Source organism: Indicator indicator, chromosome 36 (assembly GCF_027791375.1).
Source record: "Indicator indicator isolate 239-I01 chromosome 36, UM_Iind_1.1, whole genome shotgun sequence".
In the NCBI taxonomy this organism is placed as follows: domain Eukaryota; kingdom Metazoa; phylum Chordata; class Aves; order Piciformes; family Indicatoridae; genus Indicator; species Indicator indicator.
This window is the reverse complement of record NC_072045.1, coordinates 2,788,177-2,847,308: the sequence shown is the minus strand read 5'-3', so window position 1 is coordinate 2,847,308 and position 59,132 is coordinate 2,788,177. Positions and strand designations below refer to the sequence as shown.

Sequence of the window (59,132 nt, the reverse complement as noted above, 5' to 3'; positions counted from 1 at the left end):
GTTGAGGTGGGGTTCTCAGCCCATGGTGGGTGACAAGGACCTTAGAGGGTGCTCAGCCCATGGGTGACAAGGACCTTACAGGGTGGCCTCGAGGTCTCTCTGTCTGGCCTGGCACTGGTCCCCTCGTGCCCTCAGCACTCGCTGCTGCTCCACTGCCATCTCCAGCTGCTGCTGTAGCCTCTGTGTCCGCTCCTCGCCCCGAGCCAGCTCCTCTGAGGGACAAAGGGGGACAGTGGGGTCACCCACCCCCCCTGCTGGGTGGGTGCTGCAGCCCTTGGGTGTGCTCCTGGAGACAGAACTCACCTTGCAAAGCCACCTTGCCACGAGCCAGCTCAACCCTCTCCCGCCGCAGGGCCAGCAGCTCGTCCCCCAGTGCCGTCACGTTGGCCTCCAGCCTGGCCTGGGCACAGGGGACACGGTGGGGTGGGACCAGGTGTGAGCAGTGTCCTCTCATCTCTTCCATCTGCTGCTGGAGCTCTGCCCCTCCTCAGCCCTGCCCAAGTCCCTAAGCTGTCCTCATGCTTCTGGTGACTTTAGGTTCTGTCATGTTTCTGGAAGGGGTCAGGACGTGGCTTGGGGGTGCTCAAAAGGGGTGTGGCACTTGGGGGCACAGTTCAGTGGCCATGGTGGTGTTGGGTTGAGGGTTGGACTGGATGAGCTCAGAGGTCTTTTCCATGATGCTGTGAAAATCCCTTCCCTCCTGGAAGGGCCTGGGCTTGGTGAGGACACTGACACAAAGAGATGGCACAGGAGCCCCAAGCCACCTCATGGGTGCCACCATGGGTGCCTGGAAGGAGACAAGGCTCCCTCCAACCATGTCCCCAAGAGGCTGCAGAGCCCAGCCCCGCTCCCAGCGCCAGCCCTGGGAAGCTGGAGAACTTTTCCAGCCTCTCCAGGCCATTGTTTGGCCGGATGAGCCCAGAGGGGCGGTGGGACCCAGCTCTTCCTCCAGGCTGCGGCTGTGGCGCGGGGGCCAGGCCCTTTCCCAGCTGGGGCCACAGCTAAAAATACTTGGGAAGGGAGAAAATGGCAGCTCCAGCCCAGCTCCAGCCCCCGTGCTGCCCTGGGGTGGGATAATTACATGGATGAGGTGCAGCTTGGGCACAGGCAAGCGGGCACAGCAGGAATGGGAATGTGCCAAGGGACGGGGAGCAGCCAGAGCTCCCTCCTTGGAGTGTCCTATGCAGGAAGGTTGCCATGAACCCTGGGGTGCTGCCAGTCCCCCCATCACAGAGCTCTTTTCCTGTTCCCAGCTCATCTTCCTGTTTGCTCTCCAGGGGTTGCCCAACGTCAGTGCTGGAGGCTTTCCATGGCCCTGGCTGGAATTCCCCCAGGAATGAAGCATCATGTGGTGGAGGATCCATCCATGGAGACATTCGAGGTCAAACTTGATATGGCCCTGAGCAGCCTGCTCTAGCTGGGGATGTCCTTGCTGACTGCAGGGGGGTTGGACAGGATGAGCTCCCAGATTCCCTTCCAACCTGATGCACTCTTGGATTCCAGGAATCTCCAGCTCTGGAAGCTCAGGGTATCTCCAGGGATGGGGATGAGGGCATCCCAGGAGACTGGTGTCAGCTTGGCCAAGGGGATGCTGAGCTCCCCTGGAAAGTCCTCACAGATCCACAGAGTGGGAGGGGACCCTCCAAGCTCCTCTTGTCCAAGCCCCCTGCAGCCAGCAGGGACAGCTCCAACTGGAGCAGGCTACCCAAGGCCACATCAAATCTCCACCCCAGCATCACATCGAGGGTGGCCAAGGAATCCACCTCCCCCATCCCCACCAGCACCTACCGCCCGTTCCTGGCAGGATCCCAGGCTGCCGTTGACCTTCTTGCTGTCGCCGTGGGCCCGGGCAAGCTCCCTCCGCAGGGCATCCTCCAGCCGCGCCGCCGCCGCCGCCGCCCGCTGCAGCCGGGCTCGTTCCCGTTCCAGCTCCTCCAGGCGGCTCCCCAATTCCCGGCTTTCGTTGGCCGCCCGTTCCCTGCATCCCCGCAACTTCCCCACGGCCTCCGCACGCCAAACCATCACGGCCACGGCCACCGTCACCGCCGCCACCAGCACCAGCAGCGCCGCGCACAGCCCCAGCACCTTCAGAGTGGCTTTGGGCACCGCGGGGTCCATGCTGGGAAGGTGGGGAGGGGACGCAGACTGCCTGGGTGGTGGCTGTCCGGGATGTGGCGATGTCCCCAGGGCAGGTCACTCCCTGGGTCGCTGTAATTACCACTTGTGGCCTCTGCTCACCGCTTCAGGCTGCGGCTTCTGGCAGGGCACAGCCCAGAATAGATTCTGTTTGTGCTGGAGGTTGGTGGCTGCTCTGCTCCTGTGCCCAGCCGCGGGTCACAGCTGCAGGGACACAGCAGTCGGGGGGCTGAGGGGTGGTGGAGATGCTGAGGTTGCCGACAGGTCTGGTGAGGAGCAGCTGAGGGAGCTGGGGTGGCTCAGCCTGCAGAAGAGGAGGCTGAGAGGAGACCTCATTGCTCTCTACAGCTCCCTGGCTGGAGCCAGGTGGGATTGGGCTCTTCTCCCTAGGATCAGGTGACAGAAGGAGAGGAAATGGCCTCAGGTTGAACCAGGAGAAGTTTAGGTTGGGCATGATGAACAATTTCATTGCTGCAGGAGTGGTCAGGAGTTGGAAGAGGCTGCCCAGGGAGGTGGTGGAGTCCCCATCCCTGGAGGGGTCCAAGGAACGAGTAGAAGTGGCACCTAGGGCCATGGTTTGGGGGCCATGGTGGGGGTTGGGTTGCTGGTTGGACTGGGTGATCTTGGAAGGCTTTTCCAAACCCAAACCATTCTCTGACTCTTCCCCAAGGTGGGGTTCTGGCAGCATCCCTTTGCCCCTCCTGTGCAGCAGGGTCAGGGGTCCAGGTCCCCAGGAGCTGCTGGAGCAACAACACTGAATTGTCACAAAGGTTCTCATGGAGGTTGGTTAAAATGACCAAAGAATCAGCCCAGGCCAGGCTGCAGCTGGGGGACTTTTGGGTGTAGCTCCTGGTGCCACCCTCCCTGCCACTGCTACTGTGCCAGGGAGCCAAGCTCTGGCAAAGATCCCTGGCATGGAGCACCCCAAGCCTAGGGATGCTCTGGTTGTATCCTGACCCTCAGCACCTCCTCTCTCCACCTACTCCAGAAATAGCTGCTCCACTTTCAAGATTGGATTGATTTTTTCCCCTGCTGCTTCATGTGCTAGAAAATACCAAGAAAAGGAAAAAGAACAAAAAAAAGCCCTGAAATGAAAAAAACACCCCAAATATTTACCAAATTTGCAGCTTCTGAGCCAGATTTCAGCTTCTGGAGAGGTGCAAGGCGCTGGCAGGGTGCTGAGCTGGTGGCATCCAGCCCCTGGAGATGTTGTTGTTATTATTTATTGGCTGAAGCCTACAGAGGAACAGATCCCAAAGAGTTCAAAAATAGCCCAGAAAAGGGGAACAGAGATGTTTTTATTATTATTATTGATTTTATTATTCTTATTTTCCAGCCCCAGCTGCTTTTGAACAACAAGAAAACGGAGATGCAGCTCCTAAAAAAAAAGAAGAAGAAAGAAAGAAAATAAAAATATCTCAAAAGCAACTGGGAGAGGAATGTGTTTGGATGAGGGCAGCTCCAGCGCCATCCCAGCAGCATCTTGACTCCAGCTCGGTGCTTCCAGCAGCTCTCATTCCCTTTTCCCACTGTTTTCCCCTCCAATCCCAGCTTCCAGCAGCCCCTTTCCCCTGATACCCTCCCAGTGTTCCCTCTCTGAGAAGGCTTTTGGGGAGGGGTCTATCACCTCCAGCTCGTCCCCGTGTTTGAGGGTTGGTTGTTTTCCTGCTCCTCCCGCAGGTTATTCCCGGAGGGAATGCCGGGAGTGGAGCAGCTCCTCTTGGCCAGACGGCCTGGAATTCAGCAGCTGCATCCAGTTTGGCCCCACCAGCGCGGCACAGACGGGGAGCTGGCACCTCCCGTGGCCCCCCCGTGGCTGGATGCCCAGGGATGCTCCGGTTTGGGGTCCCTAGGGGCTCTCCAGAAGCCCAGGGATGCTGCAGATGCTTGGGAATGGTCTGGATGACCTGGAGATGCTCCAGTTTGGAGTCCCCAGGGATGTTGCTGTTTGGGAATCCCCAGGGGTGCTCTGGTTTGGGGTCTTCTGGGATACTCTGGATGCCCAGGAATGCTCTGGATGATTTAGATTTGTAGGGAAACTCCAGTTTGGTCCCGTCCTCTGGATTCCTGGGAATGGTCCTGTTTGAGGTCCCTGGGGATGCTGCATTTTGGGGTGCCCAGAGATGCTCTGGAAGCTCAGGAATGCTCCAGATCCCTCGGGATATCCCAGTTTGGGGTTCCTGGGCATGCTGCTCTTCGAGGTCCCCAGGGATACTCTGGTTTGGGGTCCCCAGGGATGCTCCAGATCCCTGGAGGTGTTCTGATTTGGGATGTCCAAGGAAGCTCTGGAAGCTCAGGAATGTTCTGGATTCCTGGGAATGCCTCAGTTTGAGGCTGCTGGGGCTGCTGTTGTTTGGGATCCCCAGGCATGTTGTGGTTTGGGGTCCCTGAGGATGCTCCAACTTAGGATAAGGGGCAAAGGAGACCCCTCTGCACCACTCCCTGGAGCTGCAGCTCCGGCAGGATGCGGCCCCTTGAAGCAGCAGTGCTGGGTGTGGTGCAAAGGAGCGAAGCCAGCGAGGAGGGAGCACATTTGGGGGTTGCTGGGGGGGCTCTGCCTAGCACAGGGGCTCAGCTCCCGCTGTGGCAGTGATGTTCTGCACCCCACACCTCCATGGCTTGTCCCTGGGGAGGTGATGGAGCACCCCTTGGGGTTGGGGAGCTCAGCACCTTGGCTTTTCCCTTTCCCCTTTGCCTGGGGCTGTTCCCTCCCAGCCTCTGCCGTGGGTTTCTCTCCTGTTTGGGGTTGGCTTTTGGGCTGCTTTGCTTTTCTGATTTTAATTTCAGCCCTGTCATTACATTTTCCATTATTTAACAAGAAAAGAAAAGGCAAAAGCAGCAGCAGCAGCTTCCCAGGGCACTTTCCAGCTCCCAACTACTGCTGCTGCTCCAGAGCAGCTTTTGTTCCAGGCCAGCACTGGGAACGTGCTGGTGGGGAGCAGCCAGTGACCCCCCCACCCCCCTTTTCCTGGCTCCCTCCTCACTGTGGGGCCAGCTGAGATTTTAAGGGATGCATCCTGAAGTGGGGATGATGTTGGGAGGGTGCTGAGCAGGTTATGTCCTTAACTGGGATGGGAACTGCTGGCTCCCAGGTTCCTTTCTCTCTTCCCTGCTGCTGGATGGGGTGTGGGGCAGGGGGGAACAAGAAGCAGTTGAACTGCCACCTCCCTCCCCCCCAACCTTTCTCAGCACTGTGGGGCACAGAATTTGGTCCTCATTGTGCCCCCTCGCCTGCATCCCATGGTCCTGCCATCCAGGAGGAATCTCAGGATGCTTCCAGCCCTGTCTCTGCCTCCCAGACACCTCCAGAGCAGGATGGGTGCACCAGAGCTGGGTAAAAGTGGGGAGCAGGGCAGTGTGGCACCCACACGTCACCCATGACTGGCACCCACTTCACCCCATCACCTGCCCAAAGCTGGGGGGGGATCCTCCCTCCATCCCCAACCTCCCTCCCTGCCTGGTGTGGAGCTGAGCCTGGAGCCTCCCTGCTGCCCAAGGGCTGAGAAGGCTTCAAAAAAGAACAATTTTGACCTCCAAAACTGCTGTAGTGCAGAAACACTTCGGTTTCTCCACCCCAGACGTGATGTGAGGGCTCCTTGGGGTCCCCCCCCCCCAAGGTACCCCTTTGCAGAGCTCCTGTGGGACACTCAGGGCTGCTTCCTGGTGGCTTCTGCTTGACGAGTAGCAGAATTCCAGACAAATCCCATCCAAACTGGCAGCCTGGGATGCTCAGCCCAGGGCTGGACCATGGAGCTCAGCACTGCCTGGAAGCTGGGAGGGGCTAGGGGAGGTTTATTTTGGTACCTGATGATGCTCCACAGCACATGGCGGGGGGGGGGTGTGTGTGGAGTGGGTCTGGGTCTGGCCCCAGCTAACACAGAGAGAATTTGGGGCCACGAGTGGGACCAAGAGGGTCCTTGTCCCCAAGGCTGGAGGGTGCAGGACCCTCAGGATGAGGTTTGTGAGTTCAGTGCCTGCCTGGAGGGTCCCACACCTTGCAGGGGAAGGATTTTGGCGGCAGCCCCCAGCCCAGCCCCTGACCCTGGGATAATTTCCAGCCCTCGGGAATGTGGGGCTGGGCTGGACACCCAGCATGGACCTCCCACATCCCTGGCACATCCCTGTGTGTGCCCTGAGCTCCTTTCCCTGTCCCTGGGTTCCGGGGGGTGGGGGGGGAGTGGGGGTGGGAGCCTTTGGCCACCCCCTGGGCTCTGCCCTGCACCCATCTCTCCCAGAGCCTCGATGCCCAGAGCACCCCTGGCATGCTGCTGGGGCCCTGGCTGGTGCTGGGATGGGATCTGGAGCAGGGCAGGGGCTGCAGACTGGGGGGGTTCCAGCTGGCTGCTTTTTGTCCTTTTCAGCCCCATTTTTCTTGCTGATGCCATAAATAGCAGCAGAGCTGCTTCCATCTGCCCTCCCCACACAGCTGCCTCTGACCAAGCCAACCAGATGGTGGAAAACAGCCCTGCCCCCTGGCATTTCCCCTGGCATCGTGGCATCTGATGTCCTGGCACCCTGACTCCCTGAACTCCCTCACAGCTTGGCACTACCACCAGCTATGCCCACAAGTGACCATCCACCAGCTTTGCCCCCACGGTGGGGGATGTGGCTCCCAGTGGGGCAGCACCCAGGCAGGCAGCATCCAGGGATAAACAGCACCCAGGGACAAGAACCCATGGGCTGGCAGCACCCAGGGACAAGCAACACCCAGGGACAAGAACCCATGGGCTGGCAGCACCCAGGGACAAGCAACACCCAGGGACAAGAACCCATGGGCTGGCAGCACCCAGGCCCAGGTGGCAGCCAGGATATTTTTTTTTTGGGAGGGTGGCATCCCCATGATGGGGTCCCAGCATTTGGGGTGCCTCATGCTGTGGCATCAGCCACTTGAGATGCCAGCATCTGGCCGGGGTGGGTTCCCATCCAGGCAGGGTGGGAATTGGAGCTGGGATTTGGCCACTGGTTCGGCAAACACCTTCCTGCCTCCACTCCTCCCCCCTCCCCGCGCCGCCGGGGGCTCCGTGTCCCCTTTGATCTCTGGAGCAGCCACATCCAGCGGGAGGGTGACAAAAATGCTGTGGTGTGGCCAGCCCGGGGTTGTAAAAGGGAAATTGTTGTGTCGGGAGCAAGGAGGGGGTGGTGGTGGTGGTGGATTTGGCCTCACAAACCCATGGTGTTCCATTACAGCATCCACTGGGAGCTGTGGGTGGGAGGGGGCACGGGGCGGGGGGGCGCACACACGCGCCTGTGGAACCACCCCAGAGCCATGAGCCAAAGGGGACAGACAGACAGCAGATGGACAGAGGGATACACTGCTCATCACCCCAGCTGGGAACACCCAGTGGGTGCTGCTTGGGGTGGGGGGGTGGGGAAAAAGGATGGGGCTCCCCCCGCGCCCCTCCCCCCCATGGCTGCCACGTCCCCCGGCCGCAGGGAGCTGGCATGGATTCCCCCCCCACCATTGCCAACTGGTTGAACTGGCCCCAAGGCAAACAGAACAGGAGCAGCCAGGACGGTGCTACCGTGCAGGGAGGGGGAGGAACTGGGATTTGGGGAGAGGGAGGACACACACAGAGATCTGGGGACCCCCCTCCCCAAATCCCCCCAGGAGAAGCCCAGCAGCCAGGGGGGTGTGGACACAACTATATTTTGGTAATAAATAATGTACAGATCCCTGGGCACTGCTGCCAGGGGGCACCTCCTACCACCACAACTCCCCCCCAGCCCAAGTGCACCCCAGGACTTGGCGGGGGGTGTCCCTGCACTTGGGGAAGGGGGGCGGAAAATGAATTTTTGGTGGTGGTTTGGGGGTTTTTGATTGGGATAAAGGGCAAGATGCTCCCCGAGGGTGGAACAGGGCTGGTGGCAGCAGAGTGGTGCAGGGTCAGGCTCAGAGCTGAGCTTGGGTGCAGGTAGTGGAGGCTGAGCCTGGCATCCCAGGTGCCCTGCATTCTGCCAAGCTCCTGTGCCCATCTGGAGAGCTGGCATCATGGCAGGAGAGCTGGTACAACAGTCAAGAGGGCTGGTACCATGAGTGGAGAGCTGGTGTCATGACCAGAGAACTGACACTGGCCAGAGAGCTGGCAGCATGGCAGAGAAGCTGGTACCATTGCTGGAGAGCTGGCACCACACCATTCCAGGGCAGAGCACACAGGAGGCTTTTTTCCCCAAAAAGATGCCCTACTGGGCAGCGATGCAGTGGACACTGCCAGCTCCTGCCACCCTCAGCCCTCACCAGCCCTGGCACGGGCACACAGGAGTTCCACCATTGGGCTTGGGGCAAAGTGCCTGGCAGGGGACCCCTCCCCATCCCAGCCCCTTCCTCTATTCTCTTCCACCCCCTCTTTTATTCTATTTTATTTAAATAACCCCCGTGGGGCCACGACTCTGCTGTTGGCACCACTGGCACCACCAGCAGTACCACCACCACTGACACCACCAGCAGTACCACCACCACTGGCACCACCAGCACCGTGGTCCCCAGGGGCTGAGCACCAAAAGCTGCCCCACACAGGGCTGGGGGCAAGGGCAGGGACAGCACCTGGGTGAGGGGAGAACGGGCAAGGCTGGTGGGGGCTGCCTGCTGTCACCCCCCTGCCTACACCCCAGCAGTCCCTGCCCCCCCTGTCCCCGCGGCAGGAGGGTGCCACCCCACGCGTGTCTCCTCCTTGGCAATTAATAATGAGTAAAAGCGACGGGGAAGAGGAGGGCAGAGCTGAGCCAGGGAGGGGGCACGGGGGTGGGGCGCACCGCGGTGCTCAGGACTGCCCCCGCGTCTGGCCCACCCTTTGCCGGCTGCTGGGGGTCCGGCGGGGGGCCGTGGGGGCTGGGGCACCAGAAGCGAAGTCCATGACGTCGGGCGGAGCTCCGCGCATCCCCCCAGTGCCCATCTCTCGCCGGATCTCATCCAGGGCCTCTGCGGGCGCCGTCAGCAGGCGCTGGAAGAAGCTTTCCCTGCCCGCCGGCCGCTCCTGGCAGGTGAAGGTGACCGCGGTGCCCGCGGCAGCCTTCATCTCCCGCGAGAAGCCGTCGGAGGTGCCGTCGAAGCAGCGGCCGATGGCGATCTCCTTGGCCAGCCGCGGGTTCTGGTCCGTCACGGTGTAGATGCCGTAGTTGTGCCCCAGGGGGTCCACGGGTGCCAGCATGCTGAAGGCGGCCGTGTGGTTGTTGTCCGCCACGGGCGGGTGCCGGCTCAGGTAGTCCCGCAGGAGGCCGTTGACGGAGCTGCGGTGGCAGCTGCCTTGGGGGACGATGGACACCAGGGTGCGATCCACCAGGCTCTGGTCGAAGAGCATCCCGCTGCACTTGAACTCCACGCAGGCCCCCGAGGTGTTCTCCAGCATCATGTCCCGCACGCTCCGGGTGTCCCGCAGCCCGTAGAGCTGCCCCCGGGTGCGGGGGTGGCTGCCCCCCACGTTCCGGGACCTCACCATGTACTCCTGCGGCCCCTCGATCTGCACCTTGATGAAACAAGCCCTGAACTCCTGGGGGTTGGGCCACCACGAGAGGTAGTCGCCGGTCCAGGAGGTGAGGTCGCTCTCCTTGAAGGGCACCACGTTGTACTCGTACTTGTCCACCTCCACGCGGTAGAAGCGGAGGTGGTTGGCGCCCACCGGCGCCTGCTCGCACTCCTGCAGGCTGCGGTAGGGGTACACGGGGCCGTTGGTCTCGTCCACGTTGTTGGGGTCGGGCTTGGCCACGTTGATTTGGAAAACTGTCTTCTTTAGGTCGGGGTTGTCGTGGTCCGACCGGCGGTAGCCCAACTTGCCCAGGTAGGGCTGGGACACCCCAACGGCGTTGGGGTTGAGCTTGGGGCTGGAGGCCACAGCCTCCAGCTCCTCCCCGCCCAGTGTGGCGGTGACATAGGCTGAGTAGGCATCGGGGCGCTGCCCGTCGCAGAAGGCTGGCAGGCAGGCGCCGTTGGGCCCTGTCACCACGCTGTCGAAGCGCCCCCAGGCCCGGGGGTTGGTGGGGTAGCCGGGCTGGGGCTCCAGGTTGATGAGGCTGACGACCACCCCTTCCAGCTGCTCGTAAGGGTTGAACTTCTCGTTGCTGTAAGCCCTGACCTTCACGAAGCAGCGGCGGTCCTCCGGCACGTCCAGGTTGAAGAGGCGCCGCTCCCGGATCTCCAAGTTGCCTACCAGGAAGGTCCTCTCCTCCCTCTTCCTCCGGCTCCTCTCGGCCGGCCGGAGGACTCCTTCCTCCTCCCACAAGCCCGTCTCAGGGTTCAAGGACCACAGCTTCATCTTCTGCAGGTGCTCCGGCATCCAGACCTGCCCCGCGTCCATCCGCACCTCCACCGGTCCCGTCTGCAGCGCGGCGCCGCTGCCCTGCTCCCGGAACTCCACGGCGAACATGCCGTAGGTGCGCAGGGGGATGATGTCCCCCTCGGCGTCGGCGAAGCTCAGGTCGCTGGAGGCGGCGCTGGCCGTCGCCATGTCCCTGGGGTCCAGGAAGGTGACGCTGGCTTTGACCGTGCCGTTGAAGACCTCCCCGGAGGGACGGAGGAAGGCTCCAGCGGGAAGAACGAGCTCCCCGACGGGCTCCCGGCCGCTGTCCTCCCCCAGCGGGATGGCGTTGAGCCGGCTGCCGTCCAGCTCCACTGGCTCCTTCTTCCGCAGCATCTTGACCTCCTGGTAGACGGCGCCGCCGCGGCGGTTGAAGGGCAGGACCTTGACGGCGTCCACGAACCTCTGCTGGCGGTCCACGAAGCGAACCACCAAGCGCTGGGTGTCCGGCGGCACTTCGATGGTGAAGGAGCCCTTGTAGCCGGTGAAGCCAACCTTCCGCCCGCCCAGGAAGATCTGCCCGAAGCGCAGGGGCTCGCCCGTGTCGGCCGCCATCACCCGGCCCTGCACCAGGACGCGGGGCTGGGCACAGGGTCCGCAGCCACACTCAGCCACCACCTTGATGGGCAGCGAGAAGCCTGCGCAGGGGACGTCCCTCAGCTCCATCCTCTGCACGCCGCAGCAGCGCCCCGCGTCCGCCCCGCACTCCGAGTGCCCGCCCATGCCGCTGGCACACGGGGCAGGTGGGCAGCGACCCACGTTGTAGTACCGGGAGCCGGTGGCATCTTGTGGGCACTCGCTGGGCAGCTCCACCAGGCTGGGCTCGGGCTCTGACTTGCAGCTCTGCTGGCCCTGGGCTGTGGGGGACATGGAGGGACACACACGGGGGGTTAGGGTGGCATTCCCCCCGCACAGCCCATGCCAGTGTGGTGGTGGTGAGGGTGACCCAACCCATCCTGCCCTCACCCAGCACCGTGAGCTGTGCCGGCGCAGATTTGATGGCTCCAGCCTCGCTGCTGGCTTTGCAGTGGTAGGTGCCAGCCTGCTCCAGTGCCAGCCCCTTCAGTGCCAGGCGGCTGCTGTAACCATGCACCTTCCTCTCCAGCAGTGTCCCATTGTGGTACCTGTGGGGATGGGCACAGTGAGGATGTGGCCAGGGCTGCCTTTCCTCACCAGTCTCAGCTTTCCAGCACCCAGACTTGGCTCACCAGTAATACTTCTTGGGCACGGGGGTGCCCGAGGCTTTGCAGCAGAAGGTCACCTCCTGCCCAGCCACCCGCACCTTGGCCTTGGGGTGCAGCACCATGTAAGGCTTCTCTGCAGGGGCGGAAGGTGGCAGAGGGTACAACGAGACATGGCAACCCCCTTCAGGGAGCTCCCTCGAGGGGTGCTCAGCTCGGTGCCCACCCCATACCATGATGCTTACCCAGCCTCTGCAGCACCACGTGTGCCACAGCCACACCAGAGCCGTTGGAGATGATGGGTGCCAGTCCCGGGGCGAAGCCCTCCCGGTGGGCACTGACATTGGCAGCAGTGTCCTCACACAGCCCCGTCACAGTGAAGTGCCCGCGGGCATCGCTGCGGGCCAGGGGCACCAGGGGGTGGCCCTCCAGGTAGATGTGGGCATCCGGCAGTGCCGCGCCGGCGGCGGAGGTGATGGTGCCCTGCAGTGTGTGCTCAGGGCAGGCTGCGGGGCGGCACCGGCGCTCAGACCCTACGGCCATGGGCACGGCCAACAGCGGGGCCAGGCGGGTGAGGGGCACTGGGGAGGGTACCTGGGCAGGGCGTGGGGGGGCATTTCTGCACCTCGGAGGGGCGGCCGCTGCATGGCACCTTCTTGGCTTTCCTGCAGCTCCGGCGCCGGACCCGGGTCCCGGCGCTGCCACAGCTGTGGGTGCAGGGACTCCAGGTGCCCCACTCCGTCCACACTGACTCTGAGGAGAGATACCAGGTGGGCATCGGGCACCACACTCCCCACCAGCCCCCAGCCCTGGGCGGCCACCAGCTGGGGAGGCTCCATCCAGCTGCCTGTGCCCATCTAGATCCATCTCACTGATGCCAACAGCCCCAGGGGCCGCTCACTGTTGGCAGTAGGGGTCATGAAGGGAGGTAGGGGAGGGACTGGGGGGGCACTAGGGGCCCTACCTGGGCAGGGGCCGGCACTGCATGGCTGACGCTCCACAGCTTTGCCCTTGCACTTGAGCTCCTTGAGGGCAACCACCAGTTTGGCATTGACACAGCGGCGAGTACGGCTCTGGATGCCACTGGTACCACAGGTGCTGCGTGAGCAGGGGCTCCAGGAGGACCAGTGAGACCAGTAGATGTGCTCTGGGGGGGTGCAGAGGTGTTAACTGGGGACCCACCACCCGCACCCAGCTCCATGGGTGACTCCGTGCCCACGAGATGATGCCCAGCATCATACACCCAAGGGGTGACTCCTGGAGTAGGAGGGCCTCTGGTGTAGCCACAGCTCCAGCAGCATCCAGTGGGATGCAGCAGGGTGGGTGACAAGCACAAAAACGGGCATGGAGCCTCCCCCCAGCAAGGTGCCAGGGGGTGAGGTGGGGCATGGGATGGGGACAGGCACTCACCCAGCGGGCAGAGGAAGCGGATGTGGTAGTTGGAGCAGGTCTTGCCCTGAGGCTGCTCCTTGTTGAGGCACTGAAAGCCCTTCTTGGGGCTGAGGTGCACCACCTCACCCACCTCCTCAGGCAGTGCCCACTCAGTGGTGCGAGCCTGGATGGCCACTGGCCGCTGGCAGACGCGCCCACGATAGTAGAAGCGGATGGCAGCCAAGCTCTCGTGGTCCCCATCCCCACCAGGGTGGTCGATGTTGAACCAGGATGTCCACTCAGCTCCTCTGCCTGGGGTGAAGAGAGCCCTGAGCTCATGGGTGAGGAGCAGCCCCAACAGCCCTGAGCACCCCGAGGTGCCATCAGGCCTGGGGGCAGCTTGGGCACACTGAGGAATGAAGCGTGAGGGGATGGAGGGCAACAGGGGGTGTGGGGTGGACATCACATCTCTGCTGTGAGGGTCACTGATTCGCATCGCCCCAGGCAGCCCCTTTGGGGTGTCCTGGATGCCAGCTAGTCCTGTGTGGGGCTTGGGGGCAGCCATACCTGCCGTGTCCAGGTCGAGCTCTGCCAGGCTGGGGGCTGCTTTCCAGGGCTTGGCTGCTGCTCCGCTCTTGCCCGGCTCCGAGTCATTCTCCAGGGGCTCTGGGAGAAGCACAAGGTGACAGCAGCCAGCACGGGGGCACCTCCTCCCCGGGCACCACGCAGTGGGCACCACCCCTCCACCAGCAGCAATCCCATGGTGGGGGGAACTCAGCCGTGCCACTTCCTGTCCCCTTCCCTGGTTGGCAGGGAGCTGGGGGGCAGCAGGGACCTGTCACAGCCCCCGCACGTGGAGGGATTTTGTCCCTGGACTGGGGACATTCCCAGCTCAGTCTCACGCAGACGCTGCCCTCGGCACCTTGCAGATACCCCCAAGGGGCTGAGGGTCTCATCGGGGCCGGGGGACAAAATCCCCATGGAGCAGCCAGGGTGGCCGAGGCTTCCCTCAGGTGCTGAGCCCTCCGGTGCCAGAGCTGGTGGGGGCATGGCACGGGGCACGTCCCTGTCCCTCCGGTGACACAGCCACAGGGAGAGCAAAGCCACCCTGAGCCTCACCAGCAGACGCCAGAGGGACTGTCCCCAGCTGTGTCCACAGCCTTGGTACACCTCTGAGCCTGGCACACCTCTGACCCTGGCACACATCTGTCCCCCAGCACACATCTGGCAAGTGCTCAGCCCCCATCCTCATCCTGCCCCTCCAGCCCCAGGGAGGGCAGGGATGCCAGCGGCACGGGTGCTGGGTCCCCATGCCACGGTTAGACGGCAGCCCCGGTCTTACCTGATGCCCTGGCACCATGTAGGGTGGCAAGAGCCAGGAGGGCCAGCGCCAGCTCGCCCATGGCTGCCCGGGCAGGTGGTGGCAGGTCAGGCGGTGACTGGGAGCGCGATGGCACCGCGGGGCTATATAGGAGGAGGCCTTTCCCCCTCGTGCCGTCAGACGGCAGAGTCCTGGCACCCGCAGCCGCCGGCGCTGCTGGGCCTGGCAGGGTGCCGGGGGGGGGGGGGAGCGGGAAGGAGCCTTCGCTGCGGCGCTCATCATCGCCCCAGCCCGGGAAACCTGAGGGCTTTGTTTGTGCAGAGCTGCTAAAATTGGATGCGTTTGGGAATGCGAAAAAGGGAGGGAAGGGAAAAAAGCGGCGCGAGCCCGGCCCCGGCGCTCCTGCGGTTGGGGTCAAGGTGCCAACGTTCCCCTGGCACCCGCCGGTGGGGGCCGGTGGGCGCCCGCGCCGTGACCTGGGCCACGTGTGGGGTGTGCCGGAGCTGCCCGGGGCCGAGCGGCGGCTGAGGCCGGGCAGAACTCGGTGCCCCCATGGCCCCCAGCTGCCCCGTGCGAGGTGCCCGGTGGCACTGGGGTATGATGGGGAGGGGGAGGGTGACAAACTCCCCCCCCCCCCCCAAGTGTCACCCCAATATCCCCCCAGCTGGGGACTGCCCCATGCAAAGTGCCCAGTGGCACTGGGGTGTGCTGGGGAGTGGGAGGGTGACAGAGTGAGGACCCCTCTCCCCCCTCCCAGGGTGACCCCAGAATGCCCCCCAGCTGGGGACTGCAGCCCCCTCCCGCAGCCCCGCCAGCGGAAATCCCGGCGCATTCCCTGCATTCCCCGGAATTCCAGCTGCACCGTGCTGGGGGGAGGCAGCTCCCAGCGCTCCGGGGGGGGGCGGTTAGCAGCACCTTCTCCACTGGGACAGGTGGGGACGGTCCCCAGCAGCGGCTTGTCCCCACCCTCCTGGTTAATTAACCACCCCGTAGCCAGGGGACTGCTCCTGGGACCCTTCCCCAGCATGTTGAAAGGTTTCAGATTATGGGGATGGTGTGGGGACCCCACAGCCACTCGTGGGCCACCAGTGGCTGCCCATGTCCCCGGTCACAGCAAGTCTGTCCCCAAAAGCAGGTTGGTGACAGGTCCCAGAGCGTAAACCACGCGTAGGGGGGCTCAACCCATACAGGAGCCAAGCCCCCCAGCACGGATGGCACATGGGGCCGGGCACAAGCCCCCAGCCCAAACCCTCCTAGTAGGTCACCATCCCTCACCCCATGTTCCCACAGAGACACAACCCCCAGGGAAGAGCCACCAGAAGCTTTTATTCCCGGGGGGCTGCCAGGGCCACCACGCACTCAGTGCCAGGGTACTCAGGGGGGTTGAGCTCAAACTTCTTCTGCACATCGTAGGGGAGGAAGCGCCCAGCCACGAAGTGCTGGCGGCCCAGGAAGCGCCGGGCACACTGCTTGGGGGCTGACAGTGACACCAGGACGTCGGGGCTGATGCCACCACTGCTGCCAGCTTCCACATCCCACCCTGCCAGGGAATAAAACCCACCGTGAGGAGCCAGGGCCGAGGCCGGGCACATCTCAGTGTACCCACGGCCCCAGCTGCCCTGCAGGGCTGCAGAGTACAAAGTGCCCTGTGGCACTGGGGTGGGATGGGGAGGGTGACACAGTGAGGACACCCCCACCAGGCTAACCTCAAACCCTCTTCTGTGTGCAGCTGGGGACTGGTCATGGTGGAGGGGTCCCCAAGGGGCAGGGTGGCAGCTCTCAGCTGGTGGGAGGGGTGATTGGAGATGGGGAGGATGGAGCAGGTGCCTCCCCCACAGGGTGGTGGAGATGGGTTGGATGGGGTTCGTGTCCCCCCACAGTGGGTGTCCCCTCTCGGTGGATGTCCCCCCCACAACACCAGCGTCACCGTGGTGGCTCCGGCTGTGTTTTGGCATCAGGTTGGGTTTTTCTTGGTGGGGATTCACCAGCGGCCGTGCCGAGGGCTCCTGTTTGCTCCTGCGGCTGGTGGAGGCGTGGGGGGGCGGGGGGAGGACACGCGGCCGGGGGGGGTTGATGACAATTCCAGGCCTGGCCACCAGACACCAGGGTGTTTGCAAATTACATCATGTCTCAGCGCCGGGAGTTTGTTATTTACCGTGGATGCCCGGAGTGCATCTGCAGAGCCAGCCCCAGCGCCTGGCAAGGGGCTGCTGGCCTTGGGGAAGCGGGGCGAGAAAAGTGGGGGGGTCCCCAGGGTTGTCCTCAACCCTGGGAGGACACCATGGGAAAACAAAGTGGGGGGTCCCCAGGAAGGAAAGTTGGGGGTGGTCCCCAAGGTTATTCTTACAAGGGAGGGCAACAAGGTGGGGGAAAACCTGGGGGTGGGTCCCAGGGTTGTTGTTACACCATGAGGAAGCAAAGTGGGGGGTCCCCAGGAGGGAAGGTGGAGGGGGGAGACTCCAGGGTTGTCCTCACTGCGGGAGGGCACCACTGAGCAGGGGGGCAGGGGGGAAATGGGGAAATGGGGGAGTCCCCACGGTTGTTCTTACACTGGGACCACGAGGAGACAAAGTTGGGGGTCCCCAAGGGGGAAAGTGGAGGAGTCTCCAGGGTTGTTCCCACCCTAGGAGAGCATCAGGGGACAGCCATGATGGTGACCCAGGTGAGAAGCCTGAAGGGTCCCATCCGGGCTGGGGGTGCCAGACCTGAGGGCACATCCAGGCTGACGATGGGGATCCGGACGTGCTTGAGGGTGGCCAGGATGGCGGCGCAGGGCTCCCTCCCCTCGCTGGCCTCCGCCTCGGCGCCCAGCACTGCGTCCACCACGGCGTTGTATGCATCGTTGATCAGCTGCACCTGGGGTGGGGTGGGGTGGGAGTGGGAGGTGACACAGGGGGAGCAGAAAGTCCCCCCGAGAATGGGAGAAGGCACAGAGCGGCACACAGGGATCCCCTTCTCCATCAAGAGCCTCACCTGGAACTGCTGCCAAAAAACATCCCCCCCATAAACTGGGGCCAAGGGTTGGGGGGAGGGGGGGCAGGACGCGAAGGGGGAGCGGCGGCAGGGCAGAGCGCGGAGTGGCAGAGCCCGGGGGGGCAGAGCCCGGGAGGGCAGAGCCCGGCACGCCGAGCTGCGTGGCCCCGGCCAGGGCAAGGCTTTCAGGTCGCATTCCTGCTACCGCCGAGCTGCGGCGCTGCCAACAACAACAGAGCCGGCGCTTGGCGGGGCCGCGGCAGCAGCCGCTGGATTTCATGGCATCCCCGGGCTGCCGGCACAGGCAGGGGTGAGGAGGGATGGGGCGCGGGGGGTGAGGGGGAAGAGGAAGTGAAGGAAAAGAGGAATAATAAACCCAACCACGTCAGCTGGGGGCGGTGAAGGTGATGGTGGTTTTGGTGGTGACAGCAGTGGTGACGGTGGTGACAGTGGTTTTGGTGGTGATGGTGTTAATGGTGATGGTGTTAGTGATGATGGTGGTGGTGATGGTGGTGGTGGTTTTGCTGTTAATGGTGGTGGTGATGATGCTGATGGTGGGGGTGATGATGGTTAGTGGTGTTGATGGTGGTGATGGTGTTAATGGTGATAGTGATGATTGCGGTGGTGGTGTTGACAGTGGTGGTGGTTTTTGGTGTTAATGGTGGTGGTGATGATGGTTTTGGTGGTGATGGTGTTAATGGTGATGGTGTTAGTGATGATGGTGATGGTGGTGGTGATGATGGTTTTGGTGGTGGTGGTGTCTGCCTGGGGCTCACCTCGGTAGGCAGGTAGGACAGGAAGGGGATGTCCATCTTCTCACACTGAGTGGTGAAGTCGCGGTAGAGGGGGTCCGGGGAGCGCTTGGGGTAGAAGATTGTAGGTTCATAGTCCTGGGGGTAGAGAGCAGAGGGGGTGGATGAGGTGGTGCAGACTGTCACCACTCTGGGATGAAGAAGAGGAGGAGGAAGGGAGGGAGGTACCCACAAAGATCCGCAGGTGCCGGGCGCACACCAGCCCAATGGCTCCATTCTGTGCTGGGCCGCAGACCACCAGCACCGTTGGCTGCCTGCGTGGCAGCGACGGCAGAGGGAAGGCCTGAGGAGAAGAGGAGGGGAACACTGTGCCACCACCCAGCCCTGTCCCCACCCTGGCACAGCCCTGGGGAGGGCACCCAGAGCTGGGCATGGGGCAGGGGCACTGGGGGTTGAGGGGCAAATGAATCCATAAGTGGGGATGTGCTGCTGGGCAGGCAGCATGGTGGGATGGGGATGGGCACCATATCGGACTGAAGGTGATGCCCAGGGTTGGGTGCAGTTGGTGCCCATGGTGGGATGCAGATGGTGTCCACAATGGAATGAGGATGATGTCCATAGGGGGATGAGGATGGTGCCCATGGTGGGATGAGGATGATCCCTGTAGTGCAGTGCCAACAGTGCCCACAGTAAGGTGAGGATGATGCCCATGGTGGAATGCTGACAGTGCCAACACTGGAATGAAGATGATGCCCATGGTGGAATGCCAAGAGTCCCTGCAGTTGGATGAGGATGGTGCCCATGGTGGGATGGGGAAGGTGCCCAAGGTGGGTTGAGGACGATGCCCAGGACAGGGATGATGCCCATGCAGGACAGGGCTCCTGGCCAGCAGGCAGGGAGGTGGCGACACTGCACACAGCAGCAGCTGCCCAGGGAGGTTCTGTTTATCCCCTGACAGGATTTTTCCTGCTCTCAGAGCCTGGCTCCTGTGCCCGTCCGAGCGCCAGCGACCCAGCGCAGCAGGGCCCAGCCAGAGCTATGCTTGCCTGGCCCTGGTCCTGCCCCAGTGCTGCCCATGCTGCCAGCTGCCTCCTGGGGACATGCCAGGAGGGCACAATGCTGGGGACCCTGAGCTGGGATGCCCAAGCTGGGGTCCATGGATGATCTCTTGGGCTCAGCCCCATCAGGAGGAAAAGGAGGAAGAGGATGCTTGGTCCCAAGAGGAGGATCCTTAGCACAGCTGGCAGTGGTGCCAGGGATGCTGCCATGTGGGGGTCCCTGAAGGGGTGGCCAGCCCCATACCATGGCATCAGGAGCAGCCCCGAGGCAATCCCAGGATCCAGAAAGCTTCCGACACCCAAATATTTCCCTGCTCAGGAAACTCCTCTGCCCTTGGAGCAGGGGAGGGCAGGGTACAGCCCAGACACCTCCGACGGAAAAGCTGAGCCAGGCGGGCAAGGAGCTCCTGGGCTCCAAGGCACAAAGCTGCCCTTGATGCTGCCTCCTCCTCCTCTTCCTCACATCCAGCCTCAGCCCCCAGTTCTCCCAGCAGTGGGGCAGCATTGCTAAGGCATGGGGGGGCATGGGGAGCCCCCCAGTATCTTCCTTCCTGCACACAAGGGCAGGCAGTGCCTGGCATTGACAACACCACAGGGAGGGCTGAGCATCCCCTCCCCTGCCATGTACCCCCCAGCCCCAGGTGAGCAAAACTCACCCCAGGGGCAGACAAAGAGAAGCCACTCGGGAGGGGCTAAAGCCTTGGCAAGGTTGGAGCTTCTGTCCCCTTTGGGGTCTGCCACCAGCCCTGGCTGTCCCCTGGCCCCGTGGTCTAGGGCAGGATGGACACCAGGGCTGGCAGAGGGCCAAGGCGAGGGTGGGAGAGCGGCTGGCAGAGAAGCCCCCAGCCCCAGCGCGGTGTCCCCAGCCCTGTTGGTCACCTCACCTTGGTGACAGCCATGGCACAGGCGTGTCCCCAGATCTCAATCAGCTGCTGCCTCCCGAAACGGTAATCCTCCAGCAGCTCCTTCTCGATGGCCTCAGCCTCTGCCCTGCTGCAGGGGGAGCAGACAGCGGTAAGGACCACGGCGCCCCCCACCTTTGGCACCAAGCCCCTTGGGACCTCTCTCTGCCCCTGGTTCTGGGGCGGGGGACGCTCGGGGGCACCTGGCCGGTGGGCTGGGGCCTTGTAGGGTTGAGGGTGGGGTCGGGGCTGGGGACACTCAGGTGTGGGGGCTCAGCACCGTGGGGTGGGGGCTGCATGTGGTGCGAGGCGCAGCTCTGGCAGCGTCCCCGGGCTGGGGGGGCCGCGGCTGTTACATAAAAGGGAACAATGCTGCGGTTGTTCCTCCACTGCCCAGCCCAGGAGCTGGCAGGGCCGAGGAGGCTCCGGGTTGGACAATAATTGCTCACATCTGTTGGCTCACCTGCACCCAGCGAACAGCCTCTGCCGGATCCGGCCCCACAAGAGGCCAACATTAGGATCCTGGTGGCCCAGGGATAAAATCCCACAGCCCCGTGGTTGAAATCGGGGTGCCCCAGCCCTGGTCATGCTGTTTTGGGGGGGACACTCACATCTTGCTGGGTCCCCAAGGAGGGGACCTGCTGTCCCCCTGACATGTGCTGCGTGTCACCGGCTCCAGGGGCTGGTTATGGGGCTGGGGTCCTGCTGAGTCCCTGGCTGTGGGGTGGTCCCACACTGTCCAGGCTGACCCCGTGGACCAGCCATGTTCCCTGGTGTCCTGGCAGGTCCCAGAGCCCCCATGCCCAGTAGAACCCACACCAGGCTGTCCTCTGAGTGTCCTGGCAGGTCCCAAGGACCTCCCTCAATTCCCTGCCCACCCTGGCTCAACCCCCCACCTCCTGCTTCCCGTTCCCTGGCTCTCCTGACAGACGCCAGAGACCCACCATGCCCTGTTGGCTTTGGCAGATCCCAGAGACCCCACAGACCCCTCCCCTGGCCGTGCTGACAGATCTCATTGACCCCACATCCTCTGGCTGACCCTACAGGCATCCCCCCAACATTCGCACCCCCCCGCATGTCCTGGCAGTTCCCCAGGTGCCCCCAATACCCTGGTAGATCCCCATAAAAACCCGATCCTGCCCCATCGTATCCCATCTAGCCCATCCTATCTCATCCATCCCCACCCATCCCATCCCATCCCATCCCATCCCATCCCATCCCATCCCATCCCATCCCATCCCTGTCCCCAATCCTTTGGTGCCCTCTAGTGAGTCCCAGCCCAGCCCCAGCCCCACCGCCGGGTCCTGTGGGCAAATGAGAGGGGAAAAAAGGCCAAAGCCAGCCCCCTATGCCCCCCACCCCGGTGCCAGCGCAGCTGTGTTGTTGGTCACCCAACAAAAGACACGTCCGGGCGCTGACACCCACCCCCGATCTGCTCCGGGAACATTGTCCCCTAATCGCTGCTGGCAGCAAAACCTGGGCCCCGGCCCGGGCTGGCTCCCGCTGTCCTGGCACTGTCCCCAGCGAGGGGGAGACACACGTCGCGGGGCTCCCAGGCTCCTGGCTCGCTGCCCGCATAGCAGCAGCATCCCCCGCAAATGCCTTGGGGTGGGGTGCAGGGAGCCCTCCCCGGGGATTCGTAGGTTGGGTTTGGTGTAGGGCCTGGGGGGAAATACCCCTCAGAGCCCAGGAGAGACCCTGTGGAGCCCACTCTGTCCCAGTTCATCCCAGTTATCGGTGTCCCCCGGAGGGGACGGTGGGCGGCTGCTGCGGCAAGGACCTCACGGGGAGCAGAAGAGCTGATGGGGGGCGCGGGGGGGGATGTTTCAAAAGCATCCCTCCTGTGTGTCCGTCCGTCCCCCCCGTTCCCTGACCCCAGGAACAAGGCACGCCGGGCTCTGCATCCCAGCTCCATATTCCGGCTCTACATCCCAAATGTGCTTCCCTGTTTCACATCCTGGCTCCGTATCCCAGTTCCACATCCCAATTGTGCATCGTTCTCTCATATCCCAGCTCCATCTCCCTACTTCACATCCCAACTGTGGATCTCAGTTCCACCCTTCGGCTCCATACCCCAGCTCCGCATCCCGATTGTGCATCCCTGTTCCACATCCCAGCTCCCTGACCGCTGCTCGGTCCCTCCCGCGCCCATCTCGGCTGCGGCACCGCCGCATCCCCACCGCGGGACCGTCCCTGCCCGGGAGCAGGGTGTCCCCGTTCCCCGCCCCGCCACGGCCGGTTCCCCCGCGGCTCCGCTCGGCGCTGGGGCCGCTGCCGGAGCCGTCCCCGCCGCAGCCATGGAGATCCGGGATGCGGTTGCTCTGGCAACGGAGGCTATTTGGGTACCGGCCCCCCTAGCACCCCCCCGCCCCCCCCCCCCAGCTCGGGGGGTGCGAGAAGCCGAGGAAGGGGGAAATGGACTCGGGGGTACCAACCGTCCCGGGGGACACGCGTGGGGACAGCGTCGGGGCACGGAGGTGACGTGTCCCTGCCCAGAGAAGCATCACGGAGTGAGCAGGAGCGGACCCAAGGTGGGGGTCTCGGGGCAGCGGAGGGTCCTGCCTCACCACCGGGACCCCCAGTACCCTCCTCGGGGTTTCCCCCGCGTCTCGCGGGGAGCCGACACTGGCCACATCCCTGCAGACAGCAGGGACCAGCCCAGGGTGAGCCAGAGGAGGGGACCTACTGCGGGGGTCCCGGTGGTACCGAGGAGGGGGGAACCCTGGCAGCCCCGGTGCAAGCGCACGGTGAGTGGCAGCACGGGGGAGACCCCGGTATCCATCCCCCCCCCCCCGCCAGTTGTCAGGGCTGCCAGTTCTCCCCACACACGGGACGGGGAGGTGGGGGCTCCCGGTGGGGGGGGGTCCCGTTCTCACCTGAGGTACCGGGGAGGGTCCCGAACGGGAGCGGTCGCAGAGCTCATAGCGGGCAGCAGAACGAGACAGCGAGAGCGGTGGCAGCGCAGATCCCGCCGCTGCTTAGCGGTGCCGCCCGGGGGAGGTGGCTCCGGTTTGCCCCCGCCCCGCTTGGCCCCCCCACCTCCCGCCCCCAGCCTCTCTCCATCCACCGGGAGCATCGTCCCGGCCCCCAGCCCGCCCCAAGCTCCCCGTTAGCCCACAGTGACACCGGGAAGTCCCTTTGCCCCTTCCCCCGAGCAAGGGGAATGCACCAAAGACCCCACACGGGTGGGTTTCAGCTTCCCACGCCCCAGGGGTAGGCTACATCTGGGGTCAGTGACTGCAGGGCAAGCTTGGAGTGGCCCTCACTGACCCCACAGACCCTTTGCCAGAGCTCAGAGTGGTTCCCCCTGACCCTCAATTACCTTCAGGACTCAGAGGGCCGCATCCCCCCTGCAGGACACAGGCAGGGTTGGCAGTGTGGGCACCCAAGCCCCACTTGGCTGGTTGTGGCACAAACCCTCCCCTGCCCCCAGTCACCAGCAACCTATAGCAGCAGCCCCCAACCCCAAAATCCCACCCAAGCCACAGCCCTGAGAGTCAGACCCCGGGCCCCCTGGATGGGCTGGAGCAGGGAAGAGCCACAAACAGCCCAGGGGTGTCCAAAGGGGCCAGGAACACACAGGAGACCACATCCAACACCACAGGGCAGGGGGGTTTAATAACAGGAGAGTGGGACAGGCAGCTGGGGTGGTGCCAGAGGGGACAGTGCCAGGGCTGGTGCCATGCTCAGACGTAGTACTGCAGCCCAAACTTCTCGTTGTCCAGCTCGCTGGAGGGGCGCAGGTAGTAGAGCTCATCCGCCGTGGGGGTCACCCAGCGGTCAGTGTGGAACCGAGATTCACCCACCTGGCAAAGGGGGAGAGTGCTGGGAGGGGCTGGGGGGACACAGGGGAGCAGCCCTCCCGCCCTGCCCCCTCCCAGGTGCATTGCCTGCAGGGTGGGCAATGAGCTTCACCCTCACGCTGTGCTTCCAGGGGTGGCTGCTCCACGGCTTCTGAGCTTTCCAGGAGAACCAAGGTGGCCCCAAACCCACCAGGATGGTTTGGTTCCTGCCCCAGCTGCTTCCTGCTCCAGCTGGGTGCCTGCCCCAGGCTGGGGTCCTGCTCCCATAGTTAAGGTTCTTGCCCCTGGGGTTGGGGTCCTGCCCCGGGTGCCTCAGGGATCACTGACGGGCAGCCTCCAGCACAGCACCTCCCAACCTGGGGAGTCACAAACCTTCCAGCCAGGAACATCCTTCATGATTTTGGCCTCCTCGTCCAGGTTCTGCCGCAGCAGCCGCAGGGTTCTGCGAGAGAGGGGGAGGCTGAGCCCCGAGCAGGGGGAATCGTTGCTCTGTGAGGGTCCCCTCGGCCCAACCTCCCCTCCTTCGGTACCTGCGGTCCGACTCCGCCTGCAGCAGCGGCATCAGCGCAATCCGCGACTCCAGCTCCTCGATCAGCAGCCGCCTGCGGCGGGACAGGGCCGGGGTTAGAGCCCTGGGGGGGGCTGTAGGGGAGCACTGCGGGGGCCGAGGAGGGGTCCGAGGATGTGGGGAGAGCAAATCCCGGGCAGGGAACCGCGGGGCGGTTGCGGGACGGCGAGGAGGAGGCAGGAGAACCGGTGAGACCCAGGGGGTAGCGTAAGGGAAGCCGGAGCTGGGGCAAAGAGGAGGCGGGGAGGGAATCGTGGGAGGGGAAACCGGGAGGGGCGGAGCGATAAGGGAGGAAAGTCGCGGGGTGAGACCGGGGGAGACCCCGGGACGTGAGGCGGCACCTGCGCTCCCGGTTCCACTTGACAAGGGTGTAGTAGCCCAGCAAGAGGCTGCCGATGCCAATGGCAAAGAGGCTGTAACCTGCACGGCGAGGGTGGGAGAGGGAGAGGGTGAGGGCTGAGCACCAGAGGCACCGGGGGACGCCGGTCGGGCCGGGCCGGGGCTCTTCGGCGGACCTCTCGGGCCCGGCCCCCGGCCCCGCTCCCCGGCCGCCGCCCACCTGAGAGGCCTCGTCGGGGGAGGTGCCTCTTGTAGTCGATAGGTCCGTACCCCCCCGGCGGGGCCATGTCCTGCTTCACCTTCGGTGCCGCCATCCCGCCGGCCGCGCACGACGTCACTTCCGACGCGCGCAGCGGAAGTGCTCTGCGGCATCGTCACGTGACAGACACCCCCAGGCCCTCCAGCCGCCCGCCCCCCCCCCTCCCCCGCCCCGGGCGATCGCCGCCGGCAGCATCTGGAAGGGCAGCGCCGAGCTGCGGCCGGAGCGGCGGAACTCAGAACCCCCGCAGGGAGGGGCTGGAAGGGAACCTCTGGAGCTCACCCCCAGCAGCTTGCCCAGGAGCACAGTGTCCAGGGGTGGTTGGAAGCTCTCCACAGAAGGAGACTCCACAACCTCTCTGGGCAGCTGCTGAAGGGCTCCAGCAGCCTCACACCAAAGAAGTTTCTCCTCCTGCTCAGGTGGAACCTTCTGTGTTCCACTTTGTGCCCCTTGCCCTGTCCCTGGGCACCACTGACACTCCCGTGTGCAAATGTGCCCCCAGAAGCTGCACCCAGCAGTGAACATGCCCTGGGCAGTGTTCCCCCCACCCACAGCCCTTCCCACCCCAACCCCCCACAGCACGCAGCCAACCTCCCCAGCTCTAGGGGTCCCAGGAGTAGGGTGAGGACCCCCCAGGAGGGTTTTTCAGCCGCTTCAGATCAGGGTCACTTGTGCCTTAAGCTCTAATCAGCAGCCATAATCCCTCAGATGCAGCAAGCACTTAATGACTTGGCAGATGGCAAAGCCAATGCCACCCAGTGGGATGTTGGGTGGGGGGCAAAGGGCACCCTAGCAAGGGGGGATGTTTGGGTTGAACCCCACAGCAGCAGCTCCCTGCTTTTGCTGGTGCTCCTTTGCTCCCAGATAGCCATGGGATGGGGGAAGGATTCCTGCCCCCCTGCGCAGGGAGGCTTGGCCAAGAGAGCTGGGGGTGAGCCCAAGGGTGTCCCACGGTCCTCACAGGACACATGGGAAAGCCTCCTGATCCTTGTCCAATCCTGAACCAAGGTCTTCCTCTGCATCTCAGCCCTGGTGAGGCCACATCTGGAGAACTGGGTGCAGGTCTGGGCTCCCCAGTTCAAGAGACAGAGAACTGCTGGAGAGAGTCCAGAGGAATAGCCTGGAACAGCTCTATGAGGAGCAAAGGCTGAGAGCCCTGGGGCTGAGAGCCTGGAGAAGAGCAGCCCCAGAACAATGCTCAGCAAGAGCTAAAGGAGCTGTGGAGGGCAAGAGGCTGGAGCCACACTCTGCTGAGTGGTGATCAGGGACAGGACAAGGGGCAATGGGCACGAAGTGGAGTCCAGGAGGTTCCATCTGAGCAGGAGGAGAAACCTGCTGGAGGCCTGGAGCAGGCTGCCCAGAGAGGTTGTGGAGTCTCCTGCTCTGCAGAGCTTCCAACCCCACCCTCGGGAAGCTGCTGTGGGTGCCCTGCTGGAGCACAGGGGGTTGGAATGGGTGAGTTCCAGAGGTCCCTTCCCAGCCCCTGCATTCTCTGCTAAATTAGATTCTTTAAAAACAAACAAACAAAAAAATAATCAAATCAAAAGCAAGCACACAGCTCCCACACTGCAACACAGCTTTCAAATGAAAATCCAGGGTTTATTTCACAAGTTGCTAAAATCTAAGTACAATAGTTGTTGGGTTTGGGGTTTTGTTTTTTGTGGTGTCTTTCATTATTTGACTGTATTATAAAATCCTGCAGTTGCAAGGTCTCCAAGAAAGGTTAATTATGGCTTGCAAGAACCAACGCTGCTCTAAACCCTCTCCCCAGGAGAGGGGGGAAGCAAGCAGCGCCCGAGCAATGTCAAACCAGCTCATGCAGCAGCTCTGCAGCGAAGCAAGTGGAGGGGTTGGGGGTGGGGTAGGGCCAGGACACCCTGCTGGATGCTCCACCTGAAGGAGAAGAGGAGGTTTGTGTTGCAGGGCAAGACCGGGGAGCAGCACCTTCAGGGTTGGGGTGTGAGGGAGTCTTAAAGTAACAAACAGAGCTTTGATTTGTGTTGGAATTCCAGAAGATCAAGGAGGTGGCTGTGGGACAGTTCTGGTGGCACAACTCAGAGCTCCTGGGGGAGTCTCCCTCTGGGACAGCTCTGGTGGCACAACTCAGAGCTCCTGGGGGAGTCTCCCTCTGGGACAGCTCTGGTGGCACAACTCAGAGCCCCTGGGGGAGTCTCCCTCTGGGACAGCTCTGGTGGCACAACTCAGAGCTCCTGGGGGAGTCTCCCTCTGGGACAGCTCTGGTGGCACAACTCAGAGCCCCTGGGGGAGTCTCCCTTTGGGACAGCTCTGGTGGCACAACTCAGAGCCCCTGGGGGAGTCTCCCTCTGGGACAGCTCTGGTGGCACAACTCAGAGCTCCTGGGGGAGTCTCCCTCTGGGACAGCTCTGGTGGCACAACTCAGAGCTCCTGGGGGAGTCTCCCTCTGGGACAGCTCTGGTGGCACAACTCAGAGCCCCTGGGGGAGTCTCCCTTTGGGACAGCTCTGGTGGCACAACTCAGAGCCCCTGGGGGAGTCTCCCTCTGGGACAGCTCTGGTGGCACAACTCAGAGCTCCTGGGGGAGTCTCCCTTTGGGACAGCTCTGGTGGCACAACTCAGAGCCCCTGGGGGAGTCTCCCTTTGGGACAGCTCTGGTGGCACAACTCAGAGCCCCTGGGGGAGTCTCCCTTTGGGACAGCTCTGGTGGCACAACTCAGAGCCCCTGGGGGGCAGGAAGCTCACAGAGGGCAGCAGGAGAATGAAAGCAAAGCTTTGGTCTTGGAAGAGTGGCCAAAGCCTCTCCTCCCTCCTTCACACCTCCCCAGGGATTTAAGCTTTAGGTTGTAGCCAAGGCTGAGCCTGTTCCAGCCCAGGGAGCTTTGCTCTGGGGTTGTTGGGGGTTTAGGGTTTTTTTGTTAGATTTTAAGGGTTTTAATTTTGGGGGGAGGGGGATTGGATTTTAAAGTTTTGTTTGCTTTTTTTTAGTTTTTTGTTGTTGTGCTTTGATTTGTTGTTGTGGGTTTATTTTTTTTCTGTGTTTTAAGGTTTTTGTGGAGTTTTTATATTTTTGGTCAGGTTTTTAAGTTTTTTTTGTTGGATTCTAAGGTTTTTGTTTGGTTTCTTTTTTTTCCTTTTTTTTTTCATTGAGTTTTAAGATTTTTTTTTTAATTGGGTTTTAAGATTTTTTTTTTAATTGGGTTTTAAGATTTTTTTTTTAATTGGGTTTTAAGATTTTTTTTTTAATTGGGTTTTAAGATTTTTTTTTTAATTGGGTTTTAAGATTTTTTTTTTAATTGGGTTTTAATATTTTTTTTTTAATTGGGTTTTAAGATTTTTTTTTTAATTGGGTTTTAAGATTTTTTTTTTAATTGGGTTTTAAGATTTTTTTTTTAATTGGGTTTTAAGATTTTTTTTAAATTGGGTTTTAAGATTTTTTTTTTAATTGGGTTTTAAGATTTTTTAAAATTGGGTTTTAGATTTTCTTAATTGGGTTTTAGATTTTTTTTAATTGGGTTTTAGATTTTTTTTTAGTTGGGTTTTATATTTTTTTTTAATTGGGTTTTAGGTGTTTTTGGTTGGGTTTTAGATTTTTTTTAGTTGGGTTTTAGTGTTTTTTTTAATTGGGTTTTAGGTGTTTTTGGTTGGGTTTTAGATTTTTTTTTAGTTGGGTTTTAGTGTTTTTTTTTTTAATTGGGTTTTAGGTTTTTTTGGTTGGGTTTTAGATTTTTTTTTAGTTGGGTTTTAGTGGGGTTTTTTTTAGTTTATTTTTTGTTGTTGTGGTTCAATTTTTTGCTTGGGTTTTTAAGTTGTTTTTTTTGTTGCTGTTGTTGCTGTTATTGTTGTGTTTTTTCCTGCAGGGAGGGGACCACAGAGCTGGGGGAGGAGGAAAGGTGGAAAGACCTTCTTTGAACAGCTACCTAACCTTAACCAGCCCAGTCCAGAACCATTTGGACCCCAAGGGAAGGAGAAGTTCTGGCATTTACCACACCCAGCCTTCTCCTGGGGCATTCCTCTCTAACTTTACACCAACAGACAGGCAGGAAACACCTCCAGAAGTTATCTGCAACTCTCCAGAGAGGGAAAAAAAACCAATGTCAAAAGCAGTTTGAAGCCCTGAGCATCCACCTGCTGTTTGCTGCTTCACTCCTAAAGCCTCCCAACCAATTCTGCTTGTGAGCTTTGATTCCATTCTGGTCTGGCTTTGCTGGGGGAGCAACCTTGGTGAGGCAGAGTATGTGCAGGTTCCCTTTTGTTTTAAGTTCTACACCTTCAAAAGAAGCTTTGTCTGGGATTTGAAGGTTTATTTTAAGTCTCCCCTACCCATTGTGCTGGAATTCCAAGCTCCAAGCTGCCCCCTGGATTTAGGGCAGAGGGGGAGGGAATCCAAAAAGGTTTTGACAAAGCTTTTAAACCACCCAAGTTTCACTCTTCTGCTCCTCCTCCCAGCCCCATCAGCTGAAGGGAAAGCTTGGGAAGCACTGGGAAGAACCTGTGGAGCATTCAGGCTTCCAAAAGGACATCTGGAGAAGGTTTATTTTTTGTGATTTTTTTTTTTTTAATCCAAACTCTTCCCTGGTGATTTAGCAGCACCAAAGTCCTCAACAAGATAAAAACAGGCAGAAGAGGGGAGGGAAAAAAACCCCAGCCCTCAAAAAACCTCCACACAGGTAAAGAACTGAATTAAATTTTTTTTTCCATAGTATTTCCAACTGCAAAAATAAAATGCACTCCACTTCTCTTTCTCTCTCCACATCTCCCCATCCAAAGCATCTCAGAAGGAAACAGACCCAAATGTGACCCTCAAGCCAACCTCCTCTCATCTCCATTTAGCTCTTAAGAGACAAAGAGAAACCAAACAACCCCAAAACCCAAACCAAAGTTTCCAATGAGCAACCTCTGAGGGGTTTTATGCAGCAACAGAGACCTTTTTTTTTTTGTTCCTTTTCCTGTTGGTTGCAACCAGGTTGTCTTCAAGCTTACAGAACAGCTCTCCCAAGTGCCTAAATATTGATATTCACACAACAACAACAACAAAGAAAGGGGCGGAGGAGGGGCTGAAAAATGGAAATTTTTTGTCACTAGGCAATTTAGATCCAAACTGGGGGGAACACAACCCTGTCCAGGGCTTGGTTTGGGGTTAGGTCTAACAGCAGCTAAGAAAATAGAATCAGCATTGGCTGAAGAGTTCCCTCCCCCCTATTTTTTTTTTTTTTTCCTTCTTTTATATATAGATATCTATAGATATAAATCTTGCCAAGAATTCTTATCAGCACTAAGACCCAGCACTGATATGCAACATTAAGTAGTATAAGGCATGGATTGCTGCCACTGGAAATTCACCTTTTCACTTGGGAGAAGCACAGGGGGAAAGGGATGAGAAGGAAGAAAAAAAGAAAACCAAACCAAAGCAAACTGGACCTAGATGGGTTTGGGTTTGTGGAATCCTCCCCCTCCTTCCCCTCCAATATATCAAACCTCCCCCTTCCCCTCCCCACAAAAACCCTGCAGGGCTGCCCAAAGCTCTGGTGGAAAGGCTGTAGTGCCAGACAGAGGAGCATGCTTGGGGTGCCTGAAGAATGAAGCTCTGGAGGGATCAGGGTAGGGAAAGTCCTGCCCCCACCCCCTACCTCCCCTCCAACATGCCCAAAGCAGCTCCTTCCTGGTGGGTATGGGTGGAGGAAGGGAGCCTGAGCCCTGAGGGCACCTCCTGCTCCTCTGCTCCCTCCACTCTGATTGCATTCAGCTTCTGCAATTCCTCCTTTTTTGTGGTTTGCTTTTCTTTTTTTTTATTATTAATTTTTTTGTCTTTTTTTATTTTTAACTTTTTTTTTTTGAGTAAAACTGCTCAGAACAACAACAGAAAAAAAAAAAAAAACAACCAACCAAAACCCTCCAAAAGGAAGAAAAGAAAAATAAAATAAGAGAGTCAAAAACCAGTTCCACTTTGAAGTCTCTGGGAACATAGGAAAAGGCCCAGGCCCAACAACTGCTCTTTTGCTGAATTCCAAAGACCAACCAAAGGTGGTTTTGTCTATTCAGTAAATTAAATTTGTTGTATTTTTCAGACTACCAACAGTTCCAAAGTCTATTCCAAAACCAGAATCCAACCAAAGTTGAGAGACTCTTGCAACTGGTTCCCCACCATCACGGTGGCAGCCACAGTCCCTTAGAAAACAAAAATAAAAGCAACAACAGGAGAAAGAAAAACCAAAAAGGAAGGAAACCAAAACCATACTCAACTGGGCTGTGAGTTTGCACTTCTTTATCATTAGGAGATTGTGAAACATCATCAGCTGGAGGCTGCCTTCCTGATTGGAAGAGGGGCAGGGAAGAAAAAGCAAACATCATCTTGGCTCACTAAATGCATCTGCAAAGATCGGGGGTTGAAATTTCTCTCTCTCTCTCTCTCTCTCTCTCTGTCCTCTCCAACTGCTATCCAAAGGCCACTGCCAAGTGAAGCCTTGCGGTGAAGTCGTGGAGAAACCAAAGGCAGAGAAGTCATCTGGGGGTGGTCCTCTTCCTCTGGGTGACTCTTCCCCCACACCCCTCAACAACAACAAAAAATATAAGAGTAATTCCAAACTAAATATGTAAAGCCAAAAAAAAAAAAAAAAAAAAAAAGAAACCAGAGGATTCTTCCCCTTCCCTGGCAGCCTTCGCCATCAGTCCATCAGCCAAGGGAGCTGCAGTCTGTCCCCCACCCGCGGGGACAGCTCGGTGGGATCGGGAGTGGGGCTTCTTGCATCCTAGAAAGCCTTGGGGCATATCCAGCTGGGATTAAAGCAGATTCCACTGTACTGTGGTATAAAAAGGATGGCAGAAACAGGAAAGTCTTCCTCCTCTGGGGTGTTCCTCTGCATTATTTCCACGTGGCAGACTGTGGGATGGAGCGGGGAGGGATCATATCCAGGAGGTACTCGCGTTGGCGGTCGACGGCCGAGGAGGATTTGTGGACAGCTAGGCTGGGATTGACAAAGGGCAAAGCCCCACCTGGGAGGGGAGAGGAGAAGGGTCACAGTGTGAGACAAACCTGAGACAAACTCACCCTGCTCACACCACAGCCTACCCACAGCAATCAGCTGAGCACTGCTGGCCAGCAAGAAGATCCCTTCAAAGCTCCCAACAGCATCCAAACAAAGAGGACCAAGATTCTGTACCCCAAAATAAGTCCCTTCAGTGCTTAAAGGGATGAGCAGAACGCTGGGGACAGGCTTTTGAGCAGTGCCTGTTGTGACAGGACATGGGATGATGGTTTGGAACTGAAAGAGGGAGATTCAGACTGGAGAAAAGGGGAAATTGTTGATGCTGAGGGTGGTGAGAGCCTGGCCCAGGCTGCCCAGAGAGCTTGGAGCTGTCCCATGCCTGGAACCATTGCAGGTCAGGTTGGTTGGGGCTGTGAGCAACCTGCTCTGGTTGGGGATGTCCCTGCTGAGTGTGTACAAGAAACATTTAGGGCCATGGTTTAGTGGCCATGGTGGTGCTGGGTTGATGGTTGGATTGGATAACCTTGGAGACCTTTTCCACCTGAAGCAGTTCTAGGATTCTATAAACCACCAGCAGCACTGAGAGCAACACCTTGCTTGGTGCTCTGATGCAGGAAGCATTGAGGGGAAGCCATCTTTACCCAGAAGACTGTGGATAGAGGGCAGCAAGGATGAGGGCAAGGAGAGACATTGGAGAGCAGAAAGCCCTACCTGTGCTGATGGGAGTCTTCTTCCAGGCAGCAGCACTGCCCTTGCTGACAGCTCTCTCACCATGCTTCCCTGGCCTGCTCCCCAGGCCTGCTGCAGAGGCATTCTGCAACTTGGGGGACTGGCTAAATGCATGCAGCACCCCTCGGGGAGCTCCAGGACCTCGAGACATCTGGCTGGAACTCTGGCAAGAGAGCAAAGGGTGAGGCATGGCAGCTTTCTGCCCCTCAAACAACCACAGCCCCTGGTGGGGCTTTGCTGCCCCTCTGCCCCTTTCTGGCTGCACAGCATTGTGAAGAGTTTCAGGGCACTGGAACAGGTTGTCCAGAGGAGCTGTGGAGGCTCCAAGCCTGGAGGTGTTCAAGGCCAGGCTGGATGAGGCCTTCAGCATCCTGTTTCAGTAGGAGGTGTCCTTGCCCATGGCAGGGGGGTTGGAACTGGATGCTCTTTAAGATCCCTTCCAACCCAAACCAGTCTGGGATTCTCAGTCCATCACAATGACACTCAGAAGACCACCACATTCTTCTGACTATCAGAACTTCAGTACCAGCCCCCCACCTTCCAAACCCCACTGTGACCAGCCTGGATTTGAGCTCCCACTCAGCCACACCCCCACTGTGGAGCTCAGACAACAGCCAGTTCCCACCTCAGCTCCGTGCCTGCACACCACAGGACCCCTCACCCCCACCAGCAGCGATGTCTGGGGGGTTCTGTACCTGTTTGAGGGAATGGTGCTGCACGATGGAGTCTGCCTTGGTCTGCCCAGGGGATGCAGCCTGCTGCAGTATCCTCTGCTCGATCTCCTGCTCCTGCTGCAGCGCTTTGACGAAGGCAGCCTTCAGCCGGTTCGTGTGCTCGGCCTTCAGGGCCTTCTTCTGGTTGGAGGTCATGCAGGTCTCACACATGATGGTGCCATTCTTCTCCTCCCTCCAGCGGCAGGTGAAGTCAGTCTTACACTGAGCACACAGGTAGGGCTCCCGGGAGGAGACAGCCACCGAGACTTTACCTGTGGGGCACAACCAGCGCAGCTCAGCTCAGCTCAGCCTCAGCACAGCTCAGCCTCAGCTCAGCTCCAGCTGCAGCTTCCAGCAACAGAGCAACTTGAGGAACCTCACCCAAGCCCCACCAGAGCAAACCCTTCCAGCCACAACTCCTCAGCCTGAAGCTGCTTGCATCATTCAATCTTTGAACTCCTCACTTCAGTCAGTGTCTGTGTGTCCAGCACAGACTTCTTTAGATGCTGGTTAGAGAATTTGGTAGGGATGGACAAAGAAGTGGTTGAGGCAGTTGCCCTCAGTCCCAAGAAGGATACTGAGAGGCTGGAGGGGGTCCAGGGAAGGGCAACCAAGCTGGGGAAGGGTCTGGAGGAGCTGGGGAGGAGCAGCTGAGGGAGCTGGGGAAAAGGAGGCTGAGGGGAGAACTTCTCAATTTCTACAGCTCCCTGAAAGGAGGCTGGAGCCAGGTGGGAGTTGGTCTCTTCTCCCCAGGAACAAGTGACAGGATGAGAGGAAATGGCCTCAAGCTGCCCCAGGGGAGGTTTAGGTTGGTCATGAGAAGAAACTTCTTCACTGGAAAGGTTCTCAAAGCCTGGCACAGGCAGCCCAGGGAGGTGGCTGAATCCCCATCCCTGGGGAGGTTTCAAAGCCCCAGAGCTGTGGTGCTGAGGGCCATGGTTTGGCCCCAGCCTTGGCAGGGTTAGAGAACAGTTGGAAGATCTGAAAGGGCTTTTCTGACCCAATCCATTCCATGCCAGGAAGTGAACAGCTCTGGGGACAGTGAGATGCACTCAGAAACCCTTCCTGTGCCCAAGCTCTGAGAAATCAGAACCTTTTCTTTTTTTGTCTGATTTTTTTAGACTCTTAAATGAAGCATTTTGGGGATTCTCCAAGGAAGTGAAGCCTGGATGTGAGAGAGTGTGACAACTGAACCCTGAGGCACCCCAAACCCCTTGCTCCCTGCTACTGAGGGCAAGTCCAGGTGGCAACGACTTTCTCCTCAACCTGGAGGAACATTTTTGAAGCTCATCTCACCTTGAGTCTCCAGCAAATTCTGCACAACTTCTTCCAACCCAACTAAGTAAATAAATTCATTGTTAGCTGCACTGGGCAGGAAGTTCATCTCTGGTGCAGGAGGCTTGGGAGGAGGGATCTCCAAGAGTGTCTTCTCCAGCTGCTTCCTCAAGGCAAGCTTGGCAGCGGCTTGGCGGCTGGCCGGGGACTCGTTGGAGTTGACGATGGAAGCGGCGCTGGTGGTGGTGGCGTTGGCCTGAGCAGATGTCACTGTTGTACCTTTGATTGAAGTGGGGGAAGCCTGGGAGGAGACAAGGACACAGCTCAGGGACCAACAGCAGAGGGGGTGGCACTTTGGAGGCACCAGCTGGGAGGGAGGGAAGCGGCACTGGCTCTGTCTGCCTGTGGCCAAGGTTGGCTGCTGGGGTGGGGCTCAGCTGGTGGCCTCCAGAGCTTATTGCTGCATCTGATTGCCAGCAGTGTGCTGCTGTTGGCCAGGAAGGTCAATGGTCTCCTGCGGGGCAATCAGGAGAGTGTGGCCAGCAGGCTGAGAGAGGTTCTCCTCCCCATCTACTCTGTTCTGCTGAAGCCACAGCTGGAGGACTGAGTCCAGTTATGGGCTCCCCAGTTCAAGAGAGTCAGGGAACTCCTGGAGAATGCCCAGCAGAAGCTGGGAAGCTGCTGAGGGGCCTGGAGCAGCTCTGTGAGGAGCAATGCTGAGAGCCCTGGGGCTGTTGAGCCTGAAGAAGAGCAGCCCCAGAGGGGAGCTGAGCAATGCTCAGCAAGAGCTAAAGGGTGGGGGGCAGGAGGCTGGGGCCAGACTCTGCTCAGTGGTGCCCAGGGACAGGACAAGGAGCAAGGGGCACAAACTGGCACCCAGGAGGTTCCATGTGACCAGGAGGAGAGACTTGCTTGGTGTGAGGGTGCTGGAGGCCTGGAGCAGGCTCCCTAGAGTGGTTGTGGAGTCTCCTTCTGTGCAGAGCCTCCAACCCCCCCAGCCACTGTGCTCCTGGGCAAGCTGCTGTGGGTGCTGCTGCTTTAGCTCAGTGTGTTCCTTTGAAGGGCCTCAAACCCCCCTCCCAGAACTCACCTGGGGGATGTTGACCAGCAGGCTGGTGTTGGGGACGTTGGCCACACGGATCAGGCCCTGCTGGATGATTCTCTGCCCCTGGATCTGGACGCTGGGGACCGAGGCGCGTGGCGCCAGCAGCAGCGGAGGGGGCCCCGTGCTGGAGTGCTGTCGGATGTTGTGGATTTGCTGGGGAGACACAGACACGGGCTGCTGGGATGGGTGTGGGGAAGGAGGTTGAGAGTGGAAGTTGGGACGGGATGATGTGAGGCAGGCAGGGAGTGCAAAGAGTCGAGAATGAAGATCCCTGACGCTGTGGGAAGGTCCCACGGAGAGAGGTGCTCCTGTGTGAGGCCACCAGTGACAGCCACAGCAGCTGTGACAAAGGATCAGGGAATGCTCTGGGATGGAAGGGACCTCTAGAGGTCATCTAGTCCAGCCAAAAAAACCCTAAGTTTCTGAGACAAATCTCTTGCAGAACACACAGTTGGTTTATTTTAATGGCAAAGGACCTCCAGAGGTCCCTTCCAACACCTCCTTCTGGAGAGAGCCCTGCAGGGACAGGATGCTGGGGGATGGCTTCAGACTGGAAGAAGCTGGATTGAGATGAGACATGAGGAAGAAATTCCTCCCCAGGAGGGTGCTGAGGTACTGGAACAGGCTGCTCAGAGTTGTGGAAGCTCCAAGCCTGCAGGTTGGATGAGGCCTGGAGCAACCTGGGCTAGCGGGAGGTGTCCCTGCCCATGGCAGGGGACTGGAACTGAATGATCTTGAAGGTCCCTTCCAGCCCAAGGCATGCTGTGACTCCATGATTAAGGAACTTATTTCTCAGCAAGAGGTTTTAGAGGTTCCTGAGGAGCAGCTGGAAGCTGGAAATGAACTTTCAGAAAGGCAAAGGAGCACCACAGGACTTCCTTTGTCCTTCTGGGACAGCAGAACACACAAACTGGAGTGCTGCAGGATCCTTGTTGTGGGTTAAGCAGCAGCAGCACCTCTGGCTGTGTTCACTCCAGCAAGAGCTCCTCCAGACAAGCAGAGATGACTGAGGAGGGAGCTGAGGTGCTCTCAGGGGAAGCAGAGCAGCAGACACTCACCTGTGCTCCTCTGACCAGAGGAGGCATCACTATCTGTGTGCTCTGCTGGCTTCCTAGCTTGGAAGAACTCTGCTGCCCTCCACGGACCAAGGGAGGAGGGATAACAGTGCCTGGCAGACGTGTAGAGGAGGTCTGCAAAAGAGAAAAAGGGGTTCCTGAGGTGGTCTCATCCTGCTGGAGCTCCAGGCCATGCTCAAGCAGCTCCTGAAACCTCAGGCAGCCATGGAGAGGTAGTGGCAGCCTGGCTGCCTGCTCAGGGACTGTTCTCTCTCATCCTGCACGGAACTGCAAAGGTAAAGAGCAGCTCTGGGGGACACTTTCACTGCCCTCCCACTGCTGGGACACACCACAGAGGCACAACAACCTGGGGAAGAGGAGGAGGAGGGAAGGGGGGACACAATGCAGCTCTTCTCTCTGGTTGGTGGGATGGATGTGGGATCTGTTTGGAGCCAAGGGCAAGGCTGGAGGAGACCAGAGGTGGCCAGGCTGGTGCAGGCAGTGTTCAAAATAATTAATAAAAGGGAAAATAAGAAGTGAATTTTGGCAGGGAGTGAGGGAAAGGGGAAACACAAAGTGAAGTCTTCCAGAAGAAGCATGGGGCAGGGGAGTTGGAGATGCAGGAAGGTGGGGAAGGGAGCACTGGGCACCTGTGTGTGTGGGAAGGGAAAACAGAGACAGGAAAAGGGGAAAGCTTTAGAAAATAACAATGGGAAGGGAAAGGAATCAGGCCACAGAAGGCTGAAAAGTTGCTGCCCATGCCTTTTGGGGCTGCAGATTGCATTAAACCCTCCAAGCTCCTCATGATGCTGTGCAAGGTGCTGGGGTCCATGCACCACTGCCAGCCCTGCACACCACCAGCACTGGGTGATGGCTGCTGAGGAGCAGCAAAGCTCTCCAGTGGCTCCATGCCCCTGGCCACCTCCCTCACTCAGGCCCCCAGATGCTCATCACTGTGAAGACAAAACTCCTGAAAGCACCAAAGCTGCCAGAGCTGAGCTCCCAGCTGCACACACAGCTCCCTGCTTTGCTGCTGGGGAGCTAAATCCACTCTGGGTTTGCCTTTCAACTTGAAGGCCAAATGTTCACTCCACTTCTACTCCAGGTGTTCACTCCTACTCCCATGTCCACTCCTACTCCAAATGCTCACTCTTGCTCCAGATGTTAACTCCACTCCTACTCCTCAAACGTTCACTCCTACTCCAGATGTTGGCTTCTACTCCCAGGCATTAGTAGAGGTTTTAGAGTCAAGCCAAAGCAGCTGGAGGTTAATTTGCCCAAACACCAAAAAAAATGAAGAGAAAAGAAATCCACTTCTGGCTCCTCAGCTGCCAGCTCTCTGCTCTGTCCAACCAGAGTTTCACTGAAGGGTAAACTCTTGCTCCAGTTCCTCTGGAAGTGCTGTCCCTGCCCCAAGGAGGAGGTGACTCCAGCTTGCACTGACTTTGGGGAATGTTTCCTGAATGGAGAGCAAATGCACCACTCCCCTGCCCCTTCCCTCAACTACAGCCCCCTGGAGGGGGATCCTGAAACCAAGAGTTGCCATTTTTCAAGGGGAAGCATCTTTGTGCTGAAGCAGTTTGAGGTTTGTTAGCCAATAACCCAAACTGGTTTCAATTCCAAAGTGAAACCAGAGCCTGGACTCCAGATCCAGGTGAGGCTGACAGATGTCAATCACCTCTGGCTTTGTTTTTCCCTTCCCCAAGGCTTTGCAACATTTCATTTCATTTACTCTGAACCAAGCTCTTTCCTGCCACCAGGAAGAATTTCTTCCCCAGGAGGGTGGTGAGGCACTGGAACAGGTTGCTCAGAGGAGTTGTGGAGGCTCCAAGCCTGGAAGTGTTGAAATGCAGGTTGGATGGGGCTTGGAGCAAGCTGGTTGGTGCCTGGACTCGATGACCTTGAAGGTCTTTTCCAACCAAACCAACTCTCTGATTCTCTGGTGCAGGAGCAGCTGTCCCTAACCATGGAACTGGGTGATCTTGATGGGGCTCTGAGCAACCTGCTGTGGCTGGGGATGTCCCTGCTGGCTGCAGGGGGTTGGACTGGATGAGCTTGAAGGTCCCTTCCAACCCAAACCATTCTATGCTCATGTGCCACACAGCCACCAAGCCATCAAAGGATCTGCCTGGCTCTTAATTAACCTCACTGGGGGCACAATTAAGTCTCTTGAAGGTACAGTGAGGAGCTGCCAGCAGCTCCAAGGCATCCTCCTTCACCGAAGGTCCTTAGTCTTGGCATGGATCTAGTCACCAGCAGAGTGGATCAGGAGGATCAGCCACTGAAAAATAAGCTCAGGAGAGTCCTCCTGCTTGCATCTCCCACTCCAGTCCTTCTCACAAAGCTTCTAGTGGGGTTTTGGGGAAGTTCAAACCAAAAAACTTCCCCCTGGCACCAAGCCATGAGCATGAGGGGACTGCCTGCCCTGTCCTGTGCACCTTGTCCTCTGCTCCATGCCCTGAGCCTGCCAGCCTGGCCCTCCCCACTGACCTGGAGGGTTGGCTTGCCAGCAGGAACACTCTGCGGTCCCCGCACCAAGGGCGGAGGGGTGGCCACAGCACTCCCAGAGGAACCAGCAGGCTGGAAGAGGAGAAAAAAAACCAGAAAGAAAAGCAGAGGAGGGGAAAAGTGTCAGCAGAATCACAGCAGCTAAGGTAACAAAGAGAGTTTTTACCTCCTTGCAGCTCAGCAAGAGAAATCTCCAAGGGTTGTGGCTTTCCCCCTCCCCCAGGCACCTCAACATGCATTTCTGGGGGAAGGGATTAGGAAGTGAGGACAGAGGAGAGTAAAGCAGGCAAGTAAGAGGCCAGGCAGCAAGAGCAGAGCAGGGTGGGCATCTTGCAGCACTCTCAGCTAAGAGCCCACCTCACCCTGACCCACCCTCATCACCACCCTCACCTCATTTCAGTGAGACCCAGTGATGGGATGAGGGCAGTGGATGCAAACTCAACCCCAGGAGGTTCCACCTCAACAGAAGGAGAAACTTCTTTGTTGTGAGGGTGCTGGAGGCCTGGAGCAGGCTGCCCAGAGACCTTCAGCAGGCTGTGGAGTCTCCTTCTCTGCAGAGATTCCAAAGCCAGCTGGATGTGTTCCTGTGTGCCCTGTACTAGGTGACCCTGCTTTGGCAGGGGGCTTGGACTTGGTGATCTCTGGAGGTCCCTTCCAACCCCTCCCAGTCTGTGATTCAAGGATTCTAATGAGCTTCAAGCATAATGCAGAGGGAAAAGAAGAAGCAGCAGCTGGGGACAGGTCCCTTCACCGTCCTTAGCTGCCTCAGACTCATGGCTCAGTCAAGCAGTGCAGGTACTTGGCAGCAGTTTTCAGCATCAGCTGCTGAAGCACTCAGAAGCCCAGGAGGAAGATGCCAATCAAACCACCAAAACCAGCCCTGGGAACTGGATCAGCACCCAGCTGGACTGGGAAGTGCACTGCAGCCTGCACCTCATGCCCAGCACAAAACCCAGCACCCCAGCTGCAAGATGGAAGGGTTTAGGTGGCCCCTGACAGCAGGTGGGGGCTCACCAACCTCCTCTGCTCTCCTCCTGCCACCCCCCACCTCCAGCCTGCAGTGCCAGCCTGAGGAGAGTGCTGGGGAACTGCTCTGGCACCAAAACCAAAGTGGATTTTTAGCTGGGTTCTGCTCTCCTCCCAGCACTCTGCTGCCAAGTGAGATGGGTGAGGAGAACAGAGGAAGAAGGGATCTCAGGGTGGGAGGTCTGAACCATTCCTTCCACAGGCTGCTGGGATTTTGGGGACGCTGAAGCTGCCTGGTGACAGCTGGAATGCAGAGCTGGGCTTCTGCCATGCAGCACAAAACACAGCCCTTGGCCACCAGCTCCCAGAGCCTGGGCTTCAAACATCTGAGCTCTGCCTGTCAGCAAGAACCTCCTCCAAAGGTGTTCAAGGTCAGGCTGGATGAGGCCTGGAGCAACCTGGGCTAGTAGGAGATCTCCCCTGCCTGTGGCAGGGGATTGGAGCTGGATGATCTTTAAAGTCCCTTCCAACCCAAACTATTCTACGAATCTATGAAAAACCTAAACCAGGCTGAAGGACCCAAACCAAGCTGGCCCACCCAAGCCAGGCTGGCCCACCCACCATGCCATCAAGATTTTAGGACAAGGGAGATGCTTCCTTCGAGAGCTATCTTATGCTGCACAGCTTATGACAGCTGCCACCACTACTGAAATGTTGTCCCCTCCACCTGCAGAGCTGAGCTGCTGAGCACCTGCAGGCAGAGCAGTACCTTCTGGGCAGTGGCCTCCTTCTGGATTTGGCTTTGCCGTAGCTTTTTCAACAGGACCAGCTTGGCTTCCTCTAACCGTAGCTCCTCCTTGAGCTGTTTGATCATCCTCTCACGCTCCTCAGGGCTGCTCTTCTGCAGGGCCAGGGGTGGGCAATGCAGCAGGAGAGAAGACGACATCCAACAGGTTAGGAGAAGAACTCACAGCATTGGAGAAGACTGGGAGGGGATCTCAGTAATGGTGATCAGTATCTGAAGGGTGGGGGGCAAGAAGGGGGCAGGGGCTGTTCACTGGTAGGACAAAGGGACACAGGCACAGAGTGGAAGCCAGGAGGTTCCATCTGAACAGGAGGAGAAAATTCTTGGGTGTGAGGGTGCTGGAGCCCTGGAGCAGGCTGCCCAGAGAGGTTGTGGAGTCTCCTTCTCTGCAGAGCTTCCAACTCCACCTGGAGCTGAGGAAGGACTTTTGACAAGGGCTTGCAGTACCAGGATGAGGGACAATGGCTTTGAGCTGGAAGAGGGGAGACAGACTGGAGATGAAGAAGAAATTCTATAGAGTAAGGGTGGGGAGACTCTGGAATAGGCTGCCCAGGGAAGTTGTGGATGCCTTCTCCCTGGAGTTGTTCAAGGCCAGGCTGGATGAGGCCTTGAGCAAGCTGGGCTGGTGGGAGGTGTCCCTGCCCATGGCAGGGGGGTTGGAACTGGATGATCTTGAAGGTCCCTTCCAACCCAACCCATTCTGTGGTTCTATGAAGAGTGTCCAGCCTCACCATCAGTGCCTCTGTGTTGGTCTCTTTCAATGCCAGTTTGGTTAAACCATTCATTCTGGGGCTGGAGGGTTCGTTGTCAGACAGCACGATGACGTCCGGGGAGGGTACTCGCTTCTCCCTCTTCACTTCACTGCAAAGCCAGAGCAAGAGAGGCAGAGGATGAGTTAAGGAAACCAAGAACCAGCCACTGCCCACTGCCAGATGCCAGCATGGCCAACCCAAACCTCTCCACTGTGGGGGAGCTCAGTTTCTGCTCTCCTTCGGGCTCTTGAACTTCCCAGGACCAAACTTGTCCAGGCTGCCCAGGGCAGTGGTGGAGTCCCCATTCCCAGAGGGGTTTCAAAGCTGTGGAGGTGTGGTGCTGAGGGTCAGCAGTGAACCTTGGGTTAATGCTTGGACCTGATGACCTTCAAGGTCTTTTCCACCTTAAACAATTCCATGGATCTATGAAAAACCAGCTTAAAACCATTCCCTTTTGCAGGTGAGTGGCAAAGCTGGAGGGAAGCTGTGGAGTGTCCTCTAGAGGGCATAGCAAACCAGTGAACCACAGCCCTCAAACTGGGCTGCTTCCCAGTTCAGAGAGCCACGGGGGAAGCAGTTCCAGTTTGTTCCTGCATCTGAAGGCACCAAACTGGCTCAGGTCACTCTTAGCAGGGAAATAACAAAGTCAGGCCAGGCCCTGACTGGCTCAGGAGCCTCCTCCTGATGGAAAGGGAAGGCACCAGCAGGATGAGCCCTTTGGAGGGGACAGCTCCATGGGAGGGACTGAAGGAGTTAGCTGCTGGCTGCTCCTCCTCAAGCTCTGTGGTCAAGTCCCTGATGAAAGTCATGGACAGCTGAGCTCCCTGAAAAGCTGAGAATTCCAAAAAGGTGGAGATCTGAGCATCCCTGCAGCAGCTCACCAAGGCTTAACTCCCCCCTCCAAGCAGCCCACCCCAAGAGCTGCAAGGGTCACCCAGGAGGGGCTGCAAAGGCTTTGATGTGGCTGCAGATGACAACTGGCACCAGGCAGGCTTGGTGCCCTCCCTGGGCAGCAACCAGCAGCTGGTGGGAGGGGGAGCTGCCTCCGGAGCCATGCTGGAGCTGCCCTCACCAAGCTGCTCCAGACCAGCTTCCCTCTGCCCAGCTTTGCTGAACCTGCTCCAGATGGCAGCACCCAGAGCAGGGCCACCACCAGCTCATGTGACACCCCTGGCACGTGACCTGGCACGACAGAAACCATGGCAACAGCCTGGCAACGGCTGGGCCCAGCCTGACCTTCATTTTGTGAGGTGAGGCTCAGGTGCTGCTGGAGAAAATGGAGTGGCCATGCCCAAGGGTCTCCATCACCCCCCTGGCTCCTTGCCAAGGGCTGCCTGGGGGAGTTCAAGAGAGTAAGGGAGAAATGGTCAAGAAAAGCCCCAAAAAACCTGCCAGGAGAGCTGGGCAGGGCTGCTTCCAAGGGCAGGCAGCAGGGCAAGGGATTGAAAGTGGAGCAGGGGAGAGCCAGGTTGGACATTAGGAGGAAGTTCTGCACAATGAGGGTGGTGGAACAGTGGAAGAGGCTGCCCAGGGAGGTGGTGGAGGCTCCCTGCAGACATTTAAGGTCAGGCTTGACGTGGCTCTGAGTAACCTGCTCTAGCTGGGGTGTCCCTGCTGACTGCAGGGGGGTTGGACAGGGTGACCTTTGAGGGTCCCTTCCAAGCCCCTGCATTCTCTGATTGATGTCCTCAGCAGCAGGACCATGTGGTGAAGGAGGTGGCACAAGGCTGAACTGCAGCCATGCAGAGGAGGCCTCTGCCCACCAGCCCTGCAAAGAGGAGCTGGCTTTGCTCTTTTGTTACCCTGTGTGGAGCAAGAAATCCAAAGCAGATGTCTCCAAATCAAGCAGACAATGGAAACATCACCACTTGCAGCAAAATCCTGCCACCAGCAGCTCAGAATTCAGACTGAGTGCCCCCAGCCTCTGACCTTCATCCTCTGAAGCCATCAGGCAGCTCCCTCAGCTAAATAAAGCCTTGGTTCCATTCTTCTCCCTTCAGCTCTCCTAAGTGCTGCTGTCTCCAGCATTTGCTCTCTGTGCTGGAAGATGAAAGCTGCTGCCCAGTTACCCCCAGTTAGGCATCCCCAGCCCTAAACCACACTTTAATAGGGACCTTGCAGCAAGTCAATCAAGCACAGACCTCCCAAGGTCCTGAGAACACTGAGAAAATGGTGCAGTGGTGGCTCTGGTGGAGTTAGATAATGGTTGGACTTGATGCTCTTGAAGGTCCTTTCCCAACCACAGAGATGCTGCAAAACCCCATGGCACAAGGACAGTCATGGCACAGTGGCCAGGAGCTTCCCTCAGGGTCCTGGAGCATCCTGGAGCAATCAGAGCACAAGAGGGACTCCAGGCAAAACCAACCCAACCCAACAGCCACCTGCCCATGGCACACTGACTTCTGTGTTGGTTTGAAGGAAAGAGGAGGCTCAGGTAGCTGAAGCCAGCCCTGGAGATCTGCTTCCACCTAGCTGGGCCAGAGGAAGTCAGGAACTTTTTGTCTTGCTGACACCTCTGAGGGGGTGGAGTCTCCTTCTCTGCAGAGCTTCCAATGCCCCCTGGCCCTTGTGCCCCTGGGCAAGCTGCTGTGGGTGCCCTGCTGGAGCAGGGGGGTTGGACTGGGTGGGCTTCAGAGTGAGGGTGGGGAGACTGTGGAACAAGCTGTGGCTGCTCCCTCCCTGGAGGTGTTCAAGGCCAGGCTGGAGCAACCTGGGCTGGTGGGAGGTGTCCCTGTCCATGGCAGGGGACTGGAACTGGATGATCTTCACATCCATCCCAGTCCATTCCATGGTTCCATGACTCTCATGTGCTTAAGGGGAAGGGAACATCACAGGAGAGAGGGAGAAGAGAGCAAAGGGAAAGCAGAGCTTGACAGCACAGTAAGAGGTCAGGATCCAGCTCAGTTTGGCAGATTCCACCCCTCCAGCACCCATCCTGATGTAAATCAGTGTCCTCACAAGCAAAACTTTTACCATCCCACTTCAAGTGAGCTCTGGCTTGCAGGAGAAGGCTTCTTCTTCCTGCCATCCCTTCCCAGAGTGGGACTGGGATAATGACATAGCAGCAGAGCCAGCTCTCAGCAACACCAGGCAGAGAGGAGCAAGAGTTTGGTTTGGCCTTGTGTGACCTCTCCTCAAAAGCCTCCCACCACTACAGACTTGCTTCTGTTTCTTCTGGCACCAGCAAACCTGCTCAGAGCAGATCCTATTTTAAAGTTTGACTTCAAGGTTTAGAAGGAAAACCAAAAAAAGCCACAAAAAGCTGCAGATTTTGAAGCTGAAGCAGAGCTGTTGGCAGCTTTGTGCTGTCTGGATGGACATAAACTGATGTGAGGGAGAGAATCCAGGCAAGGGCTGGAGCAGCTCTGCTCTGAGCACAGGCTGAGGGAGCTGAGGGTGTACAGCCTGGAGAGGAGAAGGCTCCAGGAAGACCTCAGAGCTGCCTGCCAGTACATGAAGGGATCCTGCAGGAAGGCTGCAGAGAGGCTTCTTATGAGGGTGTCTGGAGACAGGCCAAGGGGGAAAGGTTTGGAGCTGAGGCAGAGCAGGGTTAGAGTGGAGCTGAGGAAGAAGTTCCTCAGTGTGAGAGTGGTGAGAGTCTGGCACAGGCTGCCCAGGGAGGCTGTGGTTGCCTCCTCCCTGGGGGCGTTCAAGGCCAGGCTGGATGAAGCCTGGAGCAGCTGAGTCTAGCTGAGAGGAGTCCCTGCCCAGGGGGATCAGCTTGCAGTAGATCTGAGCTCCCTTCCAACCTCAGTCAGTCTAGGATTCAATCAGCTCCACAGGGATCACTGCTGGGCCACCTTTTCCAAGGCAAAGATGATGTTTGCAGTTCTGCAAGCATGAAGTTGAAAAGCCCAGACCCAGCCAGCACTAAGCAGCTCTACCCAAGAGGTCTGCAGAGGCTGAGGGCTCTCCAGCAATCAGCACAACTGCTTTAAAGACATAGCTCTGGTGAGAGCTGGCACTGAAACTGCTCTGAAGATCAAAGGTTGGGGAAGGTGAATCCCACGGCTCAAAACCCACACAACAGAAGTCCTTATGAAATGAAGATCCACCTCCCCTAGCAGTGCCAAGTTTATTCTTCTGGAGGAAAAGGAACCAGACTGGTCCTGAGACAAGAGGCCTCCACCTCAGACTGCACTCACTTGGAGGTGTTTGCATCCCAGCTGCTCAGTGCCACATTCCTGCTCCAGGAGAGGAGCTGTGCAGGGACCATGGGCATGGGCACCATGCAGGAACAGACCCCAGAGCCTGGGAATCCTGGAATGGCTCAGGTTAGAAGGGACCCTAGAGATCATCTACTCCAACCCCTGCCATGGACAGGGACACCTCCACCAGCCCAGGTTGCTCAAGGCCTCATCCAACCTGGCCTTGAACACCCCCAGGGAGAGCACAGCCACAGCCTCCCTGGGCAGCCTGTTCAGGAGTCTCACCACCCTCACTGTGAAGAATTTCCTCCTAACATCCAGAATGGAATTTTGACTCCAGCTGGTGCTGAGGAGGGGATGGGTACAAAATGAGTGGAAGAGTTCCAGGAGTAAGGAATCTGGGCCATGGGGAGCTGGAGCAGTGCAGGTCTGAGGTGTGAAACTGCAAACCCAAGATCTTATCAAGTGCTGAGGAATGATTGTGTGGAGGGGTGCAGGGGTGTTTCTGGGTGATGCCTTTGATGTTTGATGGCAGTTCCTCCCTAAACTTTAACCAACTTCTGCTGCTTTTCCAAGAGACATTAGACTGCAGGAGCCTTGCTCACCACATCCAAACAGAAAACAAGAGCTCCTCCACCAGCCTGGGAGAAGGGAGGTGACATCTTCCAGCTTTCTCCATCAAGCTGCTGCCAAAGGGACAATGAAAAGTTCAGAAAGTCAAGGAATGGTTTGGGTTGGAAGGAACCTTGAAGACCATCCAGTTCCAGCCCTCCTGGCAAAGACATCTTCCACTAGACCAGGTTGCTGAAGGCCTTAAGGGAGTCAGCCTCACCTGGAGATGCTGCTGTGCCAGGAGAAATTAGGCTGCAGTTAAACCTCTGGTTAGCCAACCAGAAGCTGTTCTTCTCTCCCAGCTCAATCACACCCAAACATCTCTTCCTGACATACATCTCAACCAGTGGCTCAAAAGTGCATCTCCTGCCTTGGCCACTCTCCTATTCCAGAAGATGTTTCTTCCCTCAGCTGCTCAGCAGGCACCAGGAGGGAAGTTCCACAGGAGCAGCTGTTGAACCTGCTGTGAAGAGCCAGAGCTGTGCCCACCACACCTCAGCTTTTCAGCAGGCAGAGAACTTCTCCCCTAAGCACCATCAGCCCAGACATCTCCCTCTGCTGCTGGCCCAGACCTTGGAGGGGAGATTTGGAACTCACCTTTTTGAGGTACTCATGTCCACAGGCTCATCTCCAGTCTGCACCTCCACTTTGATGGTTGCTTTCACCTCTCCACTTTTTAACAAGCCTTGCACTTTCCCAGCTCCTGGATCTGTTTTGATTTTCATGTCTCCTTCAGCATTTAAATCTGTGGCTAAAAGTCCTTTCTCCATTTTCAGTTTCTTACTGTCCACATCGTTGTGAGGGACCTCACGTTCTAAGGCTCTTTTTTGACTCCGTGTCCTGCATGCTTCCTCTGTCATTGTGAGGCTCTGGGTGAGGGGAAGAGGGGAAGAAGAGAGAGGAGACAACAAATGAGTTAAGTTGGACGAAAATCCTTCGTTTCCAAAGAGGACAAAGTCCAGCTTGCTGCAGAAGAAGCTCAGGAGGAGCAATAAAAAGGTCTGCAGGGTGCTCAACCCACCCTACCTCCAACCCTGCACCCAGCAGCACCCTACTCACACTTTATGTTGAGCCAAACCAATCAAACTTCCCCCCCAAAACCCCCAAAATTAAACCAAGGAGGAGTCCAAAGCTCTCCTTGAGCATCAACAAGGAGGAGCAAGAAGAGAAAGCAGCATGGAGGGAACAATTCTTTGATGGGGTAGGGGAGAAGAGGACCCTAAAGGACCTCTGCACAGCAAGGGGGGGAGGGTGGTGACAACCTGAAGGATCTCTCCACGGTGGGGAAGAGAAGACCTAAAGGTTCTAAAGGACCTGAAGGACCTTTAGAACCTTTAGGTCCTCTCTCCCCGCCATGCTGGGACCCCCCCTCCTTCCCCAGACTGCCCCAGCTCTTGACAGCAGTGGAGTTAGGACTTTTTTCTCTCCTCCTGGAGCAGCAGCCAGGCTGTTCCCAAGGCTGAGGGAACCCAGGATTGTTAACCCCTCAGCTGCTGGAGCCAGGAGGGGCTGGGGGGAGGAAGCTGGTGGTGGTGCTGGTGGGGTTGGGACACCTGGAGCAGGGTGGTACCTGCAGCCACCCATCCGGCGGCTGTGGAGCTGAGTCAGGCTTTGATCCCATGACATCATTGGGCTCCACATGACCCTTCCCAGGATGCAGCCTGCGAGACAAAAGCACTTTCCAGAAACCAGTCTGAGCCGGCAGCAGGCAGCAGGGCCAACCCCGGCACCAGCAGCATCCCTCCTCCTCCTCCTCTTCCTCTTCCTCCCTGGGCAGCCGCTCTGCCCCTTGCACAGGGTGCTTGGGGGCCACCGGGCACTGAAGGAGGTGACAGAGGATGGGACGTGGGGAGAGGCAGAGAAATGACACAGGCCTTCCCCTCCCCCTCTTCCTAATTTAATTAATTAACTCCTTATTAACCCTTGCAGTGCTTTATGTCCCTTATTTATTTATTTATTTGTGGTTTTATTTATTTATTTATTTCCAGCCTTCCTCCCATCCGGTTTGCTTTGGGGTGTGGGGAGAGGCAGAGAAATGCCACATCCCACCCCTGCCCGTGCTAATTTAATTAATTAACCCATTATTAACCCTTTTATTAATTTATGTATTTATCAATTTATTTATTTCCAGCATTCCTCGCATCTGGTTTGTTTTGGGCTGTAGGGAGAGGCAGAGAAATGCCACACAGCCCCCCCTTCCTAATTTGTTTTAATTAATTAACCCTTTATTAACCCTTTCATTTATTTACTTTATTTAATTTATTGATGTATTTAGTTTGTTCTTTATTTATTTATTTCCAGCCTTCCTCCCATCTGGTTTGCTTTGGGGTGTGGGGAGAAGCAGACAAATTCCACATCCCCCTCCCTTCCTCATTTGTTTTAATTAAGCCATTATTAACACCTCTATTAATTTATTTCATTTATCTATTCTTTTATTTAATCAGTCATTTATTTAATCATTTAGTTAATCATTTGCTTATTTATTTATCCAGTTATTTGTTTATTTCCAGCCTTCCTCCCATCCGGTTTGCTTTGGGCTGTAAGGAGAGGCAGAGAAATTCCAAATCCCTCTCTTCCCTTTTTTTCCCCCCCCTTCATTAATTAACCCATTATTAACCCTTGCATTTATTTATTTTGCTTCCTAATTTTTTTTAGTTAATTAACCCATTATTAGCCCCTTCCATTTATTTCTTCATTTATTGATTTCAAGCCTTCCTCCCCCATCCGGTTTGCTTTGGGGGCGTGGGGAGAGGCAGACAAATGCCACACTCCTCCCTCTTCCTCATTTTCTTAATTAATTAACCCATTATTAACCCTTTTAGTTATTTATTCACTCATTTATTTCAAGCCTTCCTCCCCCACCTGATCTGTTATGAGCAGCCTTCCAGCACCTGAAGGGATCCTACAGGAGAGCTGGGGAGGGACTTGTGACAAGGGCTGGGAGTGCCAGGAGGAGGGACAATGGCTTTGAGCTGGGAGAGGGGAGACTGAGCCTGGAGATGAGGAAGAAATTAAAGTCTTTAGAGTGAGGGTGGGGAGGCTCTGTAAGGATGACCCACAGCCAGTTCTCAAGTTTTATGGAAGGTTCTGGGTTTTATTACAAGGAATGGCAGAGCGTGGGGTGGAGCAGCCAGGATCTGAGCAGCAAAGCCTCAGCTGAGGGCTCTTGCTGTAACAGATTAACCACCAGGACCAATTCAAAGGCACTTTAGGGTGGCCCATAAAAGACAGGCAGCTCCTTGGGCGGCAGCTCATGGCAGTGGTCAGCCTGAAGCCTGCTCAGAAATTCCTCCATGCAAAGATAGCAGGGAAAATCCCCAACCCTCCCCAGCTCAACCTATTTATGCCAGCCCAGCAAACACCACGTGTGCCTGGCATGCCACCTGTGTGCTTCCCATGGGGAAAAGGGGCACAGCTCTCCTGCCATCCTCTAAAGCCTTCCTCCCTCCAAAGAGGGGAGCAGCAAGACCAAGCAGCCAGCCCTGGTTTAACTCAGGCAGTGCCTTTTCCAGCAGGGCCAGGAGGCAGCTGGTGCCACACAGCCCAGCAGCCACCAGGTCTGGCTTGGACCACAGCAGGGAGAAGTGACAAAGGAGGAAAAAACTCCCAAAAAGTGGGGAAATGAATTCTCTCATGCCGATTTTTCCAGATGTGAGGTCCAGCCTGGAATAAACTCAAGCAGCTGCAGAAGCTGTGCCCAGCTCACCCAGCTGCTACCTGACCAGGGCAACTGAGCAGGTTTGATGCAGCAGGGAACACTGCCAGGGTGCACAAAGACAAAGCCACACTCAAAAACCCACAGCAGCACTGCTGGTGAGGACACCTCCACTTCCCCCCACCACATCCAGAGTCATCCACGTCACCTCCTCTCCTGCTCCTGATCTAGAACTTCCTCCTACAAATGCCAAGGAGCCCCTTCTCCCAGAGCAGCTCTGCACAGATGGGTGGTTTGAAGTGAAAGGGAACTGAAGTTAAAGCAGATCCCAAAGTTGTGCTGGAGCCATCAGCAGTGCTGGTGAGGCTCTGGCAGCAGATATGGGCCCAGCACAGCCCAGTTGCAGCCAGGCTCCAATCCCACTGCAGCCACACACTGCCCTGTCAGCTACATGATGGGATCCTCTCTTGGGAAGCCAAAAGAAAAGATCAACAACCCTCTTCCCCAGCATGAACTGGAAACTTTCAGAGCAAATGAGGGGGGGAAAAAAGAAGAAAAAAAGGGAAAAAAAAAGGAGGCGGAGGGAGAAGGGAAAAAAAATAAAAATAAGAACAAGAAGAGAAGGAAAAGAAGTGGGAGGGAGGAAGGGAGGAAGAAAAGAAGAGGAGGGAAAAGAAATAGAAAAAAGGAGGGAGGGAGAAGGAAAAGAAGAGAAAGGTAATGAAACAGAGAAGAAAGAAGAAAATGAAGAAAAATAAGAGAATAAAAAGATAGTGAAAAATAAGAAAAAATAAAAAGAGAAAAGAAAAATATAAAATAAAAAGAACAAAAAGAAAAAGCAGGAAAAAAATTAAAAAAAGATGGAAAGAAAGACAAAAAGAGAAGAAAAAGAGAGGCAAGGGTACAGAGAAGGAAGCAGGAAGGTTAAGGCACATGCAGAGCCCCTCACTAAGTCCCTTCTGCAGGCAGCTGGCCACAAGCAGCCCCCCCTGTGAGCACAGCCCCTGCAGCCCCCTTGGACTATCCCCAGGCACCCTCCTCACAGCACCCCGGAATTAATTTCTCCTAGCAGGATGTAAAAAGCTGCAATGGGAGGTTTCAGCTGAGCTTATTTTCTTGTTATGCTGGTTGGTTTTTTTTTTCCCCCCCTTGTGTCCTCATTGATCAGGAAGCCAGAAGTGAGCTCCCCTGGGCCAAGGCAGGAGAATGCTGCACGCTTGCCTGTGTGTCTGCAGGGTGCTCAGCTGCCTCCATGTGCACACCAGGGAAGTGAGGACCCTCGTGTGGAGGGAAAGAAACTTCAGAAAGCCAACCCAAAAGTTTAGAAAGCCAAAGGAAGGAACAGATCTGTTTGTTCTGAAGGGCTACACGAATGCAGCAGCAGGAAGAGAAGGACACTGAGTTACTTTGCAGGTTGGGAAAGCAAAGCAGCAGCCTGCTGCTGAATTCAGCTGGGCAACCCCAAACCAAAAATCCATCCCTTGCCTGGTGAGGTGCCAGAGCAGCCAGAGGTGTGGTGCTCATTTTGTCCCCTCAGCCATCATCATTTCCATCCCAGCAGCAGAACTGCCAAGTGCTGAGCCCCCTCCCCCCACCCAGAGCAGAAGGGGGGTGAGAGGAAAGGGTCCCTGCGGGCAGCCCACCCCCCTGCTCCCAGCAGGGAGAAGCTGCCAGTGGCTGAGGTGGCTGAGCAGTGCAGCCCACCAAGGGTTAAGCCCTGCCATTTTGGTGCCATTCACTGATATGTCCATTAAGGGTGTTACATAACAAAATGGCAGCTCTTAACCCTTCCCTTGCCAGGCTGCCACGCAGCTCAGCTGCCTCTGCTCACCCAGCTGGCCACCACCACGCCTGCCCAGCTCTGCCTCTTTCTCTCTCTCCCTGCTCTTGCTCCTCTTTTTCTTTCCCTCTTCTTTAAGCATTCAAGGGAAAGGGAAACAAAACAAAACAAAAAGATCTGAGTTTGCTTAGAACTTCACCACTTGCAATTAAAAAAAAAAAAAAAAAAAGAGAAGGAGCCCACAGAAGTTTGCTCTGTGCCACAAAGTGTTGGGCATCTGGAGGCAGCAAAGTTCTCCTGAGCAATCCACCCAACCAGCAGGGAAGCAGTGATTCAGGGAGATCAACAACCCCCCCAGAAAAAAAAAAGCAGCTGAAGTGTGGGGTGAGGGGAGGCCAGGCTGCCCCAACAGCCAGGACAGCCCCAGGCTGCTCTCAGCTTCAGAGAGGAGCACCTGCAGCAGCTCCTCTGCACCTCCAGCCTGGCAGGAGCTGCCTTTTCTTTCCAACACTATTGCAACTGGTTGTAGTGCAGTAGGAAACGATTCAGCCCGAGCCTGACCAAATATTTACTAAAATGAAGAGATAAACATTTGCAGAAAGGAGCTGAAGCCCAGCTCGGAGCACCACAAACAGCAACTTGAGTTATTTGGCCAGAAACGGGGACTTTGGGAGCTGAAATCTCACTGCTCTGAGGAGTCCCCCTCCCGTTTTGTGTCAACTCACCTTCAAAACAAAACAAACCAAAACCAAACCAAAAAGCTCCAAATGCCTCCTGGCTGAGCTTGGCTCCGTTTCTCAGCCTGGAGTTTCCCCCCTAGCCGAGGGCTCTGTGTGACAAAGAGAGGAGCATTCACAGCTCTTCACAGAGCACTCAGTGTGCCACACAGATCATGTTCAACGTGTGGCTGGAGCTGCAAGAGAGCTGCTGCCTGCAAAAATCCAGCTCAGTTTGCTACCTTCTGGTTCAAACCTACCAGAAAAATGTAAGCCAAAAGCAAAACTTTAAGCAAGCAACTAAAAAGCCTGCAAGGAAGTACCAGGGGGGTTCTTCCAAATGCCTTTTCCCAGCCTTGCTGTCTTTAGTTGGGATGATCCAGCCTAAAAAGCATCCAACCTTCCCTTCCCAGTCCTACCACAAGGACACTGATTCCCTCTGGCTCTCCATGGAGCCTGATTCCCAGCTGCAGCTTTGAGGATCAAACTGCATGGTCCGGGATGGAGCTGGCTCATTGTCCCCCTTCCTCCCTGAGGGAAAATCCAACCACCCTCAAAGGAGAATGAAATCCAAGCCCTTTTGTTAAGGGACAGCAGCTATCCTCTGACTCCACCTCGGTGACCTCCTGGCCAAGAAGGTCAATGGTCTCCTGAGGGGCATTCAGAAGAGTGTGGCCAGCTGGTTGGGGAAGGTTCTCTCCCCCTCTACTCTGCCCTGCTGAGGCCACAGCTCAAGTACCAGGTCCAGTTCTGGGTTCCCCAGTTCAAGAGGGACAGGGAAATACTGCAGACAGTCCAGCAGAAGGTCAGGAGGATGCTGAGGGGCCTGGAACATCTTTGTGAGGACCAAAGAGAGGTCTGGGGCTGAGAGCCTGGAGAAGAGCAACCCCAGAGGGGAGCTGAGCAATGCTCAGCAAGAGCTAAAGGAGCTGTAGGGGACAAGAGGCTGGGGTCAGACTCTGCTCAGTGGTGCCAAGGGACAGGACAAGGGCCAAGGGGCACAAACTGAAACCCAGGAGGTTTCTTCTGAGCAGGAGGAGAAACTTCTTTGGTGTGAGGCTGGTGGAGGCCTGGAGCAGGCTGTCCAGAGAGGTTGTGGAGTCTCCTGCTCTGCAGACCCTCCAGCCCTCCCTGGCCATTGTGACCCTGGGCAAGCTGCTCTGGGGGTTGCAGAAATGATCAAAACACACAGAAAGGCTCAAGGGAGGAACTTCTGTGCCTTTGCTTTTGCTTCTCCTCTTGTTCCAGACCAACAACATTGTGCAGCTGTTGTGACTGCCCAGGTAAAGGGAAGTGAAAGTTCTCTGTCCCTCAGCAAGCCAGAGACATTCACCTGCTCTGGAGCAGGGACCAAGTGCTCAGTGAAAGGAACCAAATTCTGAGGTCAGTTTAATCTTGGAGCTCCTCTACAGCTCCTCCTTGTTCTCCTGGACAAGGCAGCAGCTGAAGGTGCAGAAGACCACAAGCCAGCCCCAGCCCCAGCCTCCCAGCCCATCTCCACATTTTCAGCACTAAACAGAGGTGTGTGGACAAGACCAGAGGCTCATCCCCCCCTCATTCACTGCTCCTACCTGTCAGGGAAGTTCATGGGTTCCACGTGGGGTCCTGACCAGGTCCAAGGAGTCGCAATAGACTGCAGCGACGATCCTGAGGGAAGAGCCAAGGGCAGGGTTAGGGCACCTGGGCTGATGGGCACCAACCACCTCCACCCAAACCACACTCACTGCTGACACCTTACCCTGGTACCTGTGGGAAGGATGAGAAGCTGCATCCCATCTGAAGGGAAGGAGCTGGGTCTGAATGCTCAAGTTAAACAAAAACAAAGCCCACAAAGGTATTCTAAAGCTCCAGCTTCTCCTGCTCCCCACAGCTTCAGTCTGTGTGTGGCCACTCAACACTCCAGAGGAACCCAACTGCTTCCTCCCAGCTCTGCTTGATCCAAACACCTGCTGGAGCAGCATTCCCATTCCTAACCAACAGTTCCCCTCAAGGAGGAAGAGACCTTCAAGACCTGCATTTGTCCCAGTGGGCAAGGCCACAGCAGCTCACTGCAGGCAAGTCCTCAAGCAGTCACTCTGCCCCCTCCCCACTGACTTCTTGGCCAGAAGCAGTAGGGGTCCATGTGTGCAGGTAGGAGAGCACCACTTGGAGATACAGAGAACCAGAGAGTCACTTCTGCTGGAGAAGCCCTTTCAGATCCTCCACTCCAACCAGTCCCTAACTGTGCCAAGGCTGGGGCTGAGCCATGGCCCTCAGCACCACAGCTCTGCAGGGATGAGGATCCAACCACCTCCCTGGGCAGCCTGCACACACCATGCAGATACCCAAACCTTCTCCCTCCCCATGGACACACCAAGGGCAGACAGAAACCCACAGCCAGCAGCCACTGGTCAGTCAGAAACACAACCAAGTCAACCAGCAGCCACCACTCCAGCAGCAGGTCCACACTGCCACCATGCCAGTGCAGCTCTTGGGGCAGCTGGCAGCAGTGCTGGGCTGGAGGTGGAGCAGAGTAATTGATGCACTTTGGCTGCCAAGACCACTCCTTGGAAGCTCAGCCTCTTATTTCTGCTAAGCCACCAAGAACTGAGTCATTTCCCTCCTCCAAAAGTTGCAGGGTGATTTTGGCCAGAAGGCAGGACAACAGCTCACCAACTCCTAGTCTTCTCCTCTGGCTGGGGGACAAGGGCTCTGACACCCACCAAAGCATCACTGTCCCCTCTTTGGCCAACCTCAGAGGTGACCTTGTCCCAGAAGCTGGCAGACTGTGCCCAGTACAGCTCTGGTTTGTCTGAAGCAGCCCAAAAGGTTGCCACAGGTTAAGGGAATGGTGCAAAGTGCAGCTCTAGGGACATCATGAAGGGACCCAGCACTGTGCTCTGGGCCCTGATTTAGCTCTCTAGAGGGCAGGTCTTGCTAATTGTAGCTCATCCTATTAGTCCTAATTAGAAGCCCATTGAAACCCATCCCAGTAGCTACTTCAGGACCATCCACAGGGCTATAAAAGCCAACAGCTAGGGCAGCACTTCCAGGCTGCTGCTCACACATCTGGCCTGGAGATGAACAAACACTTCCCCATGGCTGGAGAGGAGGATGAGGACCACACACAGCACACACCCTGACCTGGGTGGTGACAAATGGGACAGCACAGCTTCTCTAATTGGCAGTTGTGACAAGCTGTAACGCTGCTGGGGTTGGGGGATGTGTGGATAAGTAAAAATCATTTAAAAATAGGAATTCTTCTGCCTGCTCAGAGAATTGCTGAAGGGGGCTGGGAAAGGTCATAGTGGGAGGGTCACAGATTGCATTGGGTTGGAAGGGACCCTCAAAGGGTATCTTGTCCAACCTCCCTGCACTCAGCAGGGACACCTCCAACTAGAGCAGGCTGCCCAGGGCCACAGCAAGTCTGATCTTGAATGTCTCCAGGGATGGAGCCTCCACCACACCCCTGGGCAAGCTGTTTGTCCTTCAGGAGCAGCTCTGCAGGAGCTTTGGCCAAAGCTGGGAGGAGGGCACAAGGCAGCCCCAGCATGGGGGGGGGGGAAGGTGGGGGGCCAGTGTTCTACAGAAGGATTTTCCCCTCCCAAAAAAGGGACGTGGCCACATGAATGAGCTGGGCAGAACCCTCAGAGCTCTCCCCAGGCCTGGGGGCTCAGTGGAGATTGTTCCTCCTGACCTGCCCTGGAGGTGGGCAGCTGAAGGCAGGCAGTGGTGCTCCCGAGGCTCTGGGCAGCCTCTGTTTGTAATGAACCTGTGCAGGGAGCACCCCCAGCACCGCTGCCAGGGGACCAAACCAGTCTGCATCTTGTGAGCACACCACGGGAGCAGGTTAACTGCTTCAGTGCCACACCACAGGGGCACCTCTCCTGCTGACCCACATTCACTGCATGGAAGTTTCCACTGCCACCCAACAGCTGCTGGTGAGGAGCTGCTGGGGAAGCAGCAGGCAGCACCATCCCCATCCTGCTCCAGCCCTGCCTCAGCCTCTCCTGCACCTCCTAGATGGGAAGTTTCCTTTCACAGCTTGTGCCACCGAGGCAAAAGAAGGTTAAGGTGCTCAAGGAAGGGTTTTGAAGCATGAATGCTGGCAGCAGCTGCTCAGGGAAGCTTGCTGGAGGGAAGCAATCCCACAGTGGATGATCAGGAATGAAACTGCCCAAGCAGCAGCTCTAGGTCTTGGCAGCACAGCCACCAGAAGTCACAGAATGGGTTGGAAAAGCCCTTTCAGATCCTCCACTCCAGCCATTCTCTAACTCCACCGAGGCTGGGGCTGAACCATGGCTCTCAGCACCACAGCTCTGGGGCTCTGAAACCCCTCCAGGGATGGGGATTCAGCCACCTCCCTGGGCAGCCTGGGCCAGGCTTTCAGAACCCTTCCAGGGAGGAAGTTTCTTCTTCTGTCCAACCTAAACCTTTCTGCCCTGTTGGGAGGGCTGAATGAACTGCTCAGCAGGCAATAAAAAGGAATCCGTTTGAATTCCAGGGACTACCTTCTGACTCCTGTGTTCAGGCTTTAGCTTCATAAATATCTTTGAACACAAGAGTGAAGTCTTCCAGGACTTCATTGTTCTAGGAGGAGAGCTCAGAGTGGCAAATCTGGGGGTCTTCAAGCACCAAAACATCAGCTGAAAGCATTTTTGTGTGCTCCAAAACCACAAATTCCCCTGCACACAGAATCAGGGAGTTGTTTGGGTTGGAAAAGATCTCTGAGATCATCCAGTCCAACTGTCCCATACCTCAGGACAGAAATGCCCAGGGCAGGTTTCCCAGCCATGGGAACAACCACCATGGGGTGGGAAAGCCCTTCCCTGCCTTCTCCTCCCCTGACCCAGCACACCTTGGGATTTCTCCAAATATCCAAACGTTGCTTTTGAACTCCTGTGAGCTCAAAGGTTCAGGTGGAAGCTCCTATCCCCCCTGCATCCCCATCCTTCAGCTTTAGCCTCTCCCCAGCAAGATGCTACCTCCTAGGAAGGCCAAAAGCTCCTTTCAGATGCTCATTAATGCCCTTTATTGTCCACAAGTCAGATTGCAAATCAAACCTGTTACAAATTAAGAGTCTCTCCCCTCCTCACTCCTGGATTCCAGAGGGAAAACAACAGAGGACTCCCTCGCCAGCCTCCATCCCAGGCCATGCACAGCCCTTCCTGTGGCACTCCAGGGAGGCTGGCAGGAGCTGGCAGGGCCAGCAGGGACCCTCTGGTTAAGCTGGGGGGCAGAGAGGGATCAGAGCCTGCGCCAGGCGGTGACGGCAGCGCCAGAGCCAGCAGCAGAACGTCAGAGGGAGAGGACAAACTGCTCCAGTGGCAGCAGCTGCTCTGCCAGCACCTCACCCTGCACAGCCCTGCTCGGGGGAAGGCTTCGCTGCCCAGCCTCTGTTCTGCCCTAGAGGGGGTCCCAAGGGCTGGCAAACCGCAGGGAGGAGCACAGAGGGCTCCAAGGAGAGACCTTCCCTCTGCCTCTGGAGCTGTGCTGCCTGCACCTCCATGCAGAGCTGGGGGCAGGTCAGCAGAGTCCCAATGGGAGGGGTTGGAAGGGACCTCTGGAGTTCATCCAGTCCACCCCCCTCACCAGAGCAGCATCACCCAGGGTAGGTCACACAGGAACACGGCCAGGGGGGCCTGGAAGCTCTGCACAGAAGGAGACTCCACAACCTCTCTGGGCAGGCTGCTCCAGGCCTCCAGCAGCCTCACACCAAAGAAGTTTCTCCTCATGCTGAGGTGGAACCTCCTGTGCCCCAGCTTGCCCCTGTTGTTCCTTACTCCTGCTGCAGTAATTAGCGTGTTTTGGAATGGTGCATTTGGGGCTTGCTGTCCTCTGCTTCACCACCACCTGCTGCAAGGAGGCTTTGCTGTGCTCTGCAGGCAGCTTGGGCTCACCACATGCCACTGGCTTGAACTGGGCAATCTGGCATCCACTAAAACCCAGCAGCTTGATGCATCCTCAGTAATTTAGAATCATTCTGGTTGGAAAAGACCTGTAAGACCTCTGAACAGGCTGCCCAGGGAGGTTGTGGCTGTCCCCTCCCTGGGGGTGTGGATGAGGCCTTGATCAACCTGGGCTGGTGGGAGGTGTCCCTGCCCATGGCAGGGGACTGGAGCTGGATGAGCTTTGAGGTCCCTTCCAACCCATTCCGTGATTCCATGATTCAAGTCCAACCACCAACCCAACACCACCTTGGCCACTAAACCATGTCCCAGAGTGATTTACCCCTACCTGGCTTGCAGCATCAGCTCCTGAATCACAGCAGCAACCTTTTTCTTTTTAACCTTTTTCTTTCAGTTGTTTTGGGGGAGCTCAAGATCCCATCCTCCCCTAATGACACCTCCTTAATCTCAGCTGGAGGAGTGTGTTAATAACCCACAAGCTCCCAATTTTGTGGCAGCTCTATCATTTCAAAA

The 59,132-nt window shown here is 57.4% G+C and overlaps 4 protein-coding genes across 4 annotated transcripts; all 4 read right to left on the bottom strand.

The window, feature by feature from the left end:
* Positions 1 to 8,894: 8,894 nt before the first annotated feature.
* Positions 8,895 to 14,379, bottom strand: CILP2 (cartilage intermediate layer protein 2). The gene is made up of 9 exons (XM_054396061.1): positions 14,319 to 14,379; positions 13,544 to 13,642; positions 13,016 to 13,288; positions 12,570 to 12,752; positions 12,200 to 12,358; positions 11,851 to 12,111; positions 11,633 to 11,741; positions 11,391 to 11,548; positions 8,895 to 11,281 (listed from the first exon to the last, which is right to left on the bottom strand). Exons 1-9 carry the CDS (start codon positions 14,377 to 14,379, stop codon positions 8,895 to 8,897), a joined length of 3,690 nt encoding a protein of 1,229 aa, XP_054252036.1.
* Positions 14,380 to 15,622: 1,243 nt separating this feature from the next.
* Positions 15,623 to 23,058, bottom strand: YJEFN3 (YjeF N-terminal domain containing 3). Its single transcript, XM_054396060.1, has 7 exons — positions 22,859 to 23,058; positions 22,665 to 22,799; positions 19,965 to 20,070; positions 18,255 to 18,365; positions 18,047 to 18,160; positions 17,003 to 17,153; positions 15,623 to 15,837 (listed from the first exon to the last, which is right to left on the bottom strand). The coding sequence occupies exons 1-7, from the start codon at positions 23,056 to 23,058 to the stop codon at positions 15,623 to 15,625; spliced, it is 1,032 nt and encodes a 343-aa protein (XP_054252035.1).
* A 522-nt stretch (positions 23,059 to 23,580) lies between these two features.
* NDUFA13 (NADH:ubiquinone oxidoreductase subunit A13) lies at positions 23,581 to 25,023 on the bottom strand. The gene is made up of 5 exons (XM_054396223.1): positions 24,913 to 25,023; positions 24,695 to 24,773; positions 24,316 to 24,387; positions 24,158 to 24,227; positions 23,581 to 23,788 (listed from the first exon to the last, which is right to left on the bottom strand). The coding sequence occupies exons 1-5, from the start codon at positions 25,004 to 25,006 to the stop codon at positions 23,669 to 23,671; spliced, it is 435 nt and encodes a 144-aa protein (XP_054252198.1). The 5' UTR covers positions 25,007 to 25,023; the 3' UTR covers positions 23,581 to 23,668.
* A 6,718-nt stretch (positions 25,024 to 31,741) lies between these two features.
* GATAD2A (GATA zinc finger domain containing 2A) lies at positions 31,742 to 48,178 on the bottom strand. Its single transcript, XM_054396204.1, has 11 exons — positions 48,151 to 48,178; positions 47,178 to 47,449; positions 41,800 to 41,929; positions 41,033 to 41,164; positions 39,280 to 39,369; positions 36,793 to 36,924; positions 35,720 to 35,887; positions 34,651 to 34,930; positions 33,337 to 33,626; positions 32,624 to 32,804; positions 31,742 to 31,919 (listed from the first exon to the last, which is right to left on the bottom strand). The coding sequence occupies exons 2-11, from the start codon at positions 47,438 to 47,440 to the stop codon at positions 31,789 to 31,791; spliced, it is 1,797 nt and encodes a 598-aa protein (XP_054252179.1). The 5' UTR covers positions 47,441 to 47,449; positions 48,151 to 48,178; the 3' UTR covers positions 31,742 to 31,788.
* Between the last annotated feature and the right edge of the window lie 10,954 nt (positions 48,179 to 59,132).

Bases quoted from the DNA above. Each gene is read 5' to 3' on its own strand.
- YJEFN3 (XM_054396060.1), bottom strand. From the start codon at position 23,058: ATGCTCCCGGTGGATGGAGAGAGGCTGGGGGCGGGAGGTGGGGGGGCC. The intron at 18,366-19,964 runs GTGAGGTGACCA...TCTTCTCCTCAG, and splicing joins GTGCCATGGCTGTCACCAAG to GCCTTCCCTCTGCCGTCGCT. The intron at 17,154-18,046 runs GTGAGCCCCAGG...ACCCCACCCCAG, and splicing joins TGTCCTACCTGCCTACCGAG to GTGCAGCTGATCAACGATGC.
- GATAD2A (XM_054396204.1), bottom strand. From the start codon at position 47,440: ATGACAGAGGAAGCATGCAGGACACGGAGTCAAAAAAGAGCCTTAGAA. The intron at 41,930-47,177 runs GTGAGTTCCAAA...CTGGCTTTGCAG, and splicing joins GACATGAGTACCTCAAAAAG to TGAAGTGAAGAGGGAGAAGC. The intron at 39,370-41,032 runs GTACTGCTCTGC...CTCCTCTTCCAG, and splicing joins AGGAGGCCACTGCCCAGAAG to CCTGCTGGTTCCTCTGGGAG.
- NDUFA13 (XM_054396223.1), bottom strand. From the start codon at position 25,006: ATGGCGGCACCGAAGGTGAAGCAGGACATGGCCCCGCCGGGGGGGTAC. The intron at 24,388-24,694 runs GTGCCGCCTCAC...GTCCCGCCGCAG, and splicing joins AAGTGGAACCGGGAGCGCAG to GCGGCTGCTGATCGAGGAGC. The intron at 23,789-24,157 runs GTTTGTGACTCC...CCCCTTTGCCAG, and splicing joins AGGATGTTCCTGGCTGGAAG to GTGGGTGAATCTCGGTTCCA.
- CILP2 (XM_054396061.1), bottom strand. From the start codon at position 14,379: ATGGGCGAGCTGGCGCTGGCCCTCCTGGCTCTTGCCACCCTACATGGT. The intron at 12,359-12,569 runs GTAGGGCCCCTA...ATCTCTCCTCAG, and splicing joins CAGTGCCGGCCCCTGCCCAG to AGTCAGTGTGGACGGAGTGG. The intron at 11,549-11,632 runs GTGAGCCAAGTC...CCATCCCCACAG, and splicing joins GTGCCCAAGAAGTATTACTG to GTACCACAATGGGACACTGC.